The sequence below is a fragment of the Enhydra lutris genome, unplaced genomic scaffold (assembly GCF_002288905.1).
Source record: "Enhydra lutris kenyoni isolate GAN:26980312 unplaced genomic scaffold, ASM228890v2 scaffoldscaffold9, whole genome shotgun sequence".
Taxonomy (NCBI): Eukaryota; Metazoa; Chordata; class Mammalia; order Carnivora; family Mustelidae; genus Enhydra; species Enhydra lutris.
The window spans coordinates 79703171-79774289 of NW_019154093.1; the positions used below are offsets into that span (position 1 = coordinate 79703171).

General features: G+C 47.1%; 1 protein-coding gene across 5 annotated transcripts; it reads left to right on the top strand.

Annotated features, from left to right (window-relative positions):
* Window positions 1–5033: 5033 nt before the first annotated feature.
* Window positions 5034–33976, top strand: LOC111143264 (ATPase Na+/K+ transporting subunit alpha 1). Of its 5 annotated transcripts, none has more exons than XM_022496885.1 (23): window positions 5036–5256; window positions 15364–15468; window positions 16156–16215; window positions 18041–18244; window positions 19293–19406; window positions 19683–19817; window positions 19908–20025; window positions 20486–20754; window positions 21233–21431; window positions 21688–21797; window positions 23661–23795; window positions 24315–24507; window positions 25844–26019; window positions 27038–27174; window positions 27983–28133; window positions 28660–28828; window positions 28966–29120; window positions 29453–29576; window positions 30569–30714; window positions 30807–30937; window positions 31211–31312; window positions 33163–33254; window positions 33621–33976. In XM_022496885.1, the coding sequence occupies exons 1-23, from the start codon at window positions 5245–5247 to the stop codon at window positions 33647–33649; spliced, it is 3066 nt and encodes a 1021-aa protein (XP_022352593.1). In that variant the 5' UTR covers window positions 5036–5244; the 3' UTR covers window positions 33650–33976. The 5 variants fall into 5 exon arrangements, 3 of the variants coding, with proteins under 3 accessions (XP_022352592.1, XP_022352593.1, XP_022352594.1); XM_022496886.1 differs by lacking the exon at window positions 5036–5256 and adding an exon at window positions 6029–6040; XR_002640319.1 differs by having other exon boundaries at window positions 5034–5256; window positions 19683–20025; window positions 30807–30941.
* The last annotated feature ends 37143 nt before the right edge of the window (window positions 33977–71119 follow it).

The following is a 71119-nucleotide window of genomic DNA, read 5'->3' on the forward strand; positions in this document are numbered from 1 at the left end:
CTTTCCACCTCTGTGGATAGACCCGACCATTTCTCCCTTCATGCCTCTGTCAGAGATCCTTGCCAGCCCCTCTCAGCGTGATACCAGTATCTCTGCGTGTCTTTCTTCTATGCCAGTTGGTGAACTATTTGAGGGCAGAGAATGTGTCTCAGTCATCTTTAGTCGCGAGCACCAGGCACAGTGCTAGGCTCAAAGGAGATGCCCAAGAAGGGCTGTTCTGGGGTTTCTTAGGGGCATCTCCATGAGATGGGAGGAAAGAGAGGAAACCTTCCTTATCTGTGGGCTTATCAGCGGGAGTCCACATGGGGAGGTCACCCATCACCCAAAATGGCAGCCTCTAGAGGAAAACCTAAGCTGTTAAAAATGAATTGAGCTGGTTACTATTTTTGTACCTGACCTACTTTTTGGTTACTTTCTACCGCTGTAGAAAAGCTCTGGGAGTTTTTGTAAATGAACCAAACGCCTTTTCCATGGTTTTGTCTTCTTTCCTTTTCACTCTACCACAAGGAAAATTGGCACAGTCCCTGCAACCCAGCTCTTGTACCCAAGCATCTATGGAAGAGTGTTGCTCTCCACAGAACCATCTTCCACAGAACTTCCTCAATTGTTTTTCCATGGAAGACTTAAAGGCCAGGAATAGCAAATCGATCCACCCCCAATGGTAGCGCTCATTTCCTTAGTGGTCCTGACTGTATTCCCCTGAGAACAAGAAGGGTTACACAGCCGTTCTCTCCTGCTGCCTCTTCTGGGGCAGGCTTCCCCACGTTGGGTTGGGTTGAAGGCCTGCCGGACGCCAAGTCTCCGCCATCAGAGTGCAGACGGAACTCAGGCAATAGAATATTTTCCCGTCTAGATCCTTCCTCTGTTGCCATTTTTGTCTGCAATGCCTCAGTGGATGTTGATTTTGTCAGGATATCATAACACTCAATAGAGTTTTTATTGGAACGAGGGGATGGATGCATGGCGAGGGGTGGATGGTGGAGGAGAGGAGAACATCCCGGCTCTGAATTTCAGGATTCTGTGTCAAAGCCATGGCAGCCAGCTAGCATCTGACTTACACAGACTGCTTCAGAAGAACAACTGACTTGAGGGGCAGTGAGAGGAAAGGGAGGCTGAGGGGAAGACTGAGAATCCAATGCTGTGCGGCTGATCGCAGCTCCCAGGACAAGCACCAAGGAAATGCTGACTCTTCTGAATTTCCTGAAGCAAAACTTGAGGGCTTCAAAAATCATTAACAGAAGAAGATCTGTTCAAGAGAGTCCTAAAGAGCCTTAAAAGGAAATGAAGAGATGAGCAGAAAACGGAGGCTGGGAAGAAAAGTTGCGGGGGTGGGGGGTCAGACTTACTTAACCAACAGATTGCCTATGTTGGTGGTGTGCCCAGAACTGTGCTTTAAAAGTAGGAGGTGAAGCCGTCGGCTGCTGGGCAGGAAAAAGTGGATTTGTAATGGTGGGATAGAAACGGTCTAGGAGGAACTTAGGGACAGTGAGAAGTGACAGTGACCGTGGTGGCTAGGTGGTTTTCTGGGGGACCTAGGAAATGGTGAAAGATAAAGATGCGTGTTTACAATTGTTTCCACACCGGCTCTAGCGCAAGCTGGGCCAAAGATCCCTGGCTCACTGATCTCCCCCAGTTCTTGCTCCCTATGGAAAATGCTCACTTAGTATATGCTCCAACTCATGTTCTAAAGCCTTTAATTGCAATGGTGTGTTTATTCAGTTCAGCAAGTGCTTGTTCAAAGCGCTAGCATTCTTGGCTCAAAATACGGGCTTGCATCATATTTTTCATACATCTGCTGACGGTTCACAATGGCTGGGCCAAGCCTCCATGGTTGTGTCAAATTCTCCTCTAGGCCACGCACACTTGGCAGTCTTGGGTCTGAGAATGCCTGAGTCTCCAGGCTGATCAGTTTAACTGTGTCCTGAGTGAGGAGCTTAAAAAGAGCTGATGGGACAAGAGGCAGATACAATGGAGAAGCAGAACTTGCCCTGCCCTCTCTTCTGGAAGTAGTGTTTATCCCTTGCACTGCTCTGGGAGTTTGAAAATGAACACAAAACTCAGCCCATCTCCTGGGACAGCTGACAACAGTGTCACTTGCTCCCTGGGCCTTGGGTTCTTCATCAGAAAATGAGGGAGTATTCGATCTCTAAGGTTCCATTCAGAACCTCTCCCAAGAGGAAGAAAGAAGGCTTTCCCAAGAAAAGGACCCTCCCCCTTTAGTCACTTGCTTCTTGACCACAGTTTTTCCCTTCACCTCTTAAAATTAGCCATTGACTCCTGGCAATAAACTTTACTCCTAAAAACACCCCTGAAGACTGCCCAGAAGTGCCTAGACCATAGCACTTGGGGAAAGTGCTGTTGAGAGAAAGCATCAAATTTATCGGGGTAATAGTAAAGCCCTTTCTGATATGCTGAAACTTTTTCATTGAATTACGTTTCTTTCAACAAGACTGCAATGAAAAGTGACACACTATCAAGTACCTTGAAAATGGATTGGGATTTGCCTCTGGCGGGGGGATTCAGTGGTTCAGAAGCGGGGTGGAGGGAGTGTGTGTTCATCTACGTGGGGCGTTTCTACAAAAATAATGGCTCTCTGCCTTAGATGCCCCACAACAGACCTTGGAAGAGCAAGGCCAGGGGAGTAAAGGCTCTAGTGGAGGTATTCTTGATTACAAAAGAGAAGCATGTAGAAAAGTGTGAGGACAGCAGGGCTGGAAGCAACTGCTCTTCCCCCACCAGAACTTCCTTGGTGCTGTGCTGAGACCAAACTTTAGAAGCGGAAAGATGGCTCCCACTAACTGAATGGCTTTGTGAGAAGAAAGTCCCTGAGCCTCCAGTTTTCCACTCTGTAAAATGCAGCTAAAACCCTTTACCCTCCTGACTTATGACGCCCCAAGGGGCTTTTATATGGAAAAGCACTTTGCAAAGGCAAGGCGACATTAAGATTTTAGTTAACATTTCCTATATTTTTATGCCTTTTCCCCCATGCTGGAATTCAGCTAGAACTTTGAGGTCCTCCTGGAAAGACCTACAGCAATCTTCCAGTGGCCAGACGAACAGCTCTAGAGGCAAAGGCAAATGCGTTGATCTGTTGAGGTTATAGTCTTGAACGGAGAAAAAAAAAAGATAATTTTACTTAGGAAGGGAGAAAAAGGAGATCAGCTGGTAGGAAAAATCTACATCTCTCAGGCTTCTTTCTACATTTTGTTGCTATTCTTTTTGTACTTTTCCCATTCAGACTGGAGCACATGGAATGATTAATCTTGAACAGTCTAAGAGATGTTTAGCCAGCAAATGCTTTCTAGGGGTAAGCAGTCATGGGGGCTCTAAGGGCTTGTGAAAGAACCATTTTCTAGAGCCCTGGAGCAGAGCACTGGTAACACACTGTAACTGTCTTTGAATTAGCAGGGTAGGGAACTCTGTTCTGGACTTGAGGGCTCGTTCCCCAGCAGTCTTGAATCTGAATCCAGGTCACAATTCCGCTGCTTTTCATGGTCTAGAAGGATGTAACCAAGTCTGATGGTCCCTAGAAGAGATGTCAGCCTTTAACAATGCATTCTTGGGCAAGAGGAAGAGACTCCTGTAAGAAACAGTTATCTTTGAAGAAGTAATAAAAATTACCCTAATGTTTGTACTGATAATACAGTTGCTAGTTTTTCCTTTTTCCCTTCCTTCCTTCCTTCCTTCTCTATTTCTTTCAAGCTTCGCATCTTTATTTGTCCACGTTAATTTAATATTTAAGAGTTCAGAGGGTCAGCTTTAACTTGCTTAGGACGTTAATATTTTCCTTGTTTTTTGTAGGAATTCCCAGAGACGCATAGAGACTTTCTCCTGCAAATCTTGTGCTTTCCCAGAGTATATCTGACTCCCTGAAAGTATTATTAATAATAATACTTTGCTTTCTCAATGCTGGAGGCCTTCAACCACAGCAGCCTCTGCTAAGAAGCTCTAATGGGAGGGAAGTCCCACAGCACAGCCAGGCCCTGCCTCTATGGGGGTTCCTGAGCTGATCATCACACACCATGCCCGGAGTCCCTCACCCAAGGCCGCGCAGGCAAGGGAGCTGCCCTGCCAGGTGGGAGGCACAGAGAGGATCCAGACAGGTCCTGGAACATCTCCCCATCAAGACAGCCTCGTGTGCTAAAGACAAGCATTCCTTTGGGCTTCTTCTTTCTTCCCTAAAAACCGAATCCCCCAAAACGGCAAACAGGTTTCTTTCACACAATATCGTGAAAAACTTCACTGGAAGCCCTTTGGGTGGTCACTGGGGTCACGAAGAGAAGCAAGGGGAGGGCGCTTGGGACCTTTTGCAAGGCCAGCCCAGACCCATTCTTCCTGGGGCCGAGTGGGAAGTGGATCACGCGAGTCCCAGAGCAAAAGGGCATTTGGGAGGGCAGCGAGAGACTGGGCAGGCCATCTGCAGGTGGGCGCTGGGCTTGGACCGCGAGGGAGGCGGAGTCCCTCAGGCGAGCGCCGGGTGCAATCACACCCTATTCCCCCACCCCCACCCCCACCCCGGCTCGATCCTTAATCCACAGGAGCTCCCTGAAACACTGCAAAGGCCCCTCTGTGGTTTCCTTCCACGGCCCGTGGAGATTCGGGGCGCCAAGTTCCGAAAGCATACCCGCACCCACTGCGGACCTCGCGTGTCCTACAAAGCAGGCCGGTGTCACGCAGGACGGCGAGAGGAGGGGCGCGGTAGCCGCACGGCCGCAGAGTCCCTGCGGCCCAGCCAGCCAGCGCGCCCCGCAGTGGCGCGACCGCGGCCTCCCGGGACTTGGGCACGCGCGCCCCGGGTCCCGGCGCCCTCCTGCCTGGAGCCCCGTAGGGCCGCAGCCGGCCAGCCCGGGCCCGGGGGCGGGGCCTGGGGCGGGGGCGGAGCCAGGCCGGCGGCCGGTGTCAGGTTGCTCCGGTAACGGTGACGTGCTGCGGCGTGGGCGGGGCAAACACGCAGGTTGCATATTTTAGGAAGTGAGGAGGAGGCGCGGGCTTGAGCTGCGGCGGGGTCTGGGGCGCGGAGCAGCGGCGGGAGGAGGCGGACACGTGGCAGCAGCAGCGGTAGCAACCTTAGCGGCGGCATCGGCCCCAGCCGCCGGCCGGTCTCCCTCCTTCCCGCCCCGCGGCAGCCCTAGCTCCCTCCTCTCCGCTCCCCCGGCCGCGCTAGCTCGGCCGGGAGCTGCTCTCTTCTTTCCTCTCTGATTCTCGAGCGACAGGACCCGGCGGCGCGCACAGACCTCCGCCACCATGGGGAAAGGGGTGAGTGTGCCGCGAGTCCGGCGAGGGGGCGCCGGGAGGGAGGAGGAGGAAGAAGAAGTCAGGAGGGCGCCCGCCGCAGCGGGAGGCGGCGGAGGAGGAAGCGGCGCGGCGTGGAACGGGCAGGCAAGGCGGCCGGGCTTAAAAGACGACGCACTCTGGAAACGGAGGGAGCGCAGCAATGGGGGCCGGGAGGGCGGGCGGGGGGAGGGAGCACCGGGGGGACGGCCGGCGGGCGGGCGGCGGCGCGGGGCTGGCCGCGGACCCCCGGGTCCCAGCGCGCTGCGGGCCGGGGGCTCCTGGAGGCGGCGCTCGGGAGCCGCGGGGCCCAGAGTGGGAGGAGGGCGGACGGCGCGGGGCCGCCCCGGGAAGGAGCTGGCGGCCGCGGCATCCCCGAAGCCGGCTCCCCTCCCCGCCCCTCCCCACTCTCCGCCCGCCCTCACCTCCCATCTCTTGCCTTCCCTTTTCCTTCCGCCCTCCGTGCCCGGAGGAAAGGCGTGCTCCTCCCCTTCCCCTGGGGCGCGCCGCCGGGGCCCCTCCCGGGCTGCCTTCCCACCGCGGCCCGGGTCCGGGCGCCCGCGGGGGCTTCCGACGCGGGGGCGGCCCTGAGGGGGTGAGGCTCCCACTCTCGGTGGCGCTGGGGCTTAGCCAGTTAACCCGGAGAGGCGGCCGCCCTCCCCAAAGAGGGGGAAAAACAACAAAAACTGGCTTCCCTTCACTGTGGAGCTGGTAGTGCTGGCTGGTGCCAGAAAGGGTGTGTCTTCACCGCCCTAAGATGGCCTTTAAGGTATACTTTTGAGAGCTTTAATGGGCCGCTTTCCATAAACACTGGATGCGCCCTGGGGCGGCTGGAGTGGTCATTTCCCTGGTGGGGCGGGGTGTGTAGAGTTTTGTTTTATTTTTTGAGGGATGAGCCTGGAAGGAGGACTGGCTGGCTCTTCAGGGCCTCTGCGTACAATAAACCTGAGAAAGGACTGCCGGCGGCGGGCGGGACGAGGTGGTAGGAGCGCAGAGCCGCGGGAGAGGGCGGCTCCCGCAGGAACCAGGGGGTCTCCGGGGCAGGGGCGGAGAATCCACGAAGCTCTGGCGAGAGCAGAGCCACAGCTCGTTTCTGTGTCTCTGTGCCTCGTAGCTGCGATAACCTGTAGCCACGGCAAAAGACCGAGTATCAGACCCTAACGGAGCCAAAGTCAAGTTGAGGAAAGTGCATACAAGATAACCGCCCCCCCCACAAAGTATCAGTTCATAGTAGAAAATGACCAGGTCGTGAGAACACGGGCAGGAGAACAGGCGCTCCGTTATCTCCAGGGCTTGCACTATGTGGGCATCTAGTAGGTCTTTGGAGATTTTCAGGGCTCCGCAGGGTGGCGGGAGTGGTGGGGGAAGAGGCAGGGTGTGTTCTTTGGGGATTCTTAATTTTGGGTGTTGAAGGAGGTGATTAGAAAGCCTTGAACCTGATAGGAAGGGTAGGGAGAAGTGGCATGTACCACCAGTATCTTTTAAAATCATAGAATGTGGAAGGCTGGCCCTGGTTACAGAGCTGGAGGCAAAGAGCTGAGAACCAGCCAGCATACTCCCCACGATATAAAAGTGGGTTAATGGTCCCAGGCCACACCGACAAACCCTAGGTCATTCCCATAAACAAGACCTTTTAAGCTCACCCTTTTATCTCCCCTCCCTCAAAAAAAGAGAAAAGTTGATATCCTGAGCTGGACATTCCTGCTTGGGGGAGGTGTAGTGATCGGGGATATGTTACTCAAGGCCTAGGAAGGTGAAGTGACTTGTTCAAGGTCAAATGGTTGGTTAGTGACACACCAGCCTGCCTGATTCCTGAACAGCCTGTGGCCTCCCCAGCCTGAACACTCACCCACTTAACGTTGCCTTATATGCAGAACTCCAGTGTTGTTCTTCATTCAGATGAAAGTGGGGTATTTGTGATCCTTGAATTAATGTCCCTAAGAGCTGTTTGAGTAACTAAGTTCTGTCCACCGTTATCTGTCTCTTTCATAACTGAACCCATGCACAACAGTGGTGATTCGCACACCTGGGTTGTGGAGGTTCTGAGCTCAGGATGTCTTAGGGATCTTAGTATAAAAAGCCGGTGGCTGCAAACACAAAAATGAATTATAGCTGGTTCCCAGGATGATAGGCTCCTTATCTGCTGGGTAAGCGTTTTGGGGGACTCTGGTAAATTGAATATTAAATAGGGGGGAGATGTGTGTTGGTGATTCTCCTGAGATAAAGTCACCCCTTCTGTCCCCAGTGACTTACCGTGATAGTCCAATGTTCAGAAGGATATTTTATGCTGAAATGCTGGGATTTTTCCACATGGGGATTAAAATGTGGGTGGAGTGGTGACTAAAGCCCTCCTGATAATTGGTTAACCAGGAAGCCTGTGCTGGCAGCTAATTTTTAAGGTCATTGTTAATTTCTTCCCCTCCTCTTCCCACTGCCTTGGGGGCCTAAGTTTTGATGGTATTTCAGGTGATTTTATTTCTCCTTAAAAATCTAGTTCCTAAGCTCTCGGTAAGAAAATGAAAGATTCAGCTCCTGCTGGATCATTCCTGGATGAAATAGGATTTTGTCCCTTTTTTTCATATTGGGTGTTGTTGCCAGTGACTTGGCCTAAAGCCGCAGCCAGTCCTGCCACCCACAACTAGCTCACCAAAAGGTACACAAAAAAATCTTTCTCTTTTCTCAAGTTTACAAAAGCTAGGGGTGGGGGGCATGTCACCAGGTCCTTCCTTGTGGTTCCCCATTGTTTGAATATTAACTTAGTTACCTGGAAAATATCCTAGCTTATGGGTGGTGATTTCAAGAGGAGCGGGGGGGAAAAGATTTCAGGTGAAGGTTGCACAAGGGATACACATGTCAGCAGAAATCCTATGGTGACATTATCAGCTGCCCTTTGGGAGCTCAACTTGAAAGTGTGACTAAATCCCCTCTGGCCGCTATAAAGTGAGTACTTTAGACTGGAAACATCGGAAGGCAGAGTCCTCAGAGTGGAAAGTTGCCCGGGCCTGGCCTGGAGCAAGTGGAGAGTGGTTACAGGAGGAACTGTTGACCAGCCAGGGGGCCGGACCAGAGGGCGGGGACCAGAGGGCTGGGACCAGAGGGCCCAGGTTGCATCACGCTCTTTTTGCCTCTGAAGTGTTCAGTGTGTGAGTGTGACAGTTCCTGGCTCAGGGTTCTTTCTGTACCCTGTTCTGAGGGTGTATCCTCTTTTGGTAACTTACTGTTTGTTAATTTGTAGTGTTCTCTGCCAGTAAGTTTGTAACACTCTAGTGACTCACCTTTGGGTGGGAGGGTAAGGAAGGGGGAGGTCTGCATTGTAAATGAGGAGGCTGAGAGGAGGCTAACCCCTGTAACCTCCCTCCCGCACCCTGCAGGGGGGGTTAAAAAATTCAGTAAATACGCATTCAGGTGAGAGCTAAAACTGAAGAAAGGTGTACATTTTGGTACAGAGGGTGATATTCCTCCCCACCCCCACCCAGCTTCTTGTAAACTGGAAGTGTTACCACTAAGTTTCATTTAAAAATAAAAAGTGAACCCAGAATTAGAAAGCACAATAGACTTGGTACCCAAACATGCTCCATCCAGAACCTTTCCAAGTCCTTGTTTCCTGATTATTTTAGCAACAAATTAACAGTTAAGTGACTTTCTGTTCAAAATCAGGCTGTGTTGTCTTAAAGATATCCAAACTTAGGAATAAGATAAAGGCTTTAACTATTTGAAGGATTTTGTAGGCAAAAGTAAGAAAAATTAGTTTGTTCATTTAAAACGAAAAGGTAAAAACAAATATATATATATGTGTATACACACATATATATGTATACACACACACACACACACACACACACACACATATATATTTTTTAAAGCCCTCAAGCTTCAGGTTTTCAGCTGGCCCTTTAAGTAGGCTCCTGGCCCCCAAGACCAAATGCAGTCATCTCTGTTCTGTCCAAAGTGAGTGCAGTGCAGGCACATATCACAGCTATGGTTAGGCTTACCAAGGATTTGGCATGGAGAGAAGATCAGATCTTTATAAACTATAGGTTTCCTGTTCATCGGTTAGTCTTAAGGCCTCCAAAGCCAGACAAGAATTTTTCTTTCACCTGAAAAACATACTAAGGATGGAAAAATAATCGGAACTACTATTAATTACCGTCTAAAGGAAAGCCAAGTGGAAGTATCCCTCGACATTGCTGACCTCCTAATTTAACAGCATCTTAGAGCTTTCGTCTACTTTCACTTTTCAAGCAAGGAACTTGACTTTTTTTTTTTTTTTTTTTTTTTTTAAGACTAAAAAAAAAAAAAGGGGGGGTGGGAGGGGTTGCTTTTCAACCCTCTGTGATGGGAAGGGAGTGTGAACATTTGTGCTGCGGTGCCTTCTAGCTGCCCAGGGCTCTCTGCCAGCTAGCAGGCCAGAAGAAGAAACACGAGTGTCAGATCAGATGGGCTCACAGTAATCAGAGTGGCTGCGTTTGGACAGCATGACGCTGGGCAGAATGTTTCCCCATCGCTGCCAGAGCTGTCCAGTTCTGGGTTACTCTGAAAATACATGGCCAGTAAGCGATAATGCAAAGCAAAGAGAAGTTGAAAGCCCACTGGCTTTTTTTTTTTTTTTTTTTTTTTTACGCTCTCCTTCGTTTCTGTATTTTTGGAAGAGGAGACGTAACCAAGTCAGGTTTGAACTTTCTCACGTTGCTATGAATTGAGTGTATGAGAGGAAGTGTATTCTTTGGCTGGAATCTCAGAGAGACTGTTCTTTGCATATGACTCACCTCATTAGTTCTGCTGAAATCTGTTGTCAGGAATCCACAAGAAGTTCTTCACATTTATTTGACTGATGTTTGGGTAGCAAATTCGATCAGTGAGAAGAGAGCCCCCATCCATCCACCCACCCACCCACCCTGCAGTTTTTCTCTCGGGTTTCATTTGCGTCCTGAGCCTTGGGAATTGGGGCCAGTACACCTCATTCCTTACTTCCTTTGTGACTCTACAATGAATTGTATCTGAACATTAATTCTCTTTGAATCTGGTTTTATCCAAACTCTACTGAGTAACAACTGTTTCGTGTTTTCTAGTAGTGACCCAAAGTGTTGGTTCGTGGTGGCTGGTGCTTTGTCTTTGGGGCTTGTATTGTTGGGGGCCTGAAAGTGGAGAGTGTCAGTTGTGGGGATCAGTGGGTCTTGGTGTCGGATTTATTTTTCCAGGCTGTTGTTGTGGCCAAGGCCCCTGGGCACTTTGGAGCGATTCCTTTTCTGTTTGTCTTACATCTTCCACATGATCCTTCCATGGGGCCATATTGGTTTTATTGTTTCAGTTCGGGTGACCTGTGTCTGGAGCCTTGTGCTGCCTTTGTCCTCTTCAGCCTGCCAGCTGGTTTACTTCATACCCTACGCTTCGTGTACCAACTGAGGAATGATGACTGGGAATTTATTCAGTCCTCTTGGAACGCTGGTGCCAGCTAGTAATCCTTGTCTCTCGAACTGACAGCATCTTTTGAGTAGCACTAGCCAAAGAGTGCTCTGTAAAATGAGAAAAGGGGTGAGGTGGGCAGCGGATGGAAGGAACAGGCAGAAAGTTTTAACTCTTCATAACCCGGTGCCTAATGATGGAGGTTAACTGAGTTAACCCCAGTGAAAAAACAGGCTTGGGTTTTGTTTTCTTTTCAATCACTGAAAGAACGAAGAATATTAGAACTAAGAATTTTAAAAGAGGTAGTAAATCTAAAGTATATAGATTGTTTAGACATTCTACAATTTTTTTTTGATTATGGGTGTAAACTTGCAGGTCAGGTGGGCTGGCAAGCTCCTTAAGAATTTCCTTAAGAAATTGGGGAGGAAGGTTAAGCCTAGTTTGTTTGGGAGGCTGGGGGAGCCTGTTGGCTAGAGCTGGAGCTGGGTTCTCCCCATGCCCAGCTGGGTGGGCTACAGCCCAAGTAGGAAGGTCCTGAGCTGGTCTCATGAAGGGACCCATTGCTCTGGCTTTGCTCCATGACCTTCTCTAGCCTGCTGCATGTTCAGGTGAGTGACAAGGAATATGAAGGCGTGGCGTGGTGGTCCCCTGGGTCACCTCCTGCAGAAGAAGGCAATTCATTCTTTAACTGCCCTAAATGCTGCTCCAGGCGCAGAACAGCTGCAGTATTCAGGCAGTGTGTGTCCTCCCTCAGCCCCGGCCACAGCCACCTCGGAGCCCTGGGTCCCCGGCTAGAAAATTCCTTGCACGCAAACTAAACCACTTAGTCATTTAGGCGCAACTGGGGGTTGTAATGAACTGGGCTTGATCGTTTCTGATACTTTAAGTTTTAACTGATGAGATTTAAAAAAATACCCCGAATGGGTTGTTTTTTTTAAGGTTGAAAGGGGTTCTCATAGGAGGCGAGGAATGGCAGTAATTTATATGTTAATTAAAACCCAGTTCTATATTACCCATGGTCCCGGGCTTTGCAGAGTACCTCTAAGTACACCGTTGTGTTTGAGCATGATTTAATAATGCACGATCCCGGGAAGATGGGAAGAGCCCGTGCCCCCCCCCCACCCCCGCTTTTCCCCCCACATGAAGGAAGGCATAGCGCCCCTTCTGGCCCCTCTTGCTGGTCCAAAGCTTTATTAGTTTGTGTGTAGGTTTTAGGCCAGGCATGCCGGGTTTTAGGTGTTTTGTTTTCAGGCTTGACAGCAGCCCCTTGATGAATCAAACGGTCAGAATGCCTTCTAGACTCTTCAGTCATCACACCAAATGTTACTGCCGTCCGGAGGGACACGCAGCTGAGGCCGACTGTTGAGGGTCCCGCAGGCATCCAGGACGGCGGGGCGGGGGGGCGGGGTGGTGGCTTACCTCAACCACCACAGCAATGTTGGCTGAAAGGGCATGGATGTCCAGAACTTCCCAGTAGCCCGGAGGCAGCTTCAGCAGTTCTAGAAGTCTGAAGCTCATGGAACTGCCGGCTGCCCCCAGGGCCATCTGTTGCTGTGGTGGGACGGGTCCCCTCTTTAGTCTTTTCGTTACTGACAGAGACAAAGGAGCACATCTAGGGGGTGGTCCGTGATTTTACATGAGTGAACCTCATTACTAGTGTTCACCTTGGTTTCTCTTGTTGGGAGTTTTCTTTTCCCATGTCCTGGGTACCTTTTCCCACTGCTCAGATCCAACAGTAGCAGAATTCCTTAGGGCATCTTTGGAGAATGGAATCCCTGGGAAGCACAGGATGAAGTAAGGACCCATTTTCAGCCGTGTCACACTGGGCACGCCCCTGCCCTCCTTGTGACCTCCCACTTCCTAAATTAGCAATGGAAAAAACACACACAAACCAGAACCTAACTCACTTCATCATTTTCACTAGTCAGTGTCTCATTTATGTGGGGCCTCATGGGAACCTTGAGCTTCCCATTGTATCCTCCCTCAGAGACCTTGGGGTGTGTGAGAGGGGGTGCCATTGCAGGGAGCATGGTGGGTGTAGGAGAAGTGATCTGAGTTTTCTGATTGAAGAAGTAAGAATGTGTGCCCACTGCCCAGAACCTGCAGGAAAGGTTTTTGTAGTCAATTGGGGAAACCATGTTTCTCTCATTTTTCCCAAATGTTTTTAAAGGAGATAATAAAGAAAATGCTGTCTCACCCAATTTTTAGCATTGTTCACCATCCCACCCTATACTCCCTCTACCCCAAACACACAAACACACATATTTTTCTGCTTCGAATCTATGATAATCGAGTCTTAATGGAGACTTAAGAAATAATTCGTTTCTGTCACAATAAGCGGATATTAAGTCATTGTTTTACTTGTAGGGAAGAACTGAATTGTAAAAGACGTCTGGTCTTCTGGACAAACATTGCCCATTGAAAAAACTAAGATCTTAAAGGAGAAGAAATTCCACATATTAATACTTGCCATGTCTCTCTCACAGATGTCCTCATTTAAAACTCGGCCTTATATAGCATGAATTGATGAGGAGGGAGGATGGGAGCTATTAGGAAATCAAACTCCCAGCCAATTTAACCATTGATAACTGAGTCTGGAGGCAGCATGCTTTTCTGTAAATGGGGATACAACTTTGGAACCTGTCCAGGGCCTCTCGCTCTTAATCATTCTCTCCCCCTTTTTTGGAGTGGAAAATACTGAAAGTCTGAGCATCAAGCATATAGGTGGTGAGGCAGAGGGATTTTTTAAATCTGGTTTTCACATATTTAAATTAAACTTGTATTAATGATATCTTGCTTAAAAGAGAAATTGTGAACTCTCTTTTAAAAGTCAATACAAACTGACCACATAGTCTTTTAGAGATTCCCTAGTCAATGCCTTTAAAATGATTTTTAAGTGATGTGCTTTCCCATTAAATACGGGAAAGAAATCCCACTTCAGGCTGTGGTTCTTGTCTGGTGGAAGCCCTGTCTTTTCTTTCTGTTTTATTTGTGTGTTTGCTTTCAGTGTGTGATTATTTTCCATTTTAACACTGGTACGGAGGGCTCTCTGCAAAGAGGCACTTACAAATGTGGTTGTGGTTGCTCCACAGTGGAGAGAATTTCAAGAATGTTGACTATCTTTAGACTGCTTCATTCTTAACAGATAAGATAGAAACAAAAGAACTCCACTCTGGTGGGAGAAGTTAGTCAAGGAACACTGCAGAAGGAACCGCAGCTATTGAACAGCATGAATAATACAAATGTCTCTGCTTGTGGGCCGCACCAACTCATTTGGGGCAGGATTTCTCTTTAGAGTCTTAAGAGGATGTTTTCCAAAGTCAAGTGAGTGTTGTATTTTATTTGCAGCCATCTTGGCTGTGACTGAGATACACCTGTGTCCTTTTTTGTTGTTGTTGTTTTTTCTTTTTTTTTTTTTTAATAAGCACAGTAAAATTTTGATCTGGACACAGGTTCTCAGTTAATTGCTTTCATAGCTAGCAGTGCGCTTCTGCTAGTTGGAAGTGAGTAAGGGAGAGCTACAAGATAATGGAGCAGTAGCACGACAGAGCATCCATTTTAAGAAAAGTGCTGCTCTCTCCTTCCCCTGCTCCGTCTAAAGTGGCAGTTACGGGAGGCAGTTTGTTGGGTGGGGGTGTCTGGAGGGAGGGCGAAGTCTGGGCTGACCAAGCTCTGAAGCACCAAGTTCAGGCTTTGTCTAGATAAGCTCCAGCATTTTAAACGGAGTGGGGGGAGGGGTATGTGGAACACTCTAAATTTAAACTATAGAATCACCATTTTCTCTAAAAACTGTTCCAGTTTTCACGAGGGCGTAGGTGGATCCTGTGAACTGTGTGACAATGCACGTGCTTTCCTCCTCCCTGCTCATGTCAAAACATTTCCAGGGACTTTTCATTTGGGGGCTTTATTTTCGGGATGTAGACTGGGGAGAGGACTTTTTTTTCCTCTCTCTCTCTTTTATTTAAATAACTTTAAGTATTCTTAGGCTAACTTCTTTTTTTACATATAAGAAAAGATGAACAGGTCACTATTCTTATGTAAGACCTAAAAAAAATTAAATTGGATCTTTAATGGCTTCTTGGCAAAGCTGAGAATTTAAACGTAATGATAAAAGTGACTTGCATCTAAGGGTTTTGTTTCATTGGTTCTCCCAGAAAACACTACATGGAGGTAGGCACAGCGATTCTCTCCATGCTAGGGAGGAAAAAGCAGAAGCCTGAGAGTCAGGGACTCACCCGAGGATGCATGGCTGCTGGGAGGTAGAGAGCAGGAGTCTAACTTGGACTTGGCTGGTTCAGAACGCGGAGACATCAGCACCCCAGTTACTAATGTCAAGATGGTTGCATTCTCTCAGTGGGGTGGATGGAAGGGGGTGGTGCAGAGATTTCGGCTGCACCGCCCTCTCCCTGTTCACCCCAAATGGAAGTGCCTGGCGGGACCCTTCTGTGGCTCCCATGACTTCTCCCCTGGTCTTAATGCCCTTGGGTGCAGATGGCGTGTTGTGCACGTGCAGTACTTAAAATCGTAGTCGCTCTTGTTTAGTTTGTGGTTTGTGCATCTACATTCCCCGTGCGTTTCCACGAGTACTGTCTTGTTGTTGGCCGTCCTAAAACCTGCTGAAATCCCCTGCTCCACAGTCTCCCGTGTGTTCATCATACACAACCTCACCTCTCCCACATTCTCCTGTAGGTCGGACGTGATAAATATGAACCCGCAGCCGTTTCAGAGCATGGCGACAAGAAGAAGGCGAAGAAAGAGCGGGATATGGATGAACTGAAGAAAGAAGTTTCTATGGTGAGTATTAGGAGGCAGGTTGCTTTCTGTTCTCCTTGTAAGTTAATTGAATCCTATCTGTTGGGTGTTCGATATCCACCACCCCCCCCGAATCCTTCAGTCAGAGGCTTTATTTGAAAAGTGAGGCCATTACTGTGGTTGTTTCTACAGACCTTACCAAGCCGTAGAGGTCAATATGGAAAATTTTCACTTTCCAGGCTGTTGGAGCGCGTTGGGAAGGTTATCCACCGCCCTGGCATAACCAAAGGTCCACAGAAGGAACTGTGGTTGATATCGGGGGGGCCTCCACTTTTCTCTGTTTCTGGATGATAGCAGACAGAGGGGGACCTCGAGCCCCTCCAGCTGTGGAGGCTTCCGCCGACACAGCCTGTCTAGAACGTGCTGGTCATCCAAGAAGGCCGGCAAGTTTTCCCTCCAGTGCCGAGACTCCTGGGCCTTCCTGAAGCTGTGGAGGGTCGCAAGGGGCTTGTCCCACAGCTTCCACCATCCTCCAGGGCGGGCTCTCAGCACAGGGCTGTGCGGCTTCCGAGCTGCTGGGGATCTGTGAGAGGCCTCCCGCATTGCAAGGGAAGGAAAGCCTGTTAGCTGAGCTGAGCCAGTACCTGCCAGGAGTGACATTAATGCTTTCCTCCAACCTTTTTTTTCGTGGGACAGTGTTTAATTCTTTCATTTTCTGTTTCCCCTTAGGATGACCATAAACTTAGCCTTGACGAACTTCATCGCAAATATGGAACAGACCTGAGTCGAGTATGTTGTCATGTCTCACTTGTACGGGATCATTCCCTGGGGCCTCTCTCCCATGTCACAGACCTAAGCCTGGAGCCTCTGGGAGGAGAAGGGTGACAGGCACCCTCTGAGTATCCCCTGTGCCCCAGGTGAAGCTCAGGCTTTTGGATTCTTTAGTATTTTCTTGGCCCCTGACAACTTTGAAAGTGGACATTATTGTCCCTGTTTTATAACAGGTGAGATCTAACCAGGGGAAACACCCGGATTTGAAATGGAGTGGCTCCACAGCCGCGCTCCTTCCTTGACCTTTCGATTACAGATTTTTGTCTCTGTTCTTCTGCGTTCGTGACATGGAATTGAATGTTTGAGTGAGGTGAATCTTCAGCACTTCAGTTTTTGCACTTTTGCCATCTAGCTCCATTGCTCCAGAACCTTGGTTATTCTAGTATTCATCCAAAACTTGTCTTTTTACCCCATTTAAAGTAATCTTTCCGCAAAGCCTGTGTTGTGGGTCCTTGTTACCTGGTATTAAATTTGCCGCACGAATGACATAAAAGTAAACAGTTGGGGAAGGGTGCAGTTTCTTATTTCTGTGCAAAATGTGCACATTCTGTGCAAAATGTAAAAACTCTGGGGACTCACATGGGTGCCAGCCACTGTGCAGCCATTATTTGATATCTATAATTTGATATCATTATTTGATATCGCTGACATCAAGAAGTTGTCAGCGGCGCTGCTGGCATGGGTGCCCTGGGCTCGGAGGGGAGGCCTGACTCCCAGATGGAGCTGCCGCTCACTGTTGGGCGGCTGAGCACGGGTTCTCCCTTGTAGTAACCCCTGGGAAAGGGGCCTCAGGAGAGTGAGGGTAGCCCCGGCCTCCGTGCCCAGCGCTCGGATGGTGGGTGTCCGTTACTCTGTCCTGGGGTTCCGCCAGGAACTTGAGGGAGGGTCCCAGCCAAGTCCTCACTTTCTCTTAACTGCCTGGCTTTCATCTCCCTGTTCCTCATACTCCCTAGGTAACTCCAATATTTAAAGTAACATGAATACAAATTCTGTATTAACAGATACTTTGGGCAGACATGGGTTTTGTCTTCTCCCCCCGCCCCCACTTGGGTATTTTGATAATATGAAAGTAATCACATTTTCTTCCCCTTGTCATAGGAGCTTTGTATCTACTGTGTGCCATCCACGTATCTTGGTTTTAAGGCCCATTTAGAGCAGCACAAGGCTTTAGTGCAGGGAGGTTTTTTTCAGTGAATACTTTGAAGCTGGCAGGTTCCTGGGGGTGGGCTGGAATGTGCACCTGTGTGAACCCTCCCAGCCAGACAGTCCTTTTAGTTACCGTTCCCAGGGTAGACTTCTATACTGAAAACTTGGCTATTAAACCACTCACAGGTTGGATTCCTACAGGGAAGGTTTTTCTCTTTTTTTTGATGCTTACAGAGGGTTTCTTTCTTCCCATCCCTGACAGATTCAGTATGCAAAAGAACTCAAAGCTCTTAATTTTGCAAAACTGAATCGATGAGTTAACACTGCTGTATCTTTTTGGTAAAAATACCATTTGGCCTGCGTCCCTTACCTAACTTAGATCAGACTGGATGCAGATCTATGCATGGATCCATTTAAAATGCGTCTGGGCGTTGTAGGATCCTCAGGAAGCTTGGACAGCTGTGTGCCGGACCAGGAGATGGTCCTTATCAGAACTTGCCAGGTTTTATAGGTTCTCTGGCTTGGGGGATTTTGTTTCTTCCCAAACCCATTGCTGGGGCTCTCAAGCTAGCCGGTAGATACCTGCGCTTGTGCGTTCTGGGGCAGTGCGTCTAACTGCCATCCCTCTGCTTCTCAGGGCCTGACGACTGCTCGGGCTGCGGAGATCCTGGCTCGCGACGGCCCCAACGCGCTCACCCCGCCTCCCACCACCCCCGAGTGGGTCAAGTTCTGTCGGCAGCTCTTTGGGGGCTTCTCGATGTTACTGTGGATCGGAGCATTACTTTGTTTCCTAGCTTACGGCATCCAGGCGGCCACGGAGGAGGAGCCTCAAAACGATAACGTGAGTCTTGTAGCACCCAGTTAGATCACTAAGTGTGCGTGAGGCGTCCTTCTCGTCCTTGCCACTCCCTTGTCGTCCACTGGTTACCACCGGTTCGCTGATCATTTTAAGCAGCAGGGAGAGGGCCACCAGGGTGGCTCAGTTGGTTGAGCATCCGCCCGACTCTTGATTTCCACTTAAGTCATCATCTCCAGGCCGTGAGGTCACGCACTGGGCTCCATGCGCAGCAAGGAGTCCGCTTAGGATTCTCTTCCTCTCTCACGGAAGTCTTTAAAAGCAAACAAACACGAGGGAAAGCAGTGTTAGCAACTATGGCCTTCCAGGCCCATCCATTCTTCCTTCTTCGTTTCCAGTTTGTCTCTCCATCTCCCACCTTCTAGATGCTCTTCCAAGCTGGACCTCACCGTACATGTGGCTGCAGTGAACAGGCAGCTCTGTGCAGGTCCCGGCCCGGGGCTGGCCGCCACACACACCATAGAGCACAGCTTTTATTGTTGGCCCGTAATGCACATCCTGAAGCGTTTGGTAGCCCCTCTTCGGAAGTCATAAGTTGTTTTGAAAAGATCTTTATTTTATTTTATTTATATTAGTTTGTGTTTTTTTTTTAACTTGTTTATTTATTTGACAGAGATCACAAGTAGGCAGAGAGGCAAGCAGGTGAGGGCGGGTGCAGGCTCCCCGCTGAGCAGAGAGCCTGATGCCGGACTCAATCCCAGGACCCTGGGATCATGACCTGAGCCGAAGGCAGAGGCTTAACCCACTGAGCCACCCAGGCACCTCACAAGATCTTTATTTTAATAAGGTGGGAGAAACTGATACATGTAGAACATTTCAAAAGTCAGTCAAGGTGTCGGACCACGTGTCTCTGGGACCCCCATTTCTGACCCTCCTATACTCAGTCTTTAGGAAGATAAATCTGAAGACACGAGCTCTGTATTTATTTCTGAAGCCTTGACCTGTTAAAAATTTGGTTTTTATTTGGTCAAAAGTGAATGTTCCCAGCTCCTTACTACAAGCCTGTGGTCCTAAATTGTTTGTTCCCTTCCAGCTTTATCTTGGTGTGGTACTATCAGCTGTCGTCATCATAACTGGTTGTTTCTCCTACTATCAAGAAGCTAAAAGTTCCAAGATCATGGAATCCTTCAAAAACATGGTCCCCCAGGTACCGATTGCTTTGCCCTCTCCATTGAGACCCCCGGGGATGAGAGCTAGTGTGGAGCTAAGGTTTCTGAGTTGATGGGAAAGGAGGGCCACCTTGCAGATAACCCAGCAAGCTTTTGTAACTTGTATAAATAGATCAATAATCTCCTTGTCGTGTACTTGTATGATTCATATTAGAGATCCCTTTGGAATTTGGCTTTCTTGTTTCAACACTGCCCAGTCCTTGTGAGCAGCCTCTTTTCTCTGATTGAATATTGGAAACTGTTCTCTCCCAAAGCAAGCCCTGGTGATTCGAAATGGTGAAAAAATGAGCATTAACGCAGAGGAAGTTGTAGTTGGGGATCTGGTGGAAGTGAAAGGAGGGGACCGAATTCCTGCTGACCTCAGAATCATCTCTGCCAACGGCTGCAAGGTGGGTTCAGCGGGGTCCCCGGGCTCAGGCGGAGTGCACAGGATGGCCCGGCGTGTGTTCACACAGCCCTCTTACTTGTCTCACGGACAGGTGGACAACTCCTCACTCACTGGTGAATCAGAGCCCCAGACTAGGTCTCCAGACTTCACAAATGAAAACCCCCTGGAAACGAGGAACATTGCCTTCTTTTCAACCAACTGTGTGGAAGGTAGACAGACCATTTTAAGGCGCTGTTCTGTTCACAGCGTGCTGTTTATCTTGGGCATCAATAACAACAACAAAAACCAGAAATGCAATTCCTGTTCTGGTTTTGTTGGCCCCTTGTCTGACTGCTGTGGTCAAGCACAGCAGATGCGGCGGATCAGTCGTTGGCAGGAAGGCTCTGGAAGCCTGGGGGCTGGCTGGCTGGCTGTCCTCACCCCCCACCTCCCACACGCCTCTACGGTTGGGTGTGCTAACCTGGCAGTGGCCTTGGGAGCTGCTGTCCTGCTCCTGGATATAATGCCCTTCGCCAGTCTCCGTGGTGTGAAACTGTGCATAACCCACCAAAGAGCTGGCCCTTGGAAGCGCGTAGTTTTGTCTCTTTTTTAACCGTGACAGGTAATCGTCCAAAAGCTGTGACTTCTTTGATGAAACATGGTACAATTCCCCCTCCCTTCTTTTTTAAGGTACCGCGCGTGGCATTGTCGTGTATACCGGGGATCGCACCGTGATGGGAAGAATTGCCACACTTGCTTCTGGACTGGAAGGAGGACAGACTCCCATTGCTGCTGAAATTGAGCATTTTATCCATATCATCACGGGTGTGGCCGTGTTCCTAGGTGTGTCCTTCTTCATCCTTTCTCTTATCCTTGAGTACACCTGGCTCGAGGCCGTCATCTTTCTCATCGGCATCATCGTAGCCAACGTGCCCGAAGGTCTGCTGGCCACTGTCACGGTAAGCAGCTCGGGGAAAACCGTGCACACTCTTCCATCCGCTGGCACCTGAGAACCGCCCCCTCCCCCCAAGTGACAGTGGCCGCTGATTCAGGGTTAATCGCATGTGCTTGTGCGTGGTAGGGTTAGATAGCGGGGAGGCTTGGTGTGTTTTTTACATGGAAGATAGTAACCCCAAAGCCTAAATAGGCCTAAATCTTGATCTGACCTGATCACATGATCCACAGCAGTATAACAAAGGAGAATTAAGGGGGTGAGCAGGGGCACTATAATTCGGTAAATCCTGGCTATTTTCACTTTTATTAATCTGTTGCTTTATGGGAAGAGGGGAGCCCTCTATACATGTTCCCATTATTATTCACACTTCAGAGGATGGCTGGAGAGGTTTAATTTTAGACCAGCATCTTCCATATTAGGGAGTTTCTATAGAATTCCATTCTTGTTGAGATTGAAATAATCTGGTTCCTAATGGTTTTTAGGTATGTCTGACCCTTACTGCCAAACGCATGGCAAGGAAAAACTGCTTAGTGAAGAACTTAGAAGCTGTGGAGACCTTGGGGTCCACATCTACCATCTGCTCGGATAAAACTGGAACTCTGACTCAGAACCGGATGACAGTGGCCCACATGTGGTTCGACAATCAAATTCATGAAGCCGACACGACAGAGAATCAGAGTGGTAAGGCCCAGGCCCACCCAACACCATAGCCTCACCTCATGTGGCTTTTTTTTTTTTTTTTTAAGTTCTTGTTTTTGTTTTTTATCATTTGGTAAGGAGTTAAGGGAGTGGGTTTGAGATTTCTTTTGACTTTGCCCTGAAACCTGACTAGTTTCATTAGTTGGGAAATGAGATGAAACATTTCCCTTTTTATGGGATGTTAATACAAAGGTAATGCATTCTTTTTCTTTTTTTTTTTTTTTCCTGCCTCTGCCAGGTGTCTCATTTGACAAGAGTTCAGCCACCTGGCTCGCTTTGTCCAGAATTGCGGGTCTCTGTAACAGGGCGGTGTTTCAGGCAAACCAGGAAAACCTACCTATCCTTAAGGTATGCGCAGGAGTTCCTGTTTGCTGTTAGGCCGCCGTGTGGGGGTGTAGGTACCCCACAAGAACCACCACCTGAGTGTTTCCTTCAGAAAGCATGTGCCCTCTGGGTTCTGTAAGGGGATTGCTCCTCATGGGACACCCTCCTTGTGAAGTGTTGTCTGGGGATCCCAAAGCCCTAAGGGTTACTTGCAGTCTGCAGAGGTTCAAGAAGAGGGACTCTGCTGTAAGAACTGACCAGAAGTGGGAAGCAGTCTTTACCGTGAGAAACCGAATGAGTAAAACCCAGTTTTGCCACTCTGAGTATGATATCTGCTAACCTAGCAGACAGTGAGGGCTGCTTTTGTGACTCGATAATCGTATTTGCATATTAGGATACAGTAGATTCCAGTAAATCCCTTAAGCCATTTATTTTCTTAAAATAGCCCAGCTATTTCTCTTATCTTATTTGTTCTCCGCTTGCTTACTAATGATGCAAAAATAAGCTCAGGCTCATGGAATTCATGTGAAATGCGAAATGACTGAGGTTTCACTGTGCTGCCTGTGGAGACAATCTTGGAAAGGTCATAGCTGCACAGGGTTGTTGAGGCTGCGGAAGACGTGTGAGGAGGCCCTCTGGGCTCCTGTTCTCAGCAGGGCTGCTGGGGGTGGTTCTGGGTAGAGACCAGGCTGTCTGAGAGAAAGAAGGCCCACTTAGATGGAACTGAGAGGGCTTCTCCTGGGAAGATGGGACCCCTGTATCCTTTGAAGGAGGCATTGTCGGCATTGAATTAATGTTGATTAGAGGAAGATATTGTTTATCCTGGGACAGAACTTGAGATGCCTGCTTTCATGTATTTCCTTACCTCAAAGTGGAAATCTTCTAGGTTTTCAGCATAGAACGTAATAGGTATCAGATCTTTCCCCACTTAAAAGTGCCAGAGAGGGAGCATGGCCTGTATTTGACTATTTCAGGGGGCGGGGCCGTGTCAGTGGCATTATTACTGTCCCTCCTCCACCCCCCCCAAAAGGCATGCTGCTCTATTGTGCTTTAATAACTGGCCTTTGTTAAAAATGATTCCACTGATTCCACATTTCTTAACAAACCTAGCCACCTTTCTTACTAAATGGGGCTACTGTGTTTATGAGCATTAATCTTTTCATCTGCCTGTGTAGTCCTAAAGCAGTCAGAGTTCTCAAGTGTTTATATAAAAGTTGGCTACAGCTAAAATGTTCTTAGTATGTCCCAGTATATCACACAAAAGAGAAGTATGTGTTACCTCAAGTGTGGACTTCAACTTAAAATGTTAGCTGATTATATGACTGTTGGAGCTAATAATAGCTTTCCATTCACACCATTCAGGCCAAGATGATTTTGCACAGTTGAATGTTTAAAGCCCTCTATTTTGCCCTTGACACAGACAGTTTGCCTCCAGTCCTGGGAACTGAAGGGATTTTCTTCTAAGTTGTAGGTGCTGTAAACATTTGGACTCTCATTTGGTATTTTCAGGTTCACAACCAGGAGTACATCCTTCGGAATAGTGTTGGCTTTGAGACCTTGCAACAGGGGAAGATTTTAAAAAAACAAAACAAAACAAAAAACAGGCTAAAGTAGGTTAGAAGAGTGTGTTATGCTCCTCTCAAGGGTGGATAACCCCTTCAGGCACCCCTCTTCTACTGGAAGCTGGAACTGGGGTGGGGCAGGTGGGCAGATAGGAGGAGGCTGGGGTGTGTCTGAGCAGAGGGAGGCTGGTCCCTGCTGCCATCGCTGCTTCTTCCTCGCCTACCCTGTCCTCCACCTCGAACAAGCTCGGATGTATCTGGGGAACTCTCCAGGTGTTCAGTGGTGCGCTGCAGGATTACTCACAGGTGACATCTCTATTCACAGCGGGCAGTGGCAGGCGACGCCTCGGAGTCCGCGCTCTTGAAATGCATCGAGCTGTGCTGTGGCTCTGTGAAGGAGATGAGAGAGCGATACGCCAAGATCGTAGAGATCCCCTTCAACTCCACCAACAAGTACCAGGTGGCCTAGCAGTGGCACAGGCAGCCCAGGGGGCAGGCGGGGAGGGCTGGAAGCCAGAAGGAGAGCTGTTTGCCCATTTGAAATGTTACAAGCTTAAATGGCTTCAAAAAATGAATTCTCCCAACTTTCTGTGAACTTTTACATTTGACCCTGAATTAGGTATAGAAAATGCTAACTTGTGTTTCAGTAGGAAAAACAAACCCTCTCCTAACGTGTTGGGGCCCTCTGGTGTACTTATGGTTTGGAGAGGGGTTGTGGGGAGGGGGCGAGGCATCCACGGACGGGCTGTCCTTTTGTTCCCAGTTTCCCTTCAGGAGAGGTTTCCGAAGGAACACAGGCCAGGGATTTAGGGCGACCTCGCCGTTCTGGTTTTTCGGGTAGCATTCAAAGTATGCGACAAGGTGTGGGACACCGAAGTTAAGAAGTAGGGGACCTGGGTGGTTGTCCTGACACTCTCAGCAGTAGGTGAGCTGAGCTCCCTGCAGCTACTGGTGTTCACGTCTCCACCGTCCTTTACAGCTGTCCATCCACAAGAACCCCAACACGTCTGAGCCCCGACACCTGTTGGTGATGAAGGGCGCCCCGGAAAGGATCTTGGACCGCTGCAGCTCCATCCTCCTGCACGGCAAGGAGCAGCCCCTGGATGAGGAGCTGAAGGACGCCTTCCAGAACGCCTACCTGGAGCTCGGCGGCCTCGGAGAGCGCGTGCTAGGTACGGACGGGGACGGCCAGCCGCACGGCTGTTGCTCTGGTCTGCCTCTGCAGTGTCCTGACCTCGCCTGAGCCTTTCCAGAAGATTCCTCCTCCTCCTCGATCTGCTCTGCTATTCTGAAAATAGGAAGGGCTGGAGAGATGTGTGGAGAGACTTGTTGGGGGCCTCGAAGCAACAAAACCCTGTTGGTTTGCTTCCGATTCGTACTTAGACCTTTGGTCTCAGGCTGGTCAGTTCTGTTTGCCTGGAAAAAAAAAGAGGGCCGGGGGAAGAGCTTTATTATCAAACCTTTGTTGCTAGGACTATGACCTACAAACTTAATGAAATTAAAATTAATGCCTAGAGTAAAATCATTTCCTGACTGGCCCAACAGTTGTGAATTTACACTGGACCGTATGGGTCCGCTCACAAATGACGTTCGCGGCAGACTTTTCATCCAGAGAGCCACCTGTCCTTCCGAGTAGGTCAGCGAGGGCAGACGAGAACTGTGTTAAACTCATTGTACAATGTAGTTGAGAAAGAGACGTTTGCACTCTTTTGGAGGTGGACAGGTAAAAAGCCATCATTGATGTACTCCTGTTCCGCTTAGCTTAGTAACTCAGAACTGATTGCCTGGGCCTGTCCTCTGGTTCCCTCATCCGATCTGAGATGTCTCTCTTATAAGTCTCTCTTCACTGAAAAATCACTGTCCAGTGTTGTTTCCCCGTTCCCCGTGTCTGCGGGCCCAGAGTAGAAGCGTTCTCTCTTCCTCGAACCTACTTGCCACCTCCTACCACTTTAAGGAACATTGTAACCTTCATACCACATTGTGGGAGCCTCTGGAATGTCCTGATCTTGCAGTAGTGATACTGTGTGATAAGCACCTCGGGCAGAATGTGTCTGCTTCGTATTTATCCTCAGCATGGCTGGCAGGCTGGCCCTTGCTGGTGGGCAGTGATGAATTGTGGTTAGATGAACAGCGAGCAGAGATGGGAGCTCAGTTTTTCTAAAGAAAGAAGCAGAGTCAAATAATGACATGATTTGCCTAATCCAAGCACCTGAGTGGCAGGTCTAGAAGCCTGTAGTCCCAGTGCCTAGCAGTTCTGTCCTTGTCCGTCTTCTCTGCACTGGACAGGGTGCTTCACTGAGGTTTGGCCATGGCCTCTGTCATTTGCATGGTTTTTCTGACTCCATAGCATCTGTACCTGTTACATAAAACCTCACGGCTTTAAAACTCGAAACAATATTCTAAATTCAGCTTGGAGCCAGAGGTAGACCATCCGAATGACCTACTGTCCTGGGCTGTCGCCTGCAGTGAGGTCCTCACAGATCCCCCCACCCCACCCCGCCCTCGCAGGTTTCTGCCACCTGTTTCTGCCCGATGAACAGTTTCCTGAAGGGTTCCAGTTTGACACAGATGAGGTGAACTTCCCTGTTGAAAACCTCTGCTTTGTGGGCCTCATCTCCATGATTGACCCTCCGCGGGCCGCTGTCCCTGACGCTGTGGGCAAATGTCGCAGTGCTGGCATTAAGGTAAGTGTGTAGTGTGCTTCCTTGACATCACTGTCGTGCCTCGGGGCTCCCTGCTTAGTCACATGGCCCCACGGGAGCCGTGTGGCCAGCTCGTTTTCTCACTGGAAGGATGAGTTTCTTATCTCTAAAGCTTTGGTTACCACTAGAAAAGGCCAAATGGTATTAAAATGTTGGTGTAGACAGCAGATGAGGGATTCAAAAGAAAAAAAAAAAAAACATTTGGGGGGAAACAAACGGAAGCCTGAAAATCATTGAAAAGAGCAAAAAGATTTGACGTAAGGTCTTAAATTTGAAATACTCGCGTTCTAAATTGATCTACTTCATGTAGCGAACAGGAGGTCTTCTCCGTTTTCAGTTAACTGGTTTTTTAATGAATGTGTGGTGTCCTCTGTATCTGTCTCTCTAAGTCACGGAACATTGTTCAAGTGCACTGATAACAGGTGGTTTTTGAGCCCGCCTTGGTGCTGGCTGTCTTGATTTGTTTCCACTCTCTCATTCTTGTTGGTAATACCGCCCTGAAAAGCTTTGTAAAAATAACTCACCCACCACTTTGACTATACTCGTAAGTGTAGTCTTCTGAATATAATCATCAGGTCAGAAAAGCAGCATCAAGATTTGAATTCTTTCTACGTATTTATGTTCTTTCCCCAAATTAAGCCACTTTGGGGATGCTCCCCAGGCAGTATGTGGCACTTTCGCCCTACAGTCCCATCAGCATCAGTTTGTTTTTTTTGTTGTTTTTTTTTTTTTTGGCTGGTTTTAGTACATTTGAGTTTTCTTGTGACTGTGTAATAAAAGGAAAAACAGATGTTACACATCTTGTCCTATACCAAGATAGGATCTGGATGTTGCTTTGTGTTTTCATAAACAGGTGCATGTTTGTATTTTTGGTTAACGTTTACCCATTTTAGGTTTGCATTCCTGTCTTTTTGATATTCCAAGATGAAGCATCCTTAATATTTCTTCTTGCCTGCTTAGGCAGTTGCATTCAAATAAATTGCCCTGTTTGTTGTTCCAGGTCATCATGGTCACTGGAGACCATCCAATCACAGCCAAAGCCATTGCCAAAGGTGTGGGCATCATCTCAGAAGGCAACGAGACCGTGGAAGACATCGCTGCCCGCCTCAACATCCCAGTGAGCCAGGTGAACCCCAGGTAAGGCAGGAAACTCAGAGCCTGCTCTGCCTTGAATGTGCAGATGATGGTGGTTGGGGATCATCAGCTTGGTTCCATGATGGTGTGCTTCTGGGCCTGCTCTGAATAGGGAAGGCCCCTGCAGTTCCAGAAGGCAACCTGTCCTTCCAGGGGAAGGTTTCAGTGAGAGCATGTCATTGTAGCCAACACTTGGGTGGTGCTTCCATATTCTTAGCACTGACGCAGTAACGTGTGAAGGTGGGCATCAGTCCCACGCTGCAGAGCAGGGAAGCTGAAGCTTTGTCATATGGTACACTCTGTAGTCGAGCCTTCAGTTTCATGCTGTTAACCACAGAGCATGCGACCCAACACCTCGCACCAAGTCCGTTTCCAGGGCCACGCTAACTTGTCCAGGTAGTTCAGGCCAAAAAGGACTTTGGACAGGACAGTACAGAAGGCAACAGAGACGAAGCGGTATTGTTCTGGTGTTTCGTTGGAGTGTGGGGCCCCCTTCCCCCAGCATTGGGCTATGAGAGGGTTTGATCTCCTGTCTAGAACTTGGTCCTATCATTTCAACATGTCCTCTATAAGGAAGGCGAAGGCACGCTGCCCCACAGGTGGTGGTGAGTCTTGAACGAGATCTAGTATGTAGGAACATGCTTGTAACCTGCAGACTACTGCCCAGATGGTAGCTCTAAGGCGATGGGGAAGATCGCGTCTAACCCTGGGCTGTCGTACAAAGCCTCCCATGTAGTAGAACCTTCCTTTGTGGTGAGGAGCATCACACGGGTGAAGCAGTGGGGGACCTTTCTTCCCATCCCAATCCTAGAGACGCCAAGGCCTGTGTGGTGCATGGAAGCGACCTGAAGGACATGACCTCTGAGCAGCTGGATGACATTCTGAAGTACCACACGGAGATCGTGTTTGCCAGGACTTCTCCTCAGCAGAAGCTTATCATCGTGGAAGGCTGCCAGAGACAGGTTAGCAGGCAGCCAGGGCAAGGCTCTCTCAGGCCCTGTTGACCCCCGTGATCACAGTGCCAGGGCCGGAAACATGGCCCAGCTTTTCTTAGACTCGCTGCCTGTGTGCCGGAAAGAGGCTGCAGGCGCCTTCAGGGCAGGGGAACCTGATAACGACCCAAAAGAGCCCGGTACTTGGCCACACATGTCTTCACTGTAGCCCAGAGTCAGGCTCCACACTTGGCCTGGAAGACCAGTCCAGGCTCGTCGTGTCTTAGAGGATATGAGCGGCAGGAGACTCCTGTCCCATCCCTTGAGAAGTCCTTAAGCCCTTGTTGGTATGGGGAGGGGATCCGTTTGTCAGCACTCCTTAATTCTGTGGTTGGCTGGTGGCTGGGTGGCATCTTGGCTAAGCTGGTTCTGAGCCTGCTGAGGGTCTCTGAGGAAAGGGGCAGGGTCATAGTGAGGAGTGGCAAGTTGAGGTGTGTGCCTGGTGTGCCTCCACCCCGGACCTCGGGGCTCTTACCCACCCCCCTTCTTCTGGCAGGGGGCTATCGTGGCTGTAACTGGCGATGGCGTGAACGACTCTCCAGCCCTGAAGAAGGCAGACATTGGGGTTGCTATGGGGATCGCTGGCTCCGACGTGTCTAAGCAAGCTGCTGACATGATTCTTCTGGATGACAACTTTGCATCAATTGTGACTGGAGTAGAAGAAGGTGAGAGAGCAGCACTGTGTTTCAAAGCGTTCACCAAAACCTCATCCCAGTACTGCCCTTCTGTGTCTGCTCCTCGCCTGCCCATCCCTTTATCCTCTATAGTAAAAAATAAAAAAGCCAACCTCTTGCTTTTCCAGGTCGTCTGATCTTTGATAACTTGAAGAAATCCATTGCCTACACCCTGACCAGTAACATTCCGGAGATCACCCCCTTCCTGATATTTATTATTGCAAACATTCCACTACCACTGGGGACCGTCACCATCCTCTGCATTGACTTGGGCACGGACATGGTAAGTGCCTGGCGTGGCAGCTTCAGGCCCTGGCTCGCCCAGTGCTGCAACGCGCAGTCAGGCTGGGCGTACGGGCACCCGGCGCGCGCCACGGCCTCAGCCCCCAGGAAGCCGCGTTCCCCGGTGCTCGAGGCAGCTGGCAACACCCGTCTATCAGATAGCAACATTATATGAACGGGAAGTCTTGTTTTGTTTCGGTTTATAATAGGACTGGTTATAGCATCTCATGGTATGAAAACCAGTTTTAAAGGGGAGGGTGGCAAGGACTTTATAATAAAACGTTCACACCGTCGGCTTCCTGGTATCTGACAACTTTTATGCTTCTCCCCCAGGTTCCTGCCATCTCCCTGGCTTACGAGCAAGCTGAGAGCGACATCATGAAGAGACAGCCCAGAAACCCCAAAACGGACAAGCTTGTGAATGAGCGGCTGATCAGCATGGCCTACGGGCAAATCGGTGAGCCGCCGCACCCTGGCCCTGAGAGGGGAGCATGGGGGGAGGCCTCAGATAGGCTTGGTTTCTCATGCCAGGCACAGTCCATTCAGAGGCCGTGTTTCCTGGGGATAGGGTGTCGGTCACTAATTTGGTAGAGAGTTAGGCTTTGAAGAAATTGCACGAGCTTGAAGTTTTGGCGGGCGGGTCACCACCAAAGGGCCTTGCACCCCCATTCTCCCCACCCCAAGACTTGATTCCCATGGTACCTGAAGCATGACCAGCTAACAGGTGGTCTTCAGGGGATGGGCAGTGAAAATGCCCTTTGATCCTCCGTGTTCTGCCTAGTGGCCTTCAGGAGAATCCGGTGAGGCCACCAGGAGCAGCCCAGGCCTTTGGATCAATGGGTTACATCACTGAACTTCTGTAAAGCGGAACAGAGGAGTTTCTGATGGAAATACGGCAGAGACTTGTTAACAGCTGCTGACAAGAAATTGGCTAATGACCAGGAAGACCTAACTCTAAGGGGGACGAGGGCCAGAGCATAGGATGAAACCTGGCCCTGAGGAACTCAGGGTGGTGTGGTGGGATCAGATGCCAGGGGAAAAGGGTCCTGAAGGGGGTGGGGGAGCAGTTGGTCAGAAGGTGCCACATTGACTATCAGGAATGTGAAAACAGATGGGAAAAGTCACATTGTAGCAGAAATTTAAAAAAATAGGGAAGTCTTTTCCCCTAAAGAGACTTTGCCCTGGTAGATACATGATCATATGACAGGAGTGAGTGTTCCAGAGCAAGGCCTGTGTGTCTTCCCCTTTTAAAGCTCTAAAACAGTGACTCAAAAACAAGAAGAGGCTGCTGGGCGGTGGCTGTGCCCCTGGGGTCCTCCATCCTCCCGCTCCTCTCCCAACCAGTGCCAAAGACAGCCCCTAATATGTACCATCCCAGGCCTGCTGTGGCGGTCAGACAAGTGTGCAGGCGTCCTGGAACCGGGTTAGAATTGTTTCCCACACTTGCAGGTATGATCCAGGCCCTGGGCGGCTTCTTCACGTACTTTGTGATTTTGGCTGAGAACGGCTTCCTCCCGACCCACCTGCTGGGCCTGCGCGTGGACTGGGATGACCGCTGGATCAACGATGTGGAGGACAGCTACGGGCAGCAGTGGGTAAGTGAGGGCCTAACCAGTGGGGAGCTCCTCAAGGCCACCAGCCATGAGGGCCAAGAGCCAGGCTCATCTGTCTGTCTTTTGTGTTTCAGACCTACGAACAGAGGAAGATCGTGGAGTTCACTTGCCACACAGCCTTCTTTGTCAGTATCGTCGTGGTGCAGTGGGCTGATTTGGTCATCTGTAAGACCAGGAGGAACTCTGTCTTCCAACAGGGGATGAAGTGAGTAGAGGACAGTTGGGGCCCTCAGACCCCCGGGCTCTGGTGATCCCTCAGCGCTTCGTAAGATCCTGGTCCAAGGCACATGGCAGTTTCTGGAATCTCCCCTTTGGCACGAATTTAGGAAGCAAAATGTGATTTTCCAGCGTTTCTTTTCATCTGCCCTGCAGTTCCTAAGTGCAACGAGCACATAAAGACATCGATCTGCTGTTGAACAGTGTGTTAGAACATAAGCTTCTGTTTGTGTTCTTAAGCTTTCTGTCTTCCTGATTTTAGGAACAAGATCTTAATATTTGGCCTCTTTGAAGAGACGGCCCTTGCTGCTTTCCTTTCCTACTGCCCTGGAATGGGTGTTGCCCTGAGGATGTACCCCCTCAAGTAAGTCGCTCCTCACCCAGCTCCCCAAAGTATGAAACAGAAGTGGGACTTCCCTCGTGACATGCACTAGTAGCTGGTGTTTTTAGGAGTTTGGGGTGGCCTGTATAAGAATTCCTCTGCACTGGAAATCAGGAAGGACTGACCAGGGTGCTTAGGATTTGGCTGAGATCAGGCCGGACAGGCTCTGGTACCTTGGGATGGCTCGCCAGCTAACTGCGAGAGTGCTCGGGCCCCCCACAGCAACAGTCCCACTTGCCATTGGTATTCTGAGGTTTGGGGACGGGGTTCACATCTTTATTTACTTACCTAGCCCCTGTGTGTGCTGTCAGTCCCCCACCTCTGTGGGCCCCTGAATCCTCTGTTCTCAAAGGAAGGAGGCGGGAGAAGCAGGCTGGAGGTGGGTCATGGGTAGAGTAGACCAAAGGAAACCCACCAGCCCGGGGCAGTGAGGGACTTGGTGGTAAACCCTGTAGGTGAAAAACACAGGTTTATCAGAAGCATGAATTGGAGTAACTTGACCCCATCCCCGAAGGAGCCAAGCCCCGTGGGCCTCACCAGCATCTTGCTGGGTCTATACAGACATCCCTTCTGTGCAAGGGTGGCCTGGCGTCCAGGGGTCGGTCTGCTACTGTCCAGCCTGTCTTTTCAGCCTTCTCTTGTAGCCATCCAAGCTTCTGTTAGGGGAATTCAGTATTCTCTCTCCCTGCATGGGTCCTTGGTAAGGATGCTCCCTCCCACCCCATGACACCAGAGAGTCCCTGAGGGCCTATCTCCTGGAGCTAGCCCTGTGTGATCTTGCTTTCTTGGACACGTACATCTGCACCTTTCTTTGCTATTACTTGTTATTTCTGCTCCCCGCTAGGTAATCTTTAAGGCATGGGTTATAGGATCTTTGTTGCAGCACCTTACACAGAGCTGGTGCACACTAGGAGGATGCCGCTTAGACAAGGCTTGCCCCATCAACTTGAGCCGTTGTTTTTTGAGAAGAGGGTAGGAGAACCCAGCTCTCCAAAAGGCTGAGATGGAAAGTCACTGAAATGGAGTAGTGCCTCAGGCCATGTTTTGTTCTGACTAGGGAGCTTGTTCCTGAACAGATTCTGTTCAGTTCGAAAGGTGGGTTAGTTACTCTGTGGCTAAGTCACAGGAGGTCCTCTCTTAGCTGGGGAGGAGGATGCCTAGCACCAGGAAGAAGAGGAGAGTGCCAGGCCTGTCTTGGGACAGCCTCCCTCACGCACTGACTGCAGGAGCTGGTCGTCAGGAAAGCACAGCCTTCTGGCGAGGCTGCCCCAGCTACCTGTCTCCAGGCTGGGGACTGTGGCTGCGGCCCTCCAGGCTCCCAAAGGCCTCTGCTCTCTGTTAAGAGCTCAGCTGTTTTCGTTCCCCAACACAGGATTCAACACACAGCTGACTGAATGCAAGGGATAGAGAAACTGGTTTTGACCCACACTGGCAGTCTTGATCTGCACATAGACCAGGACATAGACACAGGTCACTCTCAGGCTTCTTAAAATTTGGAAAGGGAGGAAAGAAAATGTGCCTTTGCTGTGGGATGGTAAACAAAAAATCTCAACTCCTCCTACAAACCAAATTACAAAAACCAGACTTGAAGGTGGGAAGGGGACTTGTGAAGAAAGTCTGTGGTTGGCTTTGCGCTGCCTCTCTTTAGGCCCTGGCCACAGAGAACAGCATTCTGTTCCTAAGACCCTGCTGTGTGGTCCACACTAAGGGCTTAGTGGTTAGTTGTGACCGTGCTTGGCTCCTTCCAGACTATTCCACTGTCACTGTGATATACCTTCTCTTGCCTTTGAATTGTGTTCACGGGTTAAACTGGTACCTGCTTCTCCTTCCAGACCTACCTGGTGGTTCTGTGCCTTCCCCTACTCTCTTCTTATCTTCGTGTACGATGAAGTCCGAAAACTCATCATCAGGCGACGCCCTGGAGGTAATTACAGACCTTTTAGCTTCAGCGGGGGTGTGGGGGAGGCTGTAGTTCTGTGGCTTCTGTTGTATCAGTCGGGTGGGCTAAGGCAACCCGGACCGCCTACAGCCACAGTACCATCCCCAAAGGCTTTCAGAAGCAATCCTATTTTGAATGGAACTCAAACCCAATATGATAGACTGGGAAGCTGGTCAGAAATTGGAGCCATCTTCCCAATTAACAAGTCCTTTCTAGAAACACTTGCAGTAAGAACAGTTGAAGCCCAGTATTGAATTTGGGTGACCCCCACCCCCGGTCGCTCCCTGTCGTTCCCACTGCACTAGAGCTGGGAGGCCTGACTGCCATGTGTCTTGTCTGTGCTGCCTCCAGGCTGGGTAGAGAAGGAGACCTACTACTAGACCCTGTGTCCTGCACGCCGCGGAGCATCGCGCCACACACTTCGCACCCACCCCCACCCCCTTTGTGTACTTCAGTCTTGGAATTCGGAACTCTACCCTGGTAGGAAAGCACCGAAGCATGTGGGGGAGCGAGACGTCCTGGAATGAAGCATGTAGCTATATGGGGGGGAGGGGGGAGGGCTGCCTGAAAAACCTCGTCTATGGGAGTGACAGCGGGGATGGTTTTTATGTGCCTTTTTGTTTTTGTAAAAAGGAAAACTTGGAAAGACTGAAAGAATACATTTTATATCTGGATTTTTACAAATAAAGATGGCTATTATAATGGAATCTGTCTCGTGCCCTCTTCCCTTTTGGGGCCTGGACATCTGAGTGCGGCTCTCCGAGCACACAGCCCAGTTCCAGCAGCTTCCCTGGCACCCACTGGGAACTGGGGAGCTGGGCAGCCCCAGACCCCCTGAACCAGAGCTAACTGGCCGTCTGGCTTCCTCAGCTCTCTAGGCAATTTGGAGTCACAGTCACAGTGGAGAACCACTGTTCAGGGGAAACTTTTTGCCCAGGCTCTCTCTCATTGTGAGGAGATGGCCTTACCCGACCTGTTCTCTCCTGCATGGGCCACCTCAGGGCGGGGGGGGGGGGGGGGGAGGAGGGGGTGTAACTCCAGCTGCTGCCGATCCTCTGCTTCTCAGGTGGGAAAACATGTCCTGTGAAAGATGAAGTCACTTGGTGTTGTCCCAGCCCTCAGCCCACCTGCCATCTCTCGGTCCCAGCCACAATGCCTCAAGCATTGTGAGGCCTCGGTGGGTCTGAGCGGCAGAAGCCCCCGTGCACACTGTCTCAGCGGCATGTGTGTCTCTACACGTGCTTCCTTTTTCACATAGCATGTTCCCAGTGTGGCAGCAAACGGCTCCATTTCAGAAAGCGCTTATGTGCCAGAAGGCACTTAAGAAAAAAAGGTAAGAGATCTGTTTACTTCAGGGTCAAGTCTGAGAAGGCCTGCTTTCAAAGAGGGAGCAGAAAAACGCCCTCCTCGATCTCCTGGCTCCGTATTCCAGCCCGAGTGCTATTCAGTAGCCCTGCTCCGAGGCTGTCCTTGCTTCAAGCATGGAACAGTCCAGAGTCCTTAACCACTGGCCCCAGAGTGATCGTGCTCTGCGCGTGATCAGAGAAGTTGTTCAAGTATTTTTTCTCCTCCAAAGTTTAATTCATTGCTCGTGCCTCTTGCCTGCGATTCACTTCCAAGCTGCGTAGTTGGGAGGGGAAGGGGGACAGACCATCCCCACATACTGGCTGTCCACTGTCCCTACCCCCTCCAGTCAGAGGAACTGGGAGGGCTGGGTGGTCTGCCCTTAACCCAGCAGCTCTTCCTTTCTCGGGGCCCCTTCCCCTGGGATAAGCTCTGCACCTGTAAGGCAGCCATCTTTAAAGAGAGCCATCTGCTCAGCCCGACATAAGGAAACCAGGAGGAAGCTACAGAGAGAGCTGTCAGGATTACTGGACCATGAGACAGGTGGTAACTAGCTGCTGGAGGACATGCCGGGCTTCACTGCCGTGATGGCGGCAGGAGACCCCTGCCATGTGCTTAAACCCATCCAGCCCTGGCAGGTTTGCTGTCCCTGCCCTTATCACCACGTGTCTGCTCTCTGGCATCCCCGAGAACTGAGCAGGGAACACACACTACTATGATGATGGTCCAGTGACCTGACACAGTCAAGGCTGGGGGTGACCCCAGGTGGCCTCCAGGCTGGGGCTTCTCACTGCTCTAAGCAGCCCTAGGCTTTGAGACACCCGGAGGGAGGGTGGAACACAGCAAGACCAGGGGAGGCTCTGCACCTCCTGTCCCCTTCCCACCAGAATATTTCTACCTTCGGACAATCCTCTAAACAAAAAGTTTTATAGCCCAAAGTTTGCTCTGGAGGAAGCAGCTAAGGGATGGGTAAAACTGGGACCCAAATCAGCCCTCCTAAGGGGCCAGATCTTTCTAAGCTTTCTAAAAGCAAGACAACACCTGGGCTCATTTCTATGTTGCACTTGGTTTCTCCCTTAAGCCCTGTTCGCAGTCGCTAAGGAAGGCTCCCGAACAGTGGCAGAAACTGCTCCTGAATACTGACCCCAGCTACTTTTCAGACCTATAAATCCGCAATAGAACCATCCCGCCCGGCCTCTTCCCGTGACTTGCTCACCTCCTAATCATCCCTCTGCCACCTCCTGCCTCCCATTAACCTGTCCCCTGAAACGGGCCTGCTTGAGGTCGCCACTGACGTGCTTACTACATCCAGCAGCACACCCCGGTCCCTGCCCGACCTCTACAGCAGCAATGCTTCCATCACACACTTCCCGAAACCACCATCACCGTCACTGCCCGGCCCTTAGCTGTCAGCCCTCTTCTCGCCTGCTCCTTGGCTGTTCATTTCCTCCGGGAGGTCCCCATTCCCTTCCCGCTGCCTGCCTCATATTCCTGGGGCTTCCTAACATGACATCACCCACATGATGCTTTCTGGCCCCTCAGTCTGGTCCTCTCCTGAGTCCCCAGACCCTTGCATCCACTTGTCTACCGGACATCGGGACTTATTCAGAAAGCATAACACGCCAGTCCTAACCCGAAAGGCAAACCCGAGTTTAAGGTCTCCCAAATTGAACCTGCTCTAGGCAATGACATCTACCATCCTGTTGCCCAAACAGAAAGTTTGCCCAAACTGGAAGTCCCATGAAGTTTCTGTCTCCCTTCCTTGTGGCCCCCGCCACCAAGCTGTCAATCACCACTCAACTGTCCATTCTGGTGTGGCTGGGAACAGGCTTTGTGTCTTAATCTAGACGCAGTCACTGACTAACTGGCCATGGGCACAGATTTTTGCCTCTGTGCTTCCTTTACTCCAGAATAAGGATGACATTTCAGAACTGCGATTATGTGTGAAGAGACGAGCACGGTGGCTGCCAATAAATCCCTTTCTCTCCAGGAGCCTCCCTTCACTCCTGGCCAGTCCCCTCACTCTTGGCCTTCCTCTGACCCAGTGCTTCTCTGCATGTTGTCTCTGGACCAGTATCACCCAGGAACTTGGTGGCAATGCATCTTCTCCTACAGACGGACTCTGAAACTGAGGGTGGGGCACAGCAATCTGTTTCAGCAAGCCTTCCAGCTGATTCTGATGCACGCATGGCTCTGTCCCACATTCCAAGCTCCACTTGGCTGCCTCTCCGGCCGTCCATGTCTTCACCCTCGACTCGAGCACATATGCACATCTCTGCTCCCCCATTCAGGCTCCCAGGAAGTCCCTCGGCTATACAACGCTGCCACCAGCATCCTGCAAGTCCCCTTAGCAACCCCCACCCCCGTGTTGGCCCACCCTGCATTCAGCTGGCTAATCGACTCAACTTTCTGGATGCCGTTCAGGCCCAATTCCTTCTTCAGGAAGGCTCAGGGGGCCCTTGTTTTTTGCACACCTGGCACCTATGCCTATGTATTACTGTGTTCCTTAGTATACTACAAGTTCATGAGTATACAGTCCAGGCCATACCCTCCCCAACATCTGGCACATTCAGTACTTGTTGAGTGAATGAATGTTCATTACCAGACTTTCCCCCCCACCCCCATATTTTTAACATTTCACCCTGACCTTGAATCTCAGTTTCTTAAATCAGGGCTGACACTTCACCCAAGAGAAATCCATGCCCAGGTCTACCAGCAATCTATGAGTTAGGGCCTCTGCCTCTCCTAAAACTTTAAAATTGGAAATTAGAGAAGATTCAGAAGAAGACATGCATGGAATCAAGATGTCAAGAAGCGGTGGGAGACCATGGCCAGTGATGGTAGAAGGCAAAGAGATCTACAGACAAAGAGACACCAAGGACACAGGTCCTTGGACATGCCTGAGTGCCAGAGCATGTGAATCCCTGTCCTGGGCGTCAAATGATCTCCAAAACTCCCCAGCCCTCACCCCAACTAGGTCACTATCTCCTATTAGATAATTGATTGGTACTCTACTCCTTCACAGAATTCACAGTGCTGTTCTATTGGGTAATTATTATTTTCATATCCACTTTCCCCTGCTAACCTATAAGTTCTGTGAGGTCCAGGCACCTACCTTTTCTGTTTCATCCCACACACTTGGCTCAGTGCCTTAAAAAGAAGTTGGCATTTAGCATGGTGGCCAGTACTCCCTATTTAAGGAGAAAGGCAGGTTTCAGTTCAAGATGGCGTCACGGGAAGATCCTGAACTCACCTCCCTCCACAGACACATGAAATCTACAGCTGCATTTGAACAGTTTCCTCTGGAAAAACAACCCTAAAAACTAAAGTAAGGCCTACACACATCAGGCAAACAAGAAAACCCCACACTGATGCAGGTATGGGAGGCTGAAACACAATCTGGCCATTAACCCCACCCCTGGCATGAGCACCCGCAAAGGCAGATACTCAAAACCCAGAGCTTTTCCTGAGAAGCAAAGGTTTTGTACTCTACACTGGGCAACTCCAGCTTCTAAGACCTGGCCCTGAAACACAAGCCCCCAAAACACTGAATATCGAAAATAATGGGGTTTCTGTCCATGAGACCCTTAGGGCTATAGAGCAAACTGTAAAACTGCTCTTCAAAAGCCTGTGCACAGACTTACTTGCCTCAGGACCAGCACAGAACAGCCGATTCAGAGGCACCCAGGCTTTCAGGGAAAGAGGCTTGTTTGCTGATCTTAAATCATCAGCCTGAGGGGTCAGCTTCTAATTAAGCCACAGTTAACACCCTACTGTCATCCTTTCCAGAGACCTCAGCAGCTGGTGCAGACTTCTCACTTCCCCCACCCCCCACCACACTCCAGAGTGCCAGTATCTCCTGGAGTGGAGCTTGTCCATGTGTCTGGTGCTCCAACTTTTATGGCTGTCACCCAGGGGATGCCCCTCAATCACTGAGCACTTGGTGACCAGCAGGGCATGTGTTCCTGGATTCCATGGGACTCTTAACAATTCGGGGGATGGTTCCTGTCCGGCTGTCACCACCAGGGCACTGAACAGACAGCAAACCGAAAGACACATCACGTCTCTCTGTGACAGACCCATTTGCTCGTTCCGGAGCTTCAGCCTGAGGGGCAAACTTCCAGTTTGGTACATATCTAGGGGTCTACTAAGATGCGCTGTGGGGATAGAGGCCAGTGGACACATCATCTTTGCACAGTCCCTCTGCCTTGCTCCAAGCTGCCAGTATCTCCCAGAAAGGAATTCATACATTTGTCTGGCACCCTAATGTCTGGGACTACTACCCAGAGGACACCTCAAGATTGCCTGGCCCTGGTGCCCTGGTGCCCTCCTGGTGCCCGGAGGACTTAAGCTTGCAGTTCCACAGAACCGTATGTATTTGTACTCTTTAAAAGCTGCTGCCTAAGGGTCTAGCTTCCAATCAGCCTGAACCTAGGTGCTGACTGAACTCCTCCCCTTTGGACACTGGCAGGTCTTGGCTCACCCTCAATTACCGGGAGCCACCAAAAATAATGCTTGGACAGTCACAAAGGTCTGAGATAATCCAAAGCTCTGGCAGGGTTGAAATCTAAGTTTCATTTCTTCCATGAGGCCACTCCTTAAAGGTCGGAAGACAGGTTGTTTTATCTAATGTGTTTCATTTATCAAACGAAACAAGATAAAACCTTGAAAAAGTACTTAATGAAACAGAAATAAATGATTTATTCAATAAAGAGTTCAAAGTAATGGTCAAGAAACAGCCTCGCCAAACTCAGGAAAAGAATGAATGAACACAGTGAGAACTTCACAAGAGATAGAAAATATAAGAAAGTACCAAAAATATAAGAATATAAATCTCACTGGTAAAGGTAATTATATAGTACAATTTAGAATAATCTAATGTAAAGATGGTGGATCAATTTACAGCTAGTATGGAGGTTAAAAGACTACGATGTTTAACAGATGCCTAAGATAAACAGACATAGAATGTGACATTAAAAACCTAAAATGTGACATTAAAAACCTAAAACGTGGGGGTGGGGAGGAGAGTAAAAATATAGAGCCTTAGAATGCATTCAAACAAGTTATTATCAACTTAAAATATACTGTTATAAATACCAGTTGTTATGTGTAAACTTCACGGTAGCCACAAAGCAAAAACTTGCAGAAGAGCCACCAATGACAAAGAAATCTAAGCATACCACTAAACAGACTCATCAGATCACAAATGAAAATAGCAAAAACAAAACAGCCAGAAAACAATGAACAAAATGGCAGTAAGTATATACCTATCTATAATTACTTTAAATGTAAATGGACTAGCTTCTCCAATTGAAGACAGAGTAGCTGAAACAATTAAAAAAAAAAAAAAGATCCATCTATTGCTGCTTATAAGAGACTCACTTTAAACATAAGGACACACACAGACCGAAAGTGAAAGGATGGAAAAGATATTTGATATTCCATGCAATGGAAACCAAAAGAAAGCTGGTATAGCTATACTCACAGCCGACTTTGAAACAAAGACTGTAGTAATAGACAAAGAAGGGCATTATATAATGATAAGGGGTCAATCCAACAAGATGACTTAACAGTTGTAATTATTTATGCACCCAGTGTAGGAGCACCTAAATATATAAAGGAAATATTAACAGACCTAAAGAGAGACACAGACAGTAATATAGTAACAGTAGGGAAATTCAATATTGTACTTTCATCAATGGACAGATCATCCAGACAGAAAATCAATAAGGAAACATCAGTCTCATATGGCATATTATGTATCTGTTAAAATTCATCTGATCTAGAGAATATACCATCTCAAAGCAGCAGAATACATATTCTTCTCAGGTGCACATGGAACATTCTCCAGGACAGATCATATGTTAGGCCAAAAAACAAGTCTTAAAAAATGAAAGATTGAAATCACATCAAGTATCTTTTCTGACCAAAATGGTATGAAACTAGAAATTAAGTATAAGATGAAGGCTTGGGGGGAACCTGGGTGGCTTAGTGGGTTAAAGCTCTGCCTTCTGGGTGGCTCAGTGGGTTAAAGCCTCTGCCTTCAGCTCAGGTCATGATCCCAGGGTCCTGAGATCAAGCCCCACAACGGGCTCTCTGCTCCATGGGGAGCCTGCTTCCTCCTCTTTCTCTGCCTGCCTCTCTGCCTACCTGTGATCTCTGTCTGTCAAATAAATAAATAAAATCTTAAAAAAGAAAAAAAAAGATGAAGGTTGGGAAAATCACAAATATGTAGAGATTAAACAACATGCTACTTAAAACATCAAGAAAGAAAACAGGAGAAATCAAAAAGCACTGTGCACTTATCATAAAAAACATTGAGTAATGTATGGAATTGCTCAATCACTATGTTGTACATCTGAAACTAATATAGCACTTTATGTCAACTATAGTGGAATTAAAATTAAAAACTTAATAAATGAAAAAAAGTTACCTTGAGACAAATGAGAATGGAAATACAACATACCAAAACTTATGATGTTGCATAAGCAGTTCTAAGAAGGACATTCATACCAATAAATACCTACCTCAAGAAACAAACAAAAAAATCTCAAACAATGTATCTTTACCTCGAGGGACATAATTCAAAGTTAGCAGAAGGAAGGAAATGACAAAGATCAGAGCAGAAATAAAAAAGACAACAGAAAAGATCAATGAAACCAATAGCTGGTTCTTTGAAATGATAAACAAAATTGACAAAACTTTACCTATACTCATCAAGTAAAACGAGAGAGAAAGAGGTCTCAAATAAAATCAGAAATGAAAGAAGGGACATTACAACTGATACCACAGAAATAGATGAAATCATAAGAGACTACTATAAACAATCATATGCCAATAAATTTGACAAGGTAGGAAAAATGGATAAATTCCTTAGAAACATACAAACTACCAAGATTGAATCCTAAAGAAATAAAATCTGAACAGACTAATTACTAATAAGGAGATTGAATCAGTAATCAAAAATCTCCCAAAAAACAAAGCCTAGGACCCAAAGGCTTCACTGATGAACTCTACCCAACATTAAAGAATTAACACTAATCCTTCTTAAACATTTCCAAAAAAGAGAAAGGGAGAGAACACTTCCAAATGTATTTTATGAGGCCAGCAATACCCTGATACCTAAACCAGACAAGGATGCCACAAGAACAATTTACAAGTCAATATTCCTGATGAATACAGAAGTAAAAATCCTCAATAAATTAGCAAAAAAATAAATATACATTACATACATTAACTATGATGTATTATATTAAATACATTAAAGGATCATATGCCATGACCAAATGGGGCTTATTCCATGGATACAATGCTGGTTTAACACCAGATCAGTCAACACGATATACCACATTAATAAATAAAAGATAAAAACCATATGACTATCTCAATAGATGCAGAAAGGCATTTGACAAAATTCAACATTCATTTATTATTTTATTTTTATGTATTTATCTATTTTTAAGATTTTATTTATTTATTTGTGTCTCTACAGATCACAAGTAGGCAGAGAGGCAGCCAAAGAGAAAGGGGGAAGCAGGGTCCCCACTAGAGCAGAGAGCCCAATACAGGACTCTGAGATCATGACCTGAGCTGAAGGCAGAGGCTTAATCCACTGAACCACCCAGGCACCCTCATTTATGATTTTAAAAAAGCTCTTGACAAAGTGGGTACAGAGAGAACATACCCGAGCATGATAAAGGCCATACATCACAAACCCAATAGCTGAAAGACAAGGATTCCCACTCTCACCACTTATTCAACATAGTATTGGAAGTCCTGGCCAGAGCAATTAGGTAAGAAAAAGAAACAAGATTGGTTCTGGTCCAAGATGGTGACAAAGAAGATCCAGAAGTCACCTCCTCCACAGACACACCAAATCTACACCATCTTATAGAGCAGTTCCCCCTGAAAAAGAACTGAGGGCTGACTGAACAGCTTCTGCACAACAACAGAGAGCCCACATAGAGAATGACAAGAGAGATGGAAACATGGTAACAAAAGGAACTTCTAGCCCTACCACCATGAATTATAGTGGGGGAGGGATAACACTGAGGGACCATAAACAGATCTGTCTACTCTGGGGCACAAAAAAAGTCATGGTTTAAAAGTGCAACCAGAATATAAAGAAACTAGCCTAGCACCCCAAAAATGGCAGGGTTGCTGCTGGAAATCCCTCTGGGTCAGAGGGATATATTCTCTTCTACCTTGATAACATGGACAGGAGCAGAATCCAACACCTTAGCTGGCCTGCTGCTCATTTTTTTTTTTTTTTTAAGATTTTATTTATTTGAGGGGCACCTGGATGGCTCAGTGGGTTAATAAGCCTCTGCCTTTGGCTCAGGTCATGATCTCAAGGTCTTGGGATCGAGCCCCGCATCAGGCTCTCTGCTCAGCAGGGAGCACAAGTTGGGGCTCAATCTCAGGACCCTGAGACCATGACCTGAACTGAAGGCAGATGCCTAACAACTGAGCCACCCAGGCACCCCAGGCCTGCCACTTTAGTGAGCCTCAGCCCCTAGCCCACAGGAGCCCCAGGTATCCCACCAACATGGTCCCAGTGTAGTACACACCAGGATATCCCTGGTCAGAGCTCATTATGGCTCCAGCTGTCTCCTCAAGGTGACACAGGCAGAAAGCACCCTGAAACACTCTAGGCCTATACCACTTCAGCTCCAGATGACTTGCCAGAGCACCCCCAGCATGGAGTGCCTCACCAAACCTTGGTTCACACCTGCCTCAGATCCAACTGCCCAATCAGTGTGCCCCTGTGTGGAGTGCCCCAGGGTCCTCTAGCTTGCACTCACATCAGCTTCAGCTATTCTGCCAGGGTACCCTCTGCACAAAGAGCGCTGAAACTTCCCTGGCCCATGCCCACTTCAGCTCTAGTCATCCCACCAGGGCAGTTCCAGCATGGAGTGCCCCAGGACCCTCAACCAATGTCAGCCACATCTCCAAGCAGCCACCCAGCCAAAGTCACCATGGACACACAGTTCATACAGGGGATGACCACACATAGGAGCTCAAATTTAGAAGAAGTAGCTGTTCCATCTGATTCATAGAAACAAACACAAAAAGTCAACCAAAATGAGGAGACAGAGGACTGTGCTCCAAATGAAAGAACAAGATGAAACCTCAGAAAAAGAACTAAATGAAATGGAGATAACTAATCTATCTAACAGAGTTCAAAGTAATAGTCATAAAGATGCTCACCAGAGGGGCACCTGGGTGGCTCAGTGGGTTAAAGCCTCTGCCTTCGGCTCAGGTCATGATTCTGGGGTCCTGGGATCAAGTCCCACATCAGGCTCTCTTCTCAGCGGGGAGCCTACGTCCCTTCCTCTCTCTCTCTCTGCCTGCCTCTCTGCCTACTTGTGATCTCTGTCTGTCAAATAAATGAATAAAATCTTTAAAAAAAAAAAAAAAAAAGATGCTCACCAGACTGGAGAAAAGAGTGGATGAACTCAGAACTTCAAGAAAGTGATAGAGAATATAAAAAAGAACCAATCAGAGTTGAAGAATACAACAACCAAAATGAAAAATATACTAGAAGGAAGCAACCATAGATTATGGAATGCAGAAGAATGGGTAAGTGATCTGGAAAACAGGAACAGAAAGCACCAAATTGAACACCAAAAAGAAAAAAGAATTTTTTTAGAAATGAGGATAGGTTAGATCCCTTGGATAACATCAAGCAAGCAAACATTCACATTTTAGAAGTTCCAGGAGAAGAGAGAGACAAAGGGACAGAAAACTTACTTGAAGAAATAATAGTTGAAAAATTCCCTAACCTGGAGAAGGAAACAGATATCCAGGTTCAGCAAGTACAGATTTCCAAGAAAGATGAACTTAAAGAGATCCATACCATAACACATAATAATTAAAATGTTAAAAAAAAAATTTTTTTTTTAAAGCAGCAAGAGAAAGGCAAGTGGTTACATACAAGGGAAATGCCATAAGGCTATCAGCTGATTTTCTATCAGAAACTTTGCAAGCCGGAAGAGAATGGCATGATATACTTGAAGTACTGAAAGGGGAGGGGGGAACAAACAAACAAGAATACTCTACCTGGTGAAGTTATCATTCAGAATTGAAGGAGAGACAAAGAATTATCCCCAACAAACCTCTAAAAAGTTCATCACCATTAAACTGGCCTTGTAAGAAATGTTAAAGGTACTTTTTTTAAGTGGAAAAGGCCATAATCAGAAGTACATTAGAGTGACACCTGGGTGGCTCAGTCGGTTAAGCAGCTGCCTTCGGCTCAGGTCATGATCCCAGCATCCTGGGATTGAGTCCCACGTCGGGCTCCTTGCTCGTCAGGGAGCCTGCTTCTCCCTCTGCCTCTGCCTGCCACTCTGCTGGGCCTGTGCACGCACGCACTCTCTCTCTCTCTCTCTCTGACAAAGAAATAAATTAAAAACCCTTAAAAAGAAAAGAAGTACATTAGAAAGGAAAACATTTCATGAGTAAAAGCAAACATACAGTAAAGATAGCAGAGCAATCACTTATAAGGTTAGTATAAAGATTTTTAAAAGTAATAAAAATCAATTATATCTAAAAATTTAAACTCACACAATAAGAAAGATGTAAAATATGACAATCTGCACACAAAATGTAAAGGAAGGAGTAAAAATAAAGTTCTTTAGAATATGCTCTAACTTAAGCAACAATTAATATAGACTACTATATACTTAGGATGTTATATAGGAATCTCAGGGCAATCACAAACCTATAATAGATACCCAAAAAATAAAGAGAAGGAAAGTCAAGCACAGCCAAACATAAACTTAAAGTCACAAGGAAAGAGAATAAGAGAAGAAAGGAACAGAGAAGAACTACCAAAACAACCAGAAAACACCTAACAAAATGGCAGTAAGTAAACCCTATTAATTACTTTACAAGTAAATGGTCTAGATGTTCCAATTAGAAGACACAGGGCGATGGAATGGGGGGGGGGAAGCCCAAGAGCCCTCTATGCTGCCATATATACAGAATGATCAAAGGATCAATCCAACTAAAGGAGATAGCAACTATATATATGTATGGACCCAATACTGGAGCACCTAAACACATAAAGTAAACATTAGCAGATATAAAGGGAGAAACTGACAGTAGTACAACATTAGGTGACTGTACTACCCCACTTACATCAATAAATCAATCATCCAGATACAAAGTCTATAAGGAAACCGTGTCTTTGAATGATACATTAGATCAGGTGGACTTCACGGATACATACAGAATACTCCATCATCCAAAAACTGGAGCATACATATTCTTTTTAAGTACACATGGAACATTCTTTAGGAGAGATCACAGGTTAAACCACAAAAGAAACATTCTTTAGGACAGATCACACGTTAAGCCACAAAACAAAAAATAAATTTAAGAAGACTGGAATCATATCAAGCATCTTTTCCAAGCACAGCAATATAAAACCAGAAATCAATTACAAGAAGAGAAAACTGGAAAAAACACAAACACATGGAAGCTAAACAGCATACTACTAAACAACCAATGGGTCAACAAAGAAATCAAACAGGAAATATGCACAGCAAAGGCAGTTCTATGAGGGAAATTTATAGTGATTCAGGCCTACCTCAAGAACTGAGAAAAAATCTCAAATAAACAATCTGATTATACAACTAAAGGAATTAGAAAAAGAAGAACAAAGCCCAAAGAAGTAGAAAAAAAGGAAATAATAAAGATCATGGTGGAAATAAATGAAATAGAGACTTAAAAAAAATAGAAAACATAAATGAACCCCAGAGGTTGTTCTTTGAAAAGATAAAGAAAATGGATAAACATCTAGCCAGACTTATCAAGAAAAAATAAAAGAGCACCCAAATAAATAAAATCAGAAATTAAAGAGAACAATCAACATCATAGGAACACAAGGATTAGAAGAGACTACTATGAAAGATTATATGCCAACAAATTGGGCAACACAGAAGAAATGGATAATTATTAGAAATATATAACCTCCCAAAACTGAATCAGGAAGAAACAGAAAATCTGAACAGACCAATTACCAGCAATGAAATTGAATCAGTAATCAAAAGACTCCCAAGAAACAAAAGTCAGGATGAAAAGGATTCACAGATGAATTCTACCAAACATTTAAAGAAGATTTAATACTTAATCTCCTCAAACCATTCCAAAAAATAGAAGAGGATGGAAAGCTTCCAAATACATTCTGAGGTCAGCATTACCTGATACCAAAACCAAAGACATTACAAAGAAGTAAAAATACAGTCCAATATCCTTTATGAACATAGATTCAAAACTGTTCAACAAAATATTAGCAAACTGCATTTAAACATAGATTAAAAGGATCCATTCACCAGGATCCAATGGGATTTATTTTGGGGATGCAAGGATGGTTCAATATCTACAAATCAATCAATACAATATACCACATAAGTAAAATGAAGGATAAAAAAATCATTTCGATAGATGCAAAAAAAAAAAAGCATTTGACAAAATTCAACATCTGTTCATGATAAAAAAAACTCTCAACAAAGTGGGTTCAGAGGGAACATACACCTCAACATAATAAAGGTCATATATGAAAAACTCACATCTAACAACATCCTTAATGGTGAAAATCTGAAAGCTGTTCCTCTAAGATCAGGAATAAGAGTGTCCATTTTTACCACTTTTATTCAACATAGTACTGAAAGTCTTGGCCACAGCAATCAGGCAAGAAAAAGGAATGAAAGGCCTTCAAACTGCTAAAGAAGAAGTAAAACTGTCATTGTTTGAAAATGACATAATACTATACATAGAAAACCTTAAAGACTCCTGTAGTAAACTATCTGAATCAATGAATTCAGTAAAGTTTCAGGATGTAAAATTAATATACAGAAATCAGCTGCATTTCTTCTACATACTAATGATGAAGTAGCAGAAAGAGAAATTAAGGCAAAAATCCCATTTACAATTGCACCAAAAAGAATAAAATACCTAAGGATTAGCTTAACCAAGGAGGTAAAAGACGTGTGCTCTGAAAACTATAAAACCCTGATGAAAGAAATTTAAAATGACACAAACAATTGGAAAGATATTCCATGCTCACAGATTGGAAGAATATCATTAAAATGTTCCTACTACCCAAAGCAATCTACACATTCAACACAATCCCAATCAAAATACCAATAATGTTCTTCACAGAATTAGAACAAAAATCCTACAATTTCTATGGAACCACAAAAGACCCTAAATAGCCAAAGCAATCCTGACAAACAAGAACAAAGCTAAAGAAACTAGAACTACCCTGAGATCCAGCAGGCCCACTTCTGGGTATTTACCCACACGATATGAAAACACTAACTCCAAAAGCATTCTCTGCCCCCATGTCATTGCAGCATTATTTCTAAAAGCCAAAATAAGTTAGCAACCTGTGTCGGTTGAATGAATAAAGATGATGCAGTGTATTCTGGAATATTATTCAGTCATAAAAGGAATGAGATCTTGCCATTTGAGACCCAGTAAATGGAACTTGAGGGCATTATTGCATGAGATAAATCAGAGAGAGAAAAATACCATATGATCACTTATATTGATTCTAAATCAAATAAAAATCCCAAGCTCACAGATACACAGAATATATTGGTGGTTGCTTGAAGCAGGGGTGGAGGAGGGGTGGGCGAAATGGCTGAAGGAGTTCAAAAGGTACAAGCTTCCCATTATAAAATAAATAAGCCCTAGGGATATAATATACAGCATGGTGACTACAGTTAGTAATACTGTATTGTACATTTGAGAGGATCAGAGAATACATCTTAAAAGTTATCATCAGGAAAAAATGTGTAACTATGCATGGTGACAGAGGTCGACAAGACTTCTTGTGATCATTTTGAAATATATACAAAAACTGTACATCTGAAACGAATATGGATTTCGATTATACCTCAATTTAAAAATTACAATAAAATCATTGTATAAAAAACATAAACAGAAGGGAGAAGAGGCCTAGGGACTTGTCCACAACCTCACATGGCTTCCGAAGGCAAGGCTCTAGCTGGTGGGCTCTGGTTTCCTGCCCTCCTGGAGGCCGACCTGCTGTGAACAGTTTCAGAGGCTTAGAGGGTGGAGAGCCTCCTGGCTGGGCCCAGGCTTGCTCGTTTCATGGACAGGGTCCATATCCGCTCCTCTTGCCCCTGACCCCATGTGCCTAGAGCCGAGTGGCCTCAGCGGTGGTCAGAAAAGCCTGCTTCCTCAGTTTAATAGGTAGGCAATCTGGGCAAGGCATTTACATTCCCCAAGCCTCTGCCATTCCTCCCTAATGGGGTGCTGTGAAGAATAAGGTGAAGTAAATCGTGGAAAGGGCTTGGCACAGCGCCTGGCTCTTCATCAGGGTTCATTAACGGGTGACCTACTTCCTAAGCCCCCACCTCCCCCATCTTTCCACACATCTCAACGGCAGCTGTGCTCCAAGCGTCCCCTGAAGATAAATCTAGGAGAGCCTACCCGGTGTTCCCCGGTCCCAGAAACAGTGACTTGTGCCAGGTAATGTCCTCAACTGCCAGCGTTTACAAACGAGAAGAGTGAGCCTCAGACAAGTGGGGTGACTTGCCTGAAGTCACACAGCTAAAAAGTGGCAGAAGTGGGGGAATCTGCCTCAGATCCAGACAGCTGAGCTCAGAGTCCAGCCTCCTAAAACTTCGCAGCTGGTACCTCATAAGCAAACACTAGGCAAGCGTTGGCACTAGCGGCAGCAGGCTGGTGCTGGGGCCGAGGACCGGAGGAAGGCAGTGGTTTTATGAAAAAAGAACAGGGAAGGGCAGAGTCGGTGTTAAAACATAAGATCATGGAAAGTTTCTTGGAAATTAAGCATAGGCCGTTGAACTCAAGTGGATTTGCCCCCAGGCACTGCTGGGTGACCAACTCCACAGCTTGTGGAACTGGGAAGCAGGACGGCAGGTGGCTCTCATCCCAGGCCAGCAGTGCAGCCACAGATCTGTTTCCCAGGAGGTGGCAGGGCTGTGAGCTGGAGGGCGGCAAGTCCCTTACCTCCTGCAACCTCGGTGTTATGCCCGCTCTTCAGTGGTTCCAACAGTTGTCCTTCCTGGCCCTGCCTTCTCTAGGGAGCAAGGATCCCCGCCCTTCCCGCATTCAGGGCTGCCTTGGTGTAATTTATGCATTGGAAAGCATTACGGTTTATAAAGAAGTAGTTCAGTAACGTCAAGAACCTTTCTGTAGTACAGATCATTCCTCCATTTAAAACTGGCTGCAAGGTCTTAAAGTTTTCCTAAAATGAGACATCCCAGGATGTTCGTGCCAACTGAACGTCGTCCCAGAAACATAGTTTCATCCTTTGCTACAATGAGAGTCGCCAGTGGGTGGGTTCCTCCTCTCCTGGAGAACAGAGCAGAACCGTGAAAGCCAGCTAGCCCTTCTGCAGCACACTCAGCTCTCCACGCATGTGCCAGGAGGGAAGCCCAGAGTCTTTGCAGGTCATCTGCCCCCGTGCCCTGAGCTCTGGTGCCGACGCAACAGTATCTTCTAAGGGGAGGGGAACAGACATTTGTGGGACCTGTACTATGTCTTTGCAGCTTAATGGTCATTTCATTTAATCCTATGAAGCAGAAGTAGGAATTATTCCCACTTTACAGAGGGGAAACAGACTCAGAGAGGTTAGTAACTTGTAGAAGGTGGTGGAGGAAGGGTTTGAGCACAGATCCATAAGCCTTGGTTTTTCCACTACATCAAGCTTCCTCCCTCTAGGGACTCAAACGCACCCTATGTTGCCACTGGGATTTTTCATCTCAACTTACCCTAAAGCCAGCAACTACTATAGCTCACATAGACGCATCGACACCTGTGGGCCCACTCATAACCATTCCAACGTAGCAGTTACGGGTAGGTATGGCAGCAACTCGTTAGTTGTTCAACAGAGACTATGCACCCTTTCCACCTGAGGACCCAGTAAGGCCACATTTCCTGGCCTCCCCTGTGAGATGCAGGCATGCAATGAGATATGAGCTGACGGATACAAAGATCACCTCCAGGCCTGGCCCTAAGCCCTTGCCCATAAAGTCCTCATTCTCTTTCTAGATCCATCTGCTGAATGAAAAAAGACATAGTAAGGCCCTTAAAACAGGGGTTCTCAACCTTGGCTACACACTGAAATCACCCAGGAACTTTCCTATCTATCTCCACACCGGGGCTACCTCCTAGACCAATCCGATCAGGATGTCAGGATGTGGAACCCAGCCATCAGGATTTGCTAAAGCTCTCCAGGTGATTCCAACATGGTTCTCAACAGGTGTGCCCCATCCAGCAGCATCACTTGGGGACTGATAAGAAAATGCCCATTTCCCCGGCACTCCCCCCACCCCGCCCCTGCCACCTGCTGTATCAGGGCCCCAGGGAATTGTGTCTCCATCTCTCTAGCTGAGAGCCACTGCCCTAGAGGAAGGTAAGCTGCAGGGCAGAAAGAGCTTGGGTCCTGAGCTGCATGGAAGGGCCACATAGGAGAGCTGTATCAGAAATACCCGAGCTGGGGCGCCTGAGTGGCTCAGTCATGAAGCGTCTGCCTTTGGCTCAGGTCATGATCCCAGGATACTGGGATCGAGCCCTGCATCAGGCTCCCTGCTCAGCGAGAAGCCTGCTTCTCCCTCTCCCGCTCCCCCTGCTTGTGTTCCCTCTCGCTGTCTCTCTCTGTCAAATAAATAAACAAAATCTTAAAAATAAAAAAAAAGAGAAAGAAATACCCATGTTGGGAGAGTGAGAAACTTTTGATAAGCCATTGGCTCAGTGCATGTCTGTGTGACTGAAGAGAGAATACGGGAGATCCAAAGTTGGGTCTAACCCGTGGTGTATGAGAGCTAACTCCCACCAGCTCATCTGACTGTTCAATTTGCAGGTCCTTTGCAAGCTAGCTGACTTCACACAGGTAGCTTGAGATTGGCCAAGGCTGGAATATGTACAGTGTGGAAATTAATCAAACCAGGGCTTGTTTTCTCAGAGCTGGCTGTTAACCACTGACCAGGACTAAGTATCAGAGAGTGGGAAGGCAGCATGGCGCAGTGGTCCAGGACTGTGGTGAACCATCAGAGGAGATGATGCTTCCAACACATGACACGCCCTAGGCCCTGCCAGCATGCAGGCTTCTCCTGACAATGCCCTGTCTTTGCCAAGTCCTTGTATTCAGTGTTTCTGGAGGCTGAGAGAGGGCTGGAGGAAGCAAAAGGGGTGAATAGTCAGAACTATCTTACAGGTTAAGAGCAATCCATAGTTTTAAGCAGGGTTTCTCATTCTTGGCTCTGCTGACATTTGGGGCTGGATAATTCTTTGTTGGGGGGCAGGGAGGGCTGTCCTTTCCATTATAGCACATTTAGCAGCACCCTTGGCCTCTACCCATTAGATGTCATTAATTACCCCTTCTCTTTCCAGACACCGCCAAATGACCCCTGGGGCCAACAACCCCTCCCTGCCCCCCAGTGAGAACCACTGATTAAGAACTATTAGAAAGAAAGACACACCATCTGGGAGCACTGGATCTCGGCCTCCAGTTTCAAGCCCTGCACAATTAAGAAAAAGTGTTCTTGGATTCAATCACCTGCTGGCCTCCAGCAGCTATTAAAGCAAGCTCTCTTCCTTTGCTTCCCATTTCCCTGATCACACCATTTCCCTCTCAGCCATGCCTTTAACTCCAGAGCCTGTACCACCACCTTCGGCTCCTGGTTTGGGAGTACCTGCTGGGACTCTCAAAGCGCTTCAGTAACTTAGCTTCTCCTCTCAACCTCAGGGGCTGTGATCCCTCCCCTAGGACAGTATAGTACAGTGATGGAGAATATCGGTTCTCAGGGCAGAAGGTCTGGCTGGATCCTGGGCTCTGCCCTGCTTCAGCTAGCTAACACTGAGCACATCTCTTAACCTCTTAGAGTCTCCATTTCCTTGTTGATTGAATAGGGAAAGTAGGATTCCCAACCTCGCAGAGTTGTGAGAATAAAATGAGATCATGACCAACAAGCCTTGGCTATTACTTTCCATTCAACTGATTTTACAGAGACCAGCCAATGCAGTAGAGCCTGTGCCACATCTTGGGGACAGACCACTGAGCAAAACACAATGCCCAGTCCCAGGCCCTGTTACATATGTCTGCTGGGGAAGAGGGTGCACGAAGACGCCGCGGAGTCAATGGCAGAATAGGAGAGCCCCCAGTGCTGCAGAAACCCACAAGAGAAGCCTAAAAAACAAGCCTTGGGCGTTAGAGGGTGGCTCCTGGAGAAAATAAAGATGGGCACTGAGCAGATCTCGTAGGCCTGCAAATGCCGTGTCCTTCCCTATTCCCTGGCCCATGCTCCAAGGGAGGCAAGTCTTCTCAGCCTCTCAGATGGAACACCAAAGATCTTCTCTATTTTCTTTTGTCTTTTATTTGCCAGAACCACCTTTCACCGTGTTCTTCTGCACTACGGGTACCATTTTAATGTGCAGTTTTTTATTTGAATGTGTTGTTTCAAGCTTTTGTCATGAAAAATCTCTAAGGTACACACAAGTAGAGACAATAGTAACGCTCCATGTAGCCATCACCAGGCCTGAACAATTACCCACATTCCTCAGTTTTGTTCCCTCTAATCTCCCTTCCCCATGCTCACTTTTTTCTTTCAGTATTTTAACACAAATTCCAGATATCGTGTCACTTCACCCAGAAAAATCCAGTACGTGTCTCCAACTTCAAAAAATGACCTTTAAAAATTTCATGACCAGATTCTTTAAAAAACAACAACAACAAACTTCGTTTTTAAGATCCATCCATGTTGCCAGGGATACGTCTAATCCATCCCCCCTAAGTGATGCATAGTACCTTGTTGGTGTGCCCACCGTATCTGACCTTTTCTTTCTCAGGGATGGATGGCAGAATTGCAGACAAGTCCCCTCCACCACAGATAAGGCATCAGGGAACATCGTCACACACATCCCCAGTGGCCTCTGTCAGAACTTCCCTGGGAGCAGAACCGCTGGTCATATACTATACACATTTACATCACTTGACAAGAAGACCAGACTACCTTCCAGGATGGCTGTATCCGTCCACACTCCCACCAGTGGTGTGTTTGGGTTGCCAACAACTGGAGTTACCCAGCTTTCTAACTGTTAACCTAATGGTGTACAACATCATTTATATAGATACTTCTTTGGTGATTAAGGACTGGGTATCTTGTCTTGTTTGTTAGCTTTTAGGGTTAATTCGTCTATGAAAATTGCCTATCTTTTGTCTCCTTTTCTGTTGGGGTTGCTCTCTTTTTCCTAACTTGGAGGAATTTCTTGTGTATTCTAGGCCTCAGTCACTTGTCAGTTTGAAACACTGAAAGTACCTTCTCCCATTCTGTCTTCTAGCACATGGTCAGAACCCTTTTGCTGATCAGATATGCCCCCTTCCCTCCTGGTTCTAGATCCAGGCCTCCTACTCAGGCTCTTCTATTCATGGGAGTCATGCCCTCCTTGCCAGTGACAGGTCTAAGACCAGAGCTGTGACTGATTCTCCACCAACAGAGAGACAGTAGCCAGAAGGCGTCCAGGGAGGATGTCCTCACTCTGCAGAGACACAGGGACAGCCAGACACGGAGCTTCTGCAAATCTTGCTACCAGCCTGAGGCTAAAACCCAGCAGGAAGGGGCACCTGGGTGGCTCAGTGGGTTAAGCCTCTGCCTTTGGCTCAGGTCATGATCCCAGGGTCCTGGGATCAAGCCCCACATCGGGCTCTCTGCTCAGCAAGCAGCCTGCTTTCCTTCCTCTCTCTCTGCCTGCCTCTCTGCCTACTTGTGATCTCTCTCTGTTGAATCAAGAAATAAAATCTTTAAAAAAAAAAAAAAAACCCACCAGGAAGGCTTGGCATCCTTGGTCGCATGGTAGAGCCTGTATCAATGACCCTAGGGCCTGCTCCATCTCTAAACTTCCTTTTTAGTGATATAATAAACACCTTTCTTGCCTAAACTAGGTTGAGCAAGGGTTTCTGATGTTGTAGTAAGAAGGATATGAACATAGATAGCTTCTTAACCAGAGGCTTTCCTTTTTTTTTTTAAACTATCATCACCAGTAAGAATTAATTTTATACATATACCTGAAATAACATGACCTTTATTATGTCTGATGTGCTTGGATAGCCTACTTTATTGTTCATTTTCTTCTTCTTCTTTTTTTTTTTTAATGCTGGGTGTGAGCCACTACTAACGGTCATGACCCAGAGTCTGAAAAATGCTGCTCTAGGTCTCAGACCTCAGAACTGAAGTCTTGAAAGAAAAATAAGCTCTAGTCAAGCACGACAGAGGGCAGGGAGGGTGGTGAGGAAAGTTCTCTACAAGGCAAGGGGCCAATCGGATACCTCCCTCCCGCAAAGATGGCCAGAGCAAGCCTCTGATAAGCCCTTGCTGATTGGCTGTCCCCTCCCACAGCTCTCCTCTCCCAACAGTGCCTTTCTGGAGCCATATTCTGTGACTAGATGAGGCTAGAGCTCTTATCTCACCTCTGCCTGGCCCTAAAGATGCTTGGGCCCCAAAGCCTGCTAATTAGAGATGGCTGGGAGGATTACGAGGGCTCTGGTCTGGCAGCTGTGCCCCGCTCTAAATTCAATAGCCAGTGCCCCAAAGAGTAAGGGCTCACCTTGATAAACCCCCAAGACAAAGCAGGGAGACAGACAGGGCTTGTTCTCAACAGAGCACTCGCTCTCTGAATACAGTTTTTGTTTAAGCCCTGAGGCTGGGAACATTCCATGGCCTGGCGAACTCGCGGTCTTCTCAAGGTCAGTCCTTCCTCAGCATTCCTCTTTGGAAACATCTCCCACGGCTGGCCCTGCTCCTGCCCCCTGGCTTTGGGGGCAGTTATGTAACTCTTAGGAAGACCTAGAAATGCAAGCATATGGTGTCCTCGATTCCCGGCACTGACAGGCAGCTTCACATTTTTAGCTGGTGCTGAGAGACTGGCTTCACACACAGGCGAGCACACACGTACACACCCCTGACTCATAACCACATTTCTGCTGAATTTTTGTTAATGAAATCCAACATCTGAAGCCACATAAAGGTGAAAGCATAGGACGTTTTGTCCCAAGAACTTGTAGGGAAGGGCAAGTGCATTGCTTAGAACAGGTGGATGGAAAGCATCTGAGGCAGGACCCAAGGAGGCCATATCATGTTACTGCTGCTGCAGAGCCAAGGTCCCTGAAGGCCTGGATTTCATTCTGAGGGTCTGGCTGGGCAACAAGTGGCTTGTGGCTTGCAGCTGAATTCTCTAAGCAAAGTTGGCTAAGCCCTGTGCTGAGCTCACAAATTCAGCCCACATTTATTACGTGGTTTTTTTTTTTTTTTAAATATACATATTTATTTATTTATTTGACAGAGAGAGAGATCACAAGTAGGCAGAGAGGCAGGCAGAGAGGAGGAAGCAGGCTCCCTGCTGAGCAGAGAGCCCAATGCAGGGCTCGATCCCAGGACCCTGGGATCATGACCTGAGCTGAAAGCAGAGGCTTTAACACACTGAGCCACCCAGCGGCCCCATTTAGTACATGTTTGCAGTGAATAAAAGGTTAGTGAAGGGAGCCTGGTAAGGAGGGGGGAAGAGGGGAGAACTTAGAAAACACGCTCTGAAAAACGCTTCATTACAGGCCCTGAAAATTAAGGTTCAGAAAGCATTTTGTTTAAAGCAGAAAATATGGGTAGATCTCTAGAGTAGTGTAGCTGTTAAGAGCATACGGTTTAAGAGTCAAGATCAGCCCAGATTCGCATTCTGGATCTGCTCCTTTCTTGCTGTGACCTTCAACATGCCTCTTAAACTGAGTCTTAGCTTCGCAACATGTAAAGTGGACAGAACACTGTGAGGTTGGCTGCCTGGATTAAGTGAGATTACAGAGCACTTAGTACAATGGGTGAAAAGAGAAAGGGCTAAACATAGCTGGTACAATGCACTTTCAGTGCAAGTGAAACACCTTCACTTGAACGACGAAGAAAGGTCAATCTGCTTCTCTTTAGTACTGGAGAAGGCCCGGCTTACCGAGGATCCGAGGGCGGACTGAGCCAGGCAGGCCCCGGACTTGGCTATTTGCAGGAAGTTGCCTCGCAGTGCCTCACTCACCTGGAGGCTGCACGGCCATTCCCCGCTAGCTGTTAGGGATACTACTAGGAGTTGTGTGGCACCCGCTCTGCTCGGTCGGGACAAGCTGTACTTGTGCTCCTGGCCTCGGAGTCCGGGTGTGGGAACTGAAGGGCACAGCACATGCAAACACCAGGCAGGGCCTAGAGCAGACACGCTGCCCGGGGAGGGGGGGGGGGCAGTCGTGTCCCAGCCGGTGGTGCTGCCTGCCTGGGAGCCGCGGGCCGGCTCCCCTCTGGCTCTCTCTGGCAAATGCCTTCTTCCCAGCCCACCTGCACTCTGACAAGCAGCAGACGCTACGGGTGTGTGCTTCCACAGGTGCAGCGTGTAGATCACCGTACTTAAGGAGGAATGGCTACCGCTTCCCAAGTCCTAATTAAAAGCAGTTCCTTTGTGGTTACTATTCTCACCGAATTCTCACGACGCAGCTAAGAACGCCTCCTCGGGCTGGTGGCCCACCCGGGGAACGCGCACCGTGATAAGCACTTTATCACTGTATACGCATGCCTCACTCAGTCCTCACACGCCCCAATGGCCAGGAGCCCATCTTACAGGCGAGGAAGCCACGCTCCTCGCGCTCTAAGGATGCTACCTGCGGCCTCCGGCGGTTGCCACCGCGCAATAGGCGCCGCGCAGGGGGACCCGCGGAGTCCGCTCTGCGCTACGGCGGCCGCCGAGGGTCCTGCCGCAGAGCCGGGCACTTCGCGGCGGGTCCTCCCGCGGGGGCGGCGGGAAGCCTCTCTAGGCCTTCAGAGCCATCCCAGCCTCGGGGCCTCAGGGAAAGGCGGGGATATTCCGGGTGGAGGGAGCGGTCTCTGGTCCTAAAGCTAGAGTCCTGCTGGGAGCGCGCCGGTCCGGAGATTCAGGCCACCTGCATGCACGGTGCTTACAACTTTACCCAGTGCCTTACTGAGGTCCTACAGAGCCCACACAGGTTTTGAAAATTCTGAGGAAGGTGCAATGATTTTAAGAACTACTCTAGTTTTACCACCAAGCATATCACTGTTGTTAATTGCGTATATTTGGTTTCATTCCTTTTCAATGTATACAGATTTATTTTTGCAGAGCTGCGGTGAAATGCACATAAAAATGTGAATGCACAGTCATTTTCACCTTTGTAACACAAAAATTTCCGTCATGTCTTATCATTTTTAATGACAGGGTAGTTTTTCATTGGGCACATATGCTAGTATTGACCAGAGCATTTTCAAATGTTTAGCATTCACGTGGTTCCTATGAAATCGAATGAAAAGAAACTTTATTAAAGCAGAGTGGGGAGGGGCGCCTAGGTGGCTCAGTCTGGTTAAGCTGCTGCCTTTGGCTCAGGTCATGAACCCAGAGTCCTGGGATTGGGCTCCCTGCTGAGCAGGGAGAGGGAGAGAGAGCTTCTCTCTCTGCCTGCTGCTCCCCCTTCTATCTTCCCCCTTCCACTCCCCAACTCCACTTTATCTTTTTTTTTTTTTTTCAAGATTTTATTTATTTATTTGTCAGAATGTGAAAGAGAGCACAAGCAGGGAGAGCTGGTACCATTCAGGTCAATTACAGGAAGGCTTGTCAATTACAAACTCCCACAGAAGAATCCTCTGAGGTAAGAGTCATCCATTACAGGTCCCAACAGGGAAAGGTGTAGGTTGCATCTCTGCAGGAGTTGGACTACCGTGAAACCCAGCCAATGAGAAACTGTCATCACCCTGGACTTGGGCTTTCCTCCAGTGGACTTTGCTTCAAAACAACCCCTCCCAACTTCCTCCTTCTTCTCCATAAAATAACTGTTCCTTTCCTTTGTTTGTTGAACTTGCCTATGGTTTTATCATAGCATGCATGTCCTGAATTGCAATTCTTTTATTCCTGAATAAGTTCATTTTTGCTGGTAAAATGATGTTTAAGGTTAACATTCCCAATTTACATCATTATAAATTATTCTGTGATAAACATTCTTGTGTACAAAGTCCTCTTGGTATTCAGACCAGTTTCTTGAGGTTTAATGCACAGGGGCAGAATTACTAGGTCAAAGGGTGTGAATGTTTGTAAAGGCTTTCAGTATTATTGCCAAATGGCTTTACTTGGAAGTTTTTGGGCACTTGGAATGCTACCACTTACATCCCAGGATTTTCTTTCCGAAGAACTTCTGAAATGTACTTCCATTGAGATGTCGTTAACCCTTTTCTGAGGGCATCTACGCTTAACCCAGCACCAGAGCTTGAAGTCAAAAAGCCTAATGGTGCCTAATGCCTTCAGGCATCCGAAAGCAAGTTAGTCAAGTTCATTGGGGGTAGGAGAGTTTTTCTGGTGACCTTGAGTGGGTAGCCACCTGTCCTTCATATGCCTAAGGCTAATCTTGACCCACAGCCACTGCAGAGAGTGCTGATGAAGGCCAAGGGTCACAAGGCCTATGGGAGACAGTTCACTCTAGGAGAAGTGAAATAATTCACAAATCATACACTACCAATAACCATATCCTTCCTCTTACAGATGACAAGGTAACAGAGAGTAATAACCTGGGACCCTGGGATAATGCCCCCAAACAGCCACCATGTACCCCAGCTGCCAAGGCAGATAAATATCGCTGAGCTGACCATGCCATCAGCCTGTGGGTTTCTGGAGTGAGAAATCAAGCCAAAGCCCAGACCAGCTTCTTGTTTACGCTGTACGAATCTACTCACTGTCCAGAATCTTCAGACCAATGTCACTACCACTTGTTCTATCCATCATTTCCAGCAGAGCTGGAGGTGATGAGCAGACAAGCCATCCCTCAGCGGGGAGAGAGCCTAAGGGTCTTGCAGGGATAATGGTGCAGAAAGGCAACTGAGAAACCTCCCTTCTGAATCGACTCTGCCTGGCTGTGACACTCTCCCCATTCTGGGACCTTCCCCTACACCCAAGCCTTGGAGAGTCTCTTCCAGTTCACTGGTAACCATCCCACACTAGAGTCCTCAGTCCAACTGTGGGTAGCATTGTGAAGCATCACCCCAATTCCCCCCAGAACTAATGCACTTACTCCCCAACTGCTGTGGATAGCCCTAAGCTATCAGTCCCTCTGGGTAGTGAGAGGCCTCATCAAGGTCACACCCCCTTTTCCAGGACATCCAATGACTGGTCAACATAAGTTTAAAAGCTGGTGACCCCCCCCATAAAAGCTGGTGACCCCAGCTTCAAAGCTCCCAGAAGATTAGCTGAGGCCTTTGTTGAGACTGCTTTGCAAACCAACTTCTCTCTCTGCCCAAAACATCTTTCTCACTTCCCTTCCATTCCAAAGGTGTTGATCCCAAAAGCACTCCAGAATAAATGACCTGCGTAGAAATCTCTGTCATCTGGGGGAATCCGACCTGTGACCTCAATCGCACATGAAATACTGGCTTGCTACTCTCTAGGTCCCTTGCGTAATAAACATCAAGCAATAATATGGGGATAAGTCATAACTCAAAATAGGCTGATTTATGGCTCTGTGGTTACTTTTGTATCACTTCTCTTTTCTGATTCTCAAAAGACCTATCCAGGTGTCATAGAATAATGGCCCCCAAGGAGGTCTATATCCTAATACCTGGACACTGTGACTATATAATTACAGAGCAAAGAGGAATTAAGGTTTTTATTCAGATGATCTAAAAATAGGTAGATTATACTGGATTATCCTAATGGAGTCAATGTCATCACAAGGATCCTTAAAAGTGAAGGAGGCGGCAGAGGAAGAGAATCAGAGCAGTGTGACTATTGAAGAGGAACAGAGAAATGTCATATGAAAGCTACTCATTTCTCCCACTGTTGGATTTGGAAATGGGGCTATAAGCCAAGGAATACAGGTGGCCCCCAGAAACTGGAAAAGGTAAGGAAAGAGATTCTGTCCTACAGCCTCCAGAAAGAGCTGTAGCCCCGCCAACACCTTAATTTTAACCCAGAAAGAACCCATGTCAGATTTCTAGCCTACAAAACTATAAAACAATACATTTATATAGTTCTAAGCCATTGAATTTATGGTAATTTGTCAACAGCAGCCATTAAGGAAACTCATACACTAGGCGACTCCCCTTCCTGAAAGTGTCACTTACAAGGGAGGGCGCTCTCATAGGAATGATGAAGAGAAAGCCAGTGGTCCAACTTCTCACACAAATTACCCTTGGTCCTAGTTATAGACTGAGTGTGTCCCCCTAAAACTCTTATGTTAAAAGTCTAACTCGCAGTGTGATGGTATTAGGAGTTGGGGTCTTTGGGAGGTAATGAGGCTATCAGGGTGGAGACCTCATGAAGAGGATTAGCGTCCTTTAAAAAGGGACTCCAGAGAGCTCTCTCACCCTCTTTCTGCCATATGAGAATAGAAGTTGGTCCGCGACCCGGAAGGAGATCCTCACAGGATCCCAACCAAGCCGACCCCTCCATCTAGGTGGATTCGTTCTCGACAACTGCAGAAATGAATTTTTGTTATTTGTAAGCCACTCCATCTATGGTAACTTGGTTACAGCGGCCTGAATGGACTGAGACAGCTCTCTTGTCTCAATGCTGCTAAGGACAAATATTCTAGTATTTCTCTATAACCTACTTTTGGAGTGAAATGATTAGAGGATTTTAGCTGGAGAAGAGGATGTAGGATTTGTCTCTAGCAAGGACTTTCAAGCTTTCTTTTAGCAGAGAAAGTTTTTCTTTTTTTCATAGGAAATCACAAGTTTCTAATAGTCAAGGCAGGTTAAAGTTGAGCTGCTCAGATTGAAGCCCAAGGCCTGTGTATTCCACATCTGAGGGGCTCTGGCACTAAAAAAAAAGGTTTGAAAATCATGGGCCTAGACCACTAAGCTCCTCAGCTGACAAGCAGCAGGGCAAAAACTAGAACTCAGGTCTCCAGCCTCACCCAGAAGTCTAAGCTGGGAGAGAGAAGGGCTGCGGACTCTTCTCAGAACACTCCATGGGGACAGGCTTTCTCTGATCAATGAGATTTGTACAGCATTATAGAACATCCTTGGATTTCCTACAGGAGGCAGATCTACTCCTTTATTTACAGGCTTTTATGTCTATGTCTTATTTTGTTGTTAGGTACTAGGTCTTCCTATCCAGAGTCGCTCTATAGATGGAACAGGCAGCTTGCTACATGGTGAGATTTGTGCGACAAAAAAAAAATCACCCCCTGACTCTAACCCCCAGTTTTTAAAAAGAATTTATTTATTTATTTGTTTATTTATTCATTTATTTGACACAGAGACAGAGAAAGAGAGACAGTGAGAGAAGGAACACAAGTAGGGGGAGTGAGAGAGGGAGAAGCAGGCTTCCAGCTGAGCAGGGAGCCTGATGTGGGGCTCGATTCTGGGACCCTGGGATCATGACCTGAGCCAAAGGCAGATGCTTAATGACTGAGCCACCCAGACATCCCCTCCCTGACTCTAACCTCTTGCCTCACCAACCTGCTAGGATGTCTGACACCTATCATTGGAGTCGCCAAGGCATCGCCTCCGGAAGGCTCCCTTTAAAACTCATGCCACATTTCATTGATTCCAGGGGTCACATAGTTTCATATTTAAACACCCTTTTTTTGTTCTTTTTATTTTAAGTAGGCTCCATGGCCAACACGGGGCTTGAAATTATAATGCTGAGATCAAGGGTTGCATACTTAACCGACTAAGCCAACGAGGCACCCCTTTAAACATCTTTAAAATCAGATTATGACTTTAAATATCTGTATGCTTGCAGTTATGATAGTTTTTTTTTTTTAATGGTATGCCAACTAATGGAATGTCTTGCAATCAATGACATCCTAGATCTGAAGAAACATGATACGTGATTTGGGAAGATGAGAAAGAAAGAAGCCCATTAGCACCCTTGTCTGAGTCCACAAAGAATGGATAACCTCACAGAGAATCTCAGGGAAGAGAAAGAAAGCAGGGGAGCACCTGGGTGGCTCAGTCAGTTAAGCATCCAACTCCTGATTTCCGCTCTGGTCCTGATCTCAGTGTTGTGAGATCAAGCCCTGCGTTGGGCTCTGTGGTCAGTGCAGAGTCTGCTAAGATTCTCTCCCTCTGCCCCTCCTCCTGCTCTCTCTCAAATAAGTAAATAAAATCTTAAGAGAGAGAAAGAAACAGGGAAGTCTCTGTTTCTAAACAGGATTATGTGTGCACATGTGTGTGCAAAGAGTCTCTACTCACAAGTAGAAGATGAGAGATCTGAGAAACCAAGAAAAATGGACATGGGAGGGTTTCTCTAGGGTTATGTAAAGGTTGTATCCTGTCATAAGAAATTAGGTACATTAAGATCCTAGGTTTCCTAGAGTTTATGTTACAATCACATTCTCAATTTCCTACCCTGTAATTAATCAAGTAAGTATAAATATGTATAGTTTCAAGGATAAATGTTATTTCTTTATTACACAAACGGATGTACTTATCATTTCTGGGTACTGACTAAAGACTAGATGACAGCTAATGTCACCCATAAAAAGTAACAATCACTCAACTGGATTTCTGTTTGCTCTTCCAGTTCATTAGGTTAAATGAACTGTTAATTCATTTAACCAGGCTCCTCTGTCTTAATCAAAAGCAAAAGCCCCCCCTACAGTTGTCAATGCCAGGATGACATTTAAGATGTAAAAAACGAAACTATCCTTTGAAATACAGACATGCTTTCGTTACCCAATAATTATGATTAAGACAGGAGTTTGTTATTTAAACAAGTTTGTTTTGGAACAGAAGGGGAGAAACCAAAATTGCAGTTCAGGGAGTTGTTATTTCGTCTTCCCTGCTGCAAAAATTAGCTATCACTTGGTGTCCGGCCAAGGCCGTGAAGTCCCACTTTGCTTGGCTTTCATTATAAATTTGGAGATGTGCTCCTCTGGAAAACAAACTGGCACCAACACGTAATAAAATTCTGTGCAAAAGGGCAGAGACCTTTAAAAATCTCGCAGAAGAAAACAACAGTTTTCTACTAAAAGAGTCATCATCGTGTTACTCTCTGTAATTCACCAACATGGAGGCCAATGACTGAGACATTTTTGTGTTTGGCAGAAAAGCATGAAGGTCCAAAGAAGAAATATCACTGATGGCTTAACTGAACAGAACATAATGAACTGAAAATCTCCTAGCTTCCGCAACTCCCTCTCCAGTCCTCCCAGCACTGTCGGTGGTGAGCAAACCTGTTCCCAATGTGCTCGGCAGAAGCTGCTGGCATGTAGCAATGTACCAGCCGATCTGAGGGAAGGTACAGAGAGATACGCAGTCCCAGAAGTGACCAGTGAATGTATCCCTAAGTGCACAAATGGGCGGAGGGAGCTGAAAATTCTGTAAACAGTTTCCATCTGTGAAATCAATTTCCTGAGTTGCAGACTGGTTAATGGTGAATTCCTGTATGCTGAGTTTCTGCAGAACTTAGCCCACCCGGTTAGAAAAATGCCATGCCATAATTCAGCAGATGTATCCTGAGGGCATGCTACGTGTGAGGTATTGCATTGGGCAGCAGGGAGTATCAAAATTGGCATCACAGAAAATCTCGGTCCCCAAGGAGATCACCATCCAGAAATGTCCACAGAAATGGGCAGATTCAGTGGTACTATTGCTCAGCCACAAAGGATAATGGGGTGGTGTGGGGATCACAGAGAGGGGCTGATGTGTTCTGATGCCGGACGGCGAGAGGAAAGCAGATGGTGTGGGAACACATCGTAGGTGGAGGGAAGTGCATTTGGTCTAGATCCTGAAGATACCAAAGATGAAGTAGGAATGTAACAGGGAATGGTGGAGCAGGGGCACCAGGGCAGAGGAAACAGTACGAACTGATGGATGAAGACCAGAAAATATGGGGGTGTTTGGAAGAAGGGTGAGTTGCTTGAAATTCTAGTGTTGGCAAAAGGGAGACTGAGGCTGAATTGCAATGGGCAGTCCAGTGTTGTCTTGTAGGACCAAGGACTCTGGGTAGCAGTAGAACAAAGGGGTATCTTATCAGGTCAGAACACCTGTTTTTGCCTCTAGTTCTCATACTTTAAGGGCCCTGCAAAGGGAGAAGTGAATGCCTTTTGTAGCCTGGCTTCCTAGCAGTTAAAGGAATCATTGCCTTGTGCATGGTCTAACCTCATGTTTCAGCCTTGGTCTGCAAAAATTAAGGCTTTGTTGTAATCTACCAATCGCCACAATGAGACTGCTTGGAGTCAGGCGGCACCCTGGGCTGCTAAACAATGAGGACAGAGCCCCACCAACTGAGTGACACCCATCGCAACCTGGGGCTACAGTCTCAGAGGTAGAACCCCATTACCCCCTACACCAGAATTAAGTTTAAAACATTTTTACCACCCCTAAAGGAAATCCCGCTTCCCTTAGCCATCATCCCTCAACCATCTCAACAACCCTAGGCAACCACTAATCTGCTTTCTATCTGGAAATCTATAGAGATTTGCCTATTCTGGGTGTCTCATGAAAAGTGGAATCATGCAAGGAGAACTTCTGGGTCTAGTTTCTTTCTCTTAGTATGTTTTCAAAGTTCAACCATGCTGTAGCATTATCAATTCTCTATACTTTTTTTTTTTTTTTAAGGTAATCTCTAACACCCAACGTGTGGCTTAAACTCACAACCCCAAGATCAAGAGTCCCATGCTGTACCAACTGAGCCAGTCAGGTATCCCTCTATTCCATTTTTTATGGCCAAAGAATATTCTGTTATAGATGTACCACATTTTATTTATCCATTCATCAGCTCATGGACATTTAGGTTGTTAGCACTTTTTGGCGGTTGTGAATAATGCTGCTAAGGACACTCGGGTACTGGCTTTTGTGTGGACATATGTTTTCAGTGCTCTTGGGTAGTTACCAAGGAGTAGATTGTTGTTTCGTACTCATCTCCCTTTCTTCTAGAAACTAACATGAATAAATCTCTATTGAATGAATGAATATTTGCTGGATGAATGAATAAAAGCATCTCATTTTCTTAGAAGATTTTTTTTGGATTCCTAAAAAACACACCAACATTAACAACTACTATTGGCAGTTAAGCCTTGTCACAGGGCACCTGGGTGGCTCAGTCAGTTAAATGTCTGCCTTCCGCTGGGGTCATGAACCCAGGGTCCTGGGACGTAGTCAGGCTCCCTGCTCAGTGGGGAGTCTGCTTCTCCCTCTGCCCCTCCCCCCTGCTCCTGCTCACACTCTCTCTCTCTCTCTTTCTCTCAAATAAAACTTTTAAAACAAAAACAAAAAAATACCTTATCATGTGCCCTTAGTACTCCAGTGAGTATGCTGTCCATACCCAAGGATAGTATCAGTAATATCTTCCATAACAGCTTTCCTGAAACCCTACAACACAGTCTCCAATTTAGAAATCAGCAGAGACTGCTCCATGAGGTCAAGGTCATCTGATACCTACACCCAGAAGCCCAGCCTTACTCAGAGCCTCTGTGGCTTGTTTCACAGCTAGCCACTATTTCATGCTTAGATAGTATCTGAGCATTTTATTATTAAAGTAGCATATGTTCAATGTAGGAAAAATTTTTAAAAATCATACAGAAAGAAATAAAAACCATCCATAAGCCACACCGCCCTGAAGAAACAGAAAATGTTGGTGCAGACTCTGTTATTTTTCTATTTATGTTTCTTTTTTTCAAAATTGTCATCATAATGCTTGTGCTATTTTACAACCTACTTAACATATGAATATATCTTAAATTTTTTACAATTCAATGGCTGTAGCATATTCTATCACATGGACTTAATGTATTTTACTTAAATACGTAATGTATTTACTTACCGATTGTTCCTTCCCACTGATTGCTTTCAGTTTTCAAACTCATAAATCATGTCATGATAATATTATACAGCAATATTTTTGAAGCCTTCTGAATATTTTCTTAGGGCACATTTTTAGAAATGAGATTGTAGGATCAAAAATGGTGGACATTTTTAAAGCTTCTTAAACTTAGTGCCTATTGTCCCTCCAAAGGGTTGTAGCAACTTACCTCCTCCTGGAATTGCCAACAACAATTTGTAATAAACCTTACTGCTGAGTGGAAATTTCAAAATACAAAGAGAAGGGGCACCTGGGTGGCTCAGCTGGTTACACGTCTGACTCTTGATTTCAACTCAGGTCATGACATCAGGGTCCTGGGATTGAGCCCATAATAGACCTCTACACTCAGCTGGAGTCTGCTTGGGATTCTCTCTCCCTCTCCGTCTGCCCCTCCCCCTACTCTTGCAAGCACACACACTCTCTCTCTTTAAAGAAATATATTTAAAAATCTTTTAAAAATATACGAAGGGAACACAAGGACTTCATCAAAAAGGAAAGCATGGAAAACTAATAAAACTGAGAGATTTCTGGGCAGAACAGGGGCATATGCATTCACAAAAGTACCTTTATTCATCAAGAAAATACCACTCTGCCACTTCCCATCCCCTGTGTCCTCTGCTTCAAAAGGCAGGGAAGTAAATATGGGTTTTGGAAGAGCTCCTTCCAAAGCCATCACAAAAGCAGCTATCCTTCGTGGTACAGTGGAGCAAGGGGGACCCTTGGTGTCAGAGATCTCAAAGCCCAGCTGGCCTGCCAGCCCCACGGAGACACACTGAGTCAGGTGCCTTCTCTGGACCTCAGTCTCCCTATTTGAAATCAACAAGAATCTTAGGACCTACCCCATGGGGTTCACATGAGCATCACACAAGATCAAGTATGTCACGGTACTTTGTGAACAGTCAAGTGCTGATCTTGTGGCGAAGACCGAGCACTTGAAGGAGTAAGTACTGTTCTCCTCAGTGGAAGGTATCTTTCCCTGGAGATTCCAGAAGAGTAGAGCACTGCAGTCATTCCCTTCCATTCCCACAGGATCTAAGAACACAGGAGCTGCCCATTGGTACATTCTTTCAATGCCTAAGAATGGATTTCTTTGAGTTGCGGAAGGAGAAATGAAAGGTCTTTTCCTTTTTAAATTTGGACCCCTAGGGTTTTGCTCTAGACAGGGCCACCTCAAGGCTTTTCTTGGTCCTTCCCATCATGGGAATTTAACTGCTCTACATTCGTAGTTAGCTTAATTGGCTCCGTTGCTAGAGGATCTGCTCCTGCCATTCTCCTTTGCATTCGTGGCAGGCCTCGGAGGAGAAGCTGGAAATAATAATGTCCCAAGGTGAAATGAGGCGACGTGCCAGAAATAGCTTGTAAGGGTATAAAGTGCAATGCAAAGGTAAGGGCTAACACTCACTTGGCCGTGATCTCATCAGAGCCAGGAAGGCTGAGCTTCAGTGCGAATTAAGTATGGTATTGAGTCCTGGCTTTGTCCCCTCCTAATGTAATGCGTGACCTTGAGCATATTATTGAATCCTTTCCAGCTTCATTTTCTCCTCCTCACAGCACCTTGACTCTTGGAGATTGTCCTCTTTATCATGTGTTTGTTGTCAGCTTCTCTCTACTAGAATATAAACGTGGGAACAGAGCTCTACTCAGTCTTGTTCACTGCTAAGGACGAAGAGTGCCCACCTCCAAAAGTCTTTGACGAATGAAAGTGAGTGATTCTTGCATTCCCTTGGGACATCATGTCTCAGGATTCTGCTTTGTCCCTTGAACCACGTCAGAGGCAGCTCAATTCCTGGAACAAGTGTGACAAATCAGGGGTGTCAGTGGCAAGAGGAGGGGAAAGGAGGGGGCACCGTGGAAAAAGAATTCACCTACATGAATATAACAACATCTTCCTTTAGGAAATGACCTCCACACAGCGTATTTTCGAAAGGGGAACTGCCAAAGAGACTGTGAGTCTAGCATGTTCTAAGTCCCGATAGGCAGTAATTGCTCCTAAAGGGGACCATTAATTTGATTAGAAAACACTCCGTGCCTTCTAAGTACATATACTCAATAAAAATAATTTTCTCACCCCTAATAAGGAAGGAACGAAGGAAGGGAAGGAAGGGGAGGGAACGGGAGGGGAAAGGAGGGGTAGGGAAGGGAAAGGAAGTGGAAGGGAAGGGGGAAGGGAAGTAGGAGGGAAGGGAAGGAGGGGAGGGAAGTGGAAGAAAAGTGGAAGGGGGGGAAGGGAAGAGGGAAGGAAAGTGGAAAGGAAGGGGAAAGGGAAGGGAAGAAAGGGGGAGGGAAGAGAAGGGAAAGAAAGGGAAAATGGAAGAGGGAAGGAGAGAGAGAGGGAGGGAAGGAAGGAAGAAAAAGAGAAGAGAGAATAGAAGAAAGGTTATCGACTAACTCAAAGCCAGAAATCACATTGTGGCTCAGTACAGGACAAGGCGTTCTCCCTCCCAGGATAGGATTTCCTTCTACATGCCTTCCTTCCTCTCCTACCTGGGCCCCAAGCCTCACGCATACCCCAGGAGAAGGCAGCCACCTGTGACAGGATGAGCATAGAGGAACCAGCCTCTCCCAGTAGAAAAGTCGGGAGCTGCAGGTGCTAAGACCAGTTTGGGTTCTGCCACCCGGCTGGGTCTCCCACAGTAACTGGGAGCTAAAAGAAATAAACACATCCCCGAAGACGCATGTTGAATGCATCATGGAGGAGAATCAGGCTTAAATGAATGAATGAATGTGTCCTGAGGGCCATCCAGGTGCCAAGTACTGTGGGAAGCACGGTCACCTATTTCTCCTTCATCACTGAGGAGATGGAATGATCACTCTTGTTCAAGGTGAGGACACTGAGGCAGTTTGCCAAAGAACCAACCCAGTTCTCAAATTACGCTGCAGAGCTAAAAGATGGCTTCTAAAAACTCAGTCTGTGACTTTACATACGAGGAGTTCATAAGTAATTTAAAATAATTTTCTTTAAAAAGTGGCAATTGATGGGTTTTAGCAGGATTATCCTGATCTAGAGAGGGTCCCTGATACTGCCCGCTTGGCCCTAAGCCAACCAGCATCTGCAGTGAAAACTTAGGGCATTTGCCATGGGATCTGGAGTAAGAAAACTCCAGAGAGGTAGTTCTTCTAAATGAAAGGATCAGGATCCAGATGATCTTGAAGATTTAAATGAGGAGCTAGACCTAAAATGAGGTACTCCTCCCAATTTATGCAATTTAAAAAAAATTGAGTCTATTCATTTAAAGACTTGTCGGATTAAAGCTACCTTCATAGGGAGAGAGGGAGAGAACTTGTTCAGTAGTGATTCCTGTAGTTAATTGGCTGTGCGATGACACTTACTCTATTATAGTCTAATTACTGAGAGGGGGAGGGGCAGGAAATGGCCATGTTCAAAGTGAATGAACCTTGCCTTAGGGCAGAGCCTAGGCCAGCAGTCCAAACTACCACAAAGCTCTCTACTAGGTGCCCAGAGGAAATTATAGAAGTTCTATGGGGATAATTACTGTTTTTACTGCCGGTAGTAGTTGTTCGTGAGGTTGAGATGAAATGATAAAGAATTTAATTATGCTCAGTACATAATAAGCACATAGTGAATATTAGCCATTTATGAGTACTTCCACTTTTTCCGTATTACAGATTTCTGTGATGTACATTTTCACTTATATGACATGTTTTCCTATTCAGGTTTATTTTCTTTAGCTAGATTCCCAAAAGTGAAGTTCTCAAATCACAGATCTCTTGGATCTTCTGTATCTAGTTCTCTTCATACTTCATATGTATTGCCAAATGATGTTCCTAAAGAATTGTAACAATACCTCCATGACCAGCCACAAGGAAACCAGATTTTCAGTATCATTACTAGTGCTGGGGATTATTGGGTTTTTTAAAAATAATTAAATTGACTTTAGAGTGGCTGCTTCTACAAATATCCATCCAGAGAACAAGTGATCTGGGTTTGGCTGTGAACAGGGCGGGGTAAGCAATGGAACTGGAATGAACCCAAAGGCAGAAAAGGGCCTCTAAGGTGAAGGAAGGCAGAGATAAGGAAACCAACAGAGGCGTGAATGTCTCCAGTTGCTCACAGCTGAAAGGAATGGGGCTGCAAGATGTACATTGACCCTCCAGGAATGCTGCAGATAAGCACAGATAAGACAAGAAATCCCCGAGGCCTCGGTATCTGGTGCTAGTGGAACAGAGGAAGGACAGATGACAGGTGGAAAAGGTCCATGGCAGCCCAGCCCATGGAAACTGGCAATCAGTGCATGTAAGAGTGACGAAGGGTCCCCAAGCACACCTTCCCATGGGGTAATTAGGAAAAGAAATCTGTTGGGAGATTCCTTATAAGGAAGAACTCTTTCAGGACTGGAGAGATGTGGTGTTGTACACTGTGCAGAGACAGAAAGCAAGACACTGAAATTCCTAAGTGCGTGGGTCCCAAGAAATTCTATACCTGGTGCACTCTTTGGGGGAAAGGTGATCTGTAAGCATCTGTGCTTGGCCAGCCCAGAAAACACAGGTCTCGCAGAGCTCCTTTTGGAAGTCTGTGGGCCTCGCCCATCATTTCTAATCCAGACACTGAGACATGGACTCATAGGCAGGTTCATTCCTGGCAGAATTTTGCAAGCCATTTGAAGTTCAAAATTTAGAGCGCCCAGGAATCCTGTGTGTGTGTATGTGTGTGTGTGTGT

Bases quoted from the DNA above. Each gene is read 5' to 3' on its own strand.
- LOC111143264 (XM_022496884.1), top strand. The intron at 28,829-28,965 runs GTGAGAGAGCAG...TTGCTTTTCCAG, and splicing joins TGTGACTGGAGTAGAAGAAG to GTCGTCTGATCTTTGATAAC. The intron at 30,938-31,210 runs GTGAGTAGAGGA...TCCTGATTTTAG, and splicing joins GTCTTCCAACAGGGGATGAA to GAACAAGATCTTAATATTTG.